The sequence below is a fragment of the Somniosus microcephalus genome, chromosome 20 (genome assembly GCF_052327205.1).
Source record: "Somniosus microcephalus isolate GS21.2 chromosome 20, FLI_Smic_1.0, whole genome shotgun sequence".
Classification (NCBI taxonomy): domain Eukaryota; kingdom Metazoa; phylum Chordata; class Chondrichthyes; order Squaliformes; family Somniosidae; genus Somniosus; species Somniosus microcephalus.
The window spans coordinates 34154298-34226386 of record NC_141006.1 but is presented as its reverse complement, the minus strand read 5'-3'; positions in this window follow the sequence as shown (position 1 = coordinate 34226386).

Here is a 72089-nt window from a genome sequence, read left to right as displayed (position 1 = left end):
AGAGTGGATCTCATCGAAACCTGTAAAATTCTGTCAGGCCTGGACAGACTAGACACAGGAAGGCTGTTTCCGATGGCCAGGGAGTCCAGAACCAGGGGTCATAGTCTAAGGATAAGGGGTAAGCCATTTAGGACTGAAATGAGGAGGAATTTCTTCACCCAGAGAGTGGTGAACCTGTGGAATTCTCTGCCACAGAGGGCGGTGGAGGCCAGTTCATTAAATATATTCAAGAAGGAGCTGGATATATTTCTTAAGGTTAAAGGGATCAAGGGATATGGGGAGAAGGCAGGGACAGGGTACTTAATTTGGATGATCGGCCATGATCTCACTGAATGGCGGAGCAGGCTCGAGGGGCTGAATGGCCTACTCCTGCTCCTATCTTCGATGTTTCTATGTTTCTATGATGAGGCCAAGCATCTAGTTATAAGCTGGCGCTTGGCGAGACGAACATTCCTTGTTGAACACCGCGAAAACGCAGGTGGCCACGCCACGACGAATATACTGGTGTTCTTAAGCTTGGGTAGGAAAATCTAGACAGTTAAAACTGCCAACTGCCCTGTAGGCACAACGTTGCCGCCGACGACTGCCCGAGGGAGAAGAAGAGGAGAACCCATCGCGACGAGACGACGATGGCAGCGGAGGGGAAGAAGGTGTGTCATAAGAACATAAGAACATAAGAAATAGGAGCAGGAGTAGGCCACTCGGCCCCTCGAGCCCGCTCCGCCATTCAATAAGATCATGGCTGATCTGATCCTAACCGCCAATCTACTATCACAGAACCATCTCCTGAATCTAACAGAATTAGACACATGAAATAGGAGCAGGATCAGGCTACACGGCCCCTGGGCCCGCTCCGCTACCCACAGGGCCATGACCAATCCGAACCTAGACTCATGTCCAAATTCCTGCCCGCTCCCCGTAACCCTTAATTCCCTTTACTTCTAGGAAACTGTCTATTTCTGTTTTAAATTTATGTAATGATGTAGCTTCTACAGCTTTTTGGGGCAGCATATTCCATGGACCTACCACCCTCTGAGTGAAGTAGTTCCTCCTCATCTCAGTTTTGAAAGAGCAGCCCCTTATTCTAAGACTATGCCCCTAGTACTAGTTTCACCCATCATCAGAACATCCTCCCCGCATCCACCCGATCCAACCCCTTCACAATCTTATATGTTTCAATAAGATCGCCTCTCATTCTTCTGAACTCCAATGAGTAGAGTCCCAATCTACTCGACCTCTCCTCATATGTCCATCCCCTCATCCCCGGGATTAACCCAGTGAACGTTCTTTGTACTGACTCGAGAGCAAGTATGTCTTTTCTTAAGTATGGACACCAAAACTGTATGCAGTATTCCAGGTGCGGTCTCACCAATACCTTGTACAACTGAAGCAATACCTCCCTATTTTTATATTCTATCCCCCTAGCAATGAAAGCCAACATTCCATTGGCCTTCTTAATCACTTGCTGCACCTGCATACTAACCTTTTGAGTTTCGTGCACCAGGACCCCCAGATCCCTTTGTACTTCAGTACTTTCCAGTTTCTTGCCATTAAGATAATAACTTGCTCTACGATTTTTCCTGCCAAAGTGCATAACCTCACACTTTCCAGTATTGTATTCCATCTGCCAAATCTCTGCCCACTTACTTAGCCTCTCTATGTCCCCTTGCAGGTTTTTTATGTCCTCCTCACTCACTACTTTCCCTCCCATCTTAGTATCATCTGCAAACTTTGATATGTTACACTCGGTCCCCTCCTCCAAATCGTTAATATAGATTGTAAAGAGTTGGGGACCCAGCACTGACCCCTGCGGAACAACACTAGTTACTGACTGCCAGTCTGAGAATGAACCATTTATCCCAACTCTCTGCCTTCTGTTAGATAGCCAATCCTCTATCCATGCCAGAATATTACCCCCAATCCCGTGATTTTTTATCTTAAGCAATAATCTTTTGTGTGGCACCTTGTCAAATGCCTTTTGGAAGTCTAAATACACTACGTCCACTGGTTCCTCTTTATCCACCCTATATGTTACTTCCTCAAAGAACTCCAGCAAATTTGTCAAACATGACTTCCCCTTCATAAAACCATGCTGATTTGTCCTCTTAAATTATGATTATCCAAATGTCCTGTTGCTGTCTCCTTAATAATGGACTCCAATATTTTACCTACCACAGATGTTAGGCTAACCGGTCTATAGTTTCCAGCCTTCTGTCTACTGCCCTTTTTAAATAAGGGTGTTACATTAACAGTTTTCCAGTCTGCCGGGACCTTTGCTGAGTCCAGGGAGTTTTGGAAAATGATTACCAATGCATCCACAATCCCTACTGCCACTTCCCTCAAGACCCTAGGATGTAAGCCATCAGGTCCAGGTGACATATCTGCCTTGAGTCCCATTATTTTACCGAGCACCACTTCCTTAGTGATTTTGATCCCCCATAATTATAGGTGCTCCCTTATTACAAGCCTCAACTATTTCCTGATTGATACTCCGTCCAACAGAGTTGCAACTGTTCAGAGGCCTATAGACTACGCCCACTAGTGTTTTTTTCCCCTTATTATTCCTTAATCCACCCAAACTGTTTCATTATCCTGATCTTTTGACCCAATATCATTTCTCTGTATTACAGTGATTCCTTCCTTTATTAACATAGCTACCCCACCTCCCCTTCCTTCCTGCCTGTCCTTCCTGATCGTTAAATAACCTGGTATGTTTAATTCCCAGGCATTGTCACCCTGCAGCCATGTTTCTGTAATGGCCACAAGATCATACCCATATGTAGTTATTTGTGCCATTAACTCGTCTATTTTGTTACGAATGCTACGTGCATTCAGATGGAGAACTTTCAAATATGTTTTGTGACACTTAGTTCCTGCTTTTGCCCTTTTTATTACTTTACCTTTTACTCCATACCTTCTGCCCTTTCCTGACACGCTCTGGTTTTTAATTTCCCCACTGCTACCTAAGTCTATGACCTTCTCTGGTGTCATTTTTATTATTTGCACTCTAGGAACCTCCCCCCCACTAGTTAGTTTAAAACCCTCTCTACAGCCCTAGTTATATGATCCACCAGGACTCTAGTCCCAGCACTGGCGAAGTGAAGCCCATCCCAATGGAACAGCTCCCTCCAGCCCCAGTACTGGTGCCAGTGTCCCAGGAAACAAAACCCATTTCTCCCACACCAGTCTTTGAGCCACGCATTTAACTCTCTAATTTTATTTGTCCTAGCCAAATTCGCTCGTGGCTCAGGTAATAACCCGGAGATTATTACCCTTGAGGTTCTGTTTTTTAATTTGACCCCTAGCTGCTCATACTCCTTTAACAGAACCGGCTTCCTAGTCCTATCTACGTCGTTTGTACCAACATGGACCACGACAACTGGATCCTCCCCCTCCCACTGCAAGTTTCTTTCCAGCCCAGAGGAGATGTCCTTAACCCTGGCACCGGGTAGGCAACACAGCCTTCGGGACTCTCGCTCTCGGCTGCAGAGAACTCTATCTATCCCCCTAATAATACTATCCCCTACCACTACAACATTTCTATTTACTCCCCCCTCTTGAATGGCCCCCCATTCCACGGTGCTGTGGCCAGGTTGCTCATCCTCCCTGCAGTCCCTGCTCCTGTCCCGACAGGGAGTAAGAACCTCGAACCTGTTGGACAAGAGCAAGGGCTGCGGCTCCTCCAACACTACCTCCTGGATCCCCGTACCTGCCTCACTCATAGTCACACCGTCCTGTCCCTGACCATGGGCTACATCTGAATTAATTAACTTCATAGGTGTGACCACCTCCTGAAACACAGAGTCCAGGTACTTCTCCCCCTCCCTGATGTGTCGCAGTGTCTGAAGCTCAGACTCCAGCTCATCAACACGGAGCTGGAGTTCCTGTAGCAGCAGACACTTGTCACAGACATAATCACTGTGAGCCTCAATGGGGTCCACCGGCTCCCACATCTCGCAACAGTAACACATCACCTGCTCCATTCTATGTAATTAATTAATTTTTTTATTGTTAGTTATGGACACCCTCTGCCCGATTTTAGATGCTAGTATCCCCTTTAGTTAATTGGATTTAAATTAAATCAATCCCTCTAATTATACCAGTTAAATGGTTTACCAACAGTCACTCTGCACCAGAAAGGCCTTATTAACTACAACCCACAGAGTTAAAGTTTGAAAAGAGCACCTAACACCCTACTTACCCTAACTCACACTTACCCAAACTCACAGCACTCAGTGCTTGCTCGCACTAGGTCTGGTCTTTTTATACTGTTTGTTTTTTTACAGCCAAATGAGTCACCCCTGCTGATTGGTTAGAAAACTGGTTTCCACTGCCTGCTGTGCCAATTTACTTCTACTGCAGTGTAACCTTGTTTTACTCTTCTTAAACCAACAGAATCCCAAATATTTAACTTTTCCCCTTTACTTAAACTGCTTAAGTAATCTTATCAAGAATGATTTAAAGAGAAATAACAATTAAAGAACTCTCACACTTACCCAAACTCACAGCACTCTCTGCTGACTCGCACTCAGTGCTTGCTTGCACTAGGACTGGTCTTTTTATACTGTTTGTTTGTTTACAGCCAAATGAGTCACCCCAGCAGCTCCAGCACCGCACCCCTGAAGACCACATGGCGATGGGGTACCTAGAAGGACCAAAGACCAAACCTCAAAACCTGCATTCATCAAACAGTTGGTTTTATTTTGGATTGGGGAGCATGAATTCTGGCCCCTCATAGCTTAATATAGTTAGTTATAGGGGTGGGATAAGGATAAGGGGATTGTTAAAGTAATTGGTTTTCCCTCGATGTGCCGTGTGTTCCCCATTCCCTGCATTAGTATAATTGTAGTGTTATATGCCTGAAATTGTGTTTTATACTAGTAATTTTCTCGTAAGACTGTGTTCTCATTTCTGTTTTAATAAAATCTTGGTTTGCTTACACCGAACCACCTGTCTACTCGCGTCTTTCTGTATCGCCACCTGTCTAGAACCCAGGGGCGTGGGAGCAATTCGAACCGCTCACAAACAGTCAGGGGCATAACTGACTGGGTGCTCGCGCCACACCCACCACCCCCCTTACAACCTAGATAGGGAAAGAAAATGTATATGGGAGGCATATGAAAAAGGAGAGGGAGAGACAAACATAGAGAGAAATAGACAAAGTGTGAGAGTAGGAGTAGGAGCCATACATAAGAGAGAAGAAACAACATAAAGGAGAGACTTAGAAAGAGAGAAAAAGTGATGAGTCAAAGATAGATAGATAACAATGAGTAAAAGTATGTAACCGTACAAAGAAAAAAAGGGAGACAAGAAAGAATGGAATACAAATAGAAAGAGAGAAAGAAGGAAAGAGGAAGAATTAGAGAATGAGAGACGAGCCGAAAGGCTAACACATGAAGAAAAACAGATATATTTCCTCAGATTTTATCTGTGAGCAATGCCATTGAAGATCAACAAACCAGAATGGTTCAGGATTCCATCCCCTGTCTGTGCTGAGTAAGCTGATCTCAGCAGCAATGGTGGTAACCTGCAACAATTGACCTCACCATCCTTGGATTAGCAAATGGAAAATTGACTAGCTCCTTCCTACTGGAAACGCACGCATGGACTCTTGGTAAAGACAGGATTGGGCAGTTGAATAACTTGCCAGGGTTCATTGATTGAGCTCACAAATGAGTAATGGTTACTTGGACAAGTTACCAGAAGTACCCGATATGCACGGAATATATCGCAGCCAGGACTCAATGCCCTCGGGAAAGGAAAGGAGCAGAGAAGTATTAGTGAGAGAAAACAAATATAGTTGACTTACAGGCCCCTGGAGTCTTCCTTCATTCCTTATTTTCTGTCAATCAGCTTGCCACTTAATGCATAGTGGGAAACTTTTAAAGCGCGAACTGAACTAAATAATTTTATCGAAATCTAGTCAGAATCTGATGCAGTCCTGAGGCAATGATTTAAGCCAACCTGAAATAATTTCTAAACAGAAGTGCAGAAAGTAATGAGAACATAATCAAATTCATATTATGTGGTCCTCAGTGCATCATGAAACTCTTTTAACATATGCACTGAACACAGTATTTTCATTAATTAACTGTAAATTATTTTTTGATAGACCTGTGGTGGTAGCCTTAGAAACAAGTTTACTGCCCTTCTGTGAATATCATACTTTCAGCTGTCAGCTCATCTCGTGAACCCAGGCCAGATTCTTTTATCAAAAAGTATTCTCAGCAGAAATTAGTAAAAGCTGCAACCTTAGTTATATTTAAAAAAATAACTGTACAAGTATATACTAATTTGCATTTATAAAACCAATAAAAGTGAACCTCGCCCAGTCAGTCGCATTCAAAACAGGGAAATGCAGGAAAGAACGCTTGTTCTGAGCAATATCAATAAATCGTGTACAGTTTCACACTGGCTCCCTAAGCATCAATACCACCACAGCCTTCAAGTGCAGGGGAGTTGTATCACACCTGCATAACCATCTGTGCTGCTTTGAAGGGTGGAGAAATTCATAAATAAATATGACAAGTACAAGACTTTTCATGAATGGGTGCCGTACTCTGAAAGGGTCATGGATCAAATATGAAACCTCTGCATCATTCTCAATCAAGGTTGACTTGAGCTACTGGATGCTAAATACTTCATATGGTGATCTCTCTCAAGGGACAGCCACTAATTACCTCTTCACTGATGCATTTTTAAATTGTTTGGAGTGAAATATAAAAGCAGCACATGTGACCATGCAGAGAATAGATTAGAAACTCATTATTGGAAATTTGACAATAGTACTTTGGAATGGAAACCCAAACATGAAATATTATACATAGCTATTGAGTTCTTCATCATAAAGACAGTATTTGTGACTTTCTCAGAATGTTATTAATAAATAGTGGGGGACATTTTGAGCTAGTCATTACTTGTCACCCACCATCTTCCAACCTACAAGGAGTTAAAAATGTTGTGGTTGGCTGGGTTAAGCAGAGAGTCAATGGATTTGCATCACTTACACTGTGTGATAGCCAGGATTTAGAGAAAGCTGCTCATCAGGATCCTTTTTGGATCTCTCTATGTATGATTTTTTTGGGGGGTGCAGGGTTAAAGAGTATTCATGCTGCAGAGTGGAACATTTTCTACTTTTTTGTACCCAGTGTCAGCATTACTGATTCCTCAGGGGAACATAGCTCAGATGCACTGCAAAACTCCCTCAGAACATACCCCAACAGTAGGAAGAATGAGAAGAGGCAGTATAAACTAAAAAAGACTGGAAGTTAAGAGAGTAACAAACAGGCTTTTATTAGCTAAAGAATGAAGGCATGCCTCTAGTGGTCGACCGGTCCTGAATGCCTGGGGAACTGCAGAGCAACCGCCTTTATACCAGGGCATATGGGTGGAGCCAGGGGCGGAGCCAGCTGAGGCATGCACAGACAGGTACAACAATAGGCAAGAGTGAACAACAGTGAAGTGAACGACAGTGAACAACAGTGGAGTGAACAACAGTGGTTTACCACATTCACCCCTTGCTTAAAATGAGTCCGACGGGGTGAAGTGTATTAAAAGTTCGTATAATTAAGTCTTTCTGGGGGTCTTGTATGCCGTCGTGATCGTCGTGGCGACGGCTGAGGTGGTGCAGCTTCCGACGCCGAGTCCCGCGTGGGCCGGAGCACTGGCGTGTCGTCCTCATGGGTGTTGAGTTGGTTGGTGATCAATGACGGGTCACGGGGCCACGGCGTGCCGTCTACAGGGGTTAGGTATGGGTCCGTTGCCGCCGGTACATTGTGGGTAGCGGTGAAGGGCAATGGTAGTGGGTAGTGGGTGATGTTGGTTTCAGGGGCCCCCGAGGGTGCGAGGTCTCGTATGGAGACTGTGTCCTCCCGCCCGTCTGGGTACGCAACGTAGGCATACTGAGGGTTGGCGTGGAGGAGGTTGACCCTCTCAACCAGGGGGGCCATTTTATGGGTCCTCACGTGCTTCCGAAGTAGGACGGGCCCTGGAGACATCAGCCATGGTGGTAGCGAGGTCCCCGATGTGGACTTCCTAGGGAAGACGAACATTTTTTCGTGAGGGGTGGCGTTAGTGGTAGTACAGAGAAGTGACCGAATGGAGTGGAGCGCATCGGGGAGCACATCCTGCCAGCGGGAGGTCGGAAGGCCCTTAGATTTTAAGGCTAGCAGGGCGGCCTTCCAAACTGTCGCGTTCTCTCTTTCTACCTGTCCGTTCCCCCGGGGGTTGTAGCTGGTGGTCCTGCTCGTGGCAATACCTCTCACGAGCAGGTACTGGCGGAGTTCGTCGCTCATAAACGATGAGCCCCGGTCGCTATGGACATAGCTGGGGAAACCGAACAAGGCGAAAAGGTCGTTCAGGCATTTAATGACCGTAGCACTGGTCATGTCTGGGCAGGGGATGGCAAACGGAAAACGGGAGTACTCGTCGATGATAGTGAGGAAGTACGCGTTGCGGTCAGAGGAGGGGAGGATCCCTTTAAAATCGACGCTCAGGCGCTCAAAGGGGCGAGTGGCTTTTATCAGGTGTGCTCTGTCTGGCCTATAAAAGTGCGGTTTGCACTCGGCACAGACTTGGCAGTTCCTGGTCATGGTCCTGACCTCCTCGATGGAGTAAGGCAGGTTGCGGGCCTTGATGAAATGGAAGAACCTGGTGACCCCCGGGTGGCAGAGGTCATTGTGGAGGACCCGCAGTCTATCAACCTGTGCGTTGGCACATGTACCTCGCGATAGAGCATCCGGGGGCTCATTGAGTTTCCCGGGCCGGTACAAGATATCGTAATTGTAGGTGGAAAGTTCAATTCGCCACCTCAAAATCTTGTCGTTTTGATTTTGCCCCTCTGCTTGTTATTAAACATAAAAGCAACTGAACGCTGGTCAGTAAGTAGGGTGAATCGTTTTCCGGCCAGGTAATGCCTCCAATGTCGCACAGCTTCCACAATGGCCTGGGCCTCCTTATCGACAGAGGAGTGTCTGATTTCGGAGCCTTGGAGGGTTCGTGAAAAGAAGGCCACGGGCCTTCCCGCCTGGTTAAGGGTAGTGGCCAGGGCAAAGTCGGACGCATCGCTCTCCACCTGGAAAGGGATGGACTCGTCCACCGCGTGCATGGTGGCTTTAGCAATGTCCTCTTTGATACGGTGGAAGGCTAAGCGGGCCTCTGCCGCCAGGGGAAAAGAGGTGGACTTGATAAGTGGACGGGCTTTGTCCGCATAATTAGGGACCCACTGGGCGTAGTAGGAGAAAAACCCCAGGCATCTCTTCAGGGCCTTGAGGCAGTGGGGCAGGGGAAGGTCCATAAGGGGACGCATCCGGTCGGGGTTGGGGCCGATGACTCCGTGTTCCACAACACAGCCAAGGATAGCGAGGTGGGTTGTGCGGAATATGCACTTCTCCTTGTTATACGTAAGATTTAGGAGTTGGGCAGTGCGGAGGAATTTGTCGAGGTTGGCGTCATGGTCCTGCAGGTCATGGCCGCAGATGGTCACATTGTCCAGGTAGGGAAAAGTGGCCTGCAACGCATTCTGGTCGACCATCCGGTCCATCTCCCTTTGGAAAACGGAGACCCCGTTGGTGACACCGAAGGGAACCCGAAGGAAGTGGTAGAGGCGGCCGTTTGCCTCGAAGGCAGTATACTGGCGGTCCTCATAGCGGATAGGGAGTTGGTGATATGCTGACTTAAGGTCAATGGTGGAGAATATGCGGTATTGTGCGATCTGATTGACCATATCAGATATGCAGGGGAGGGGGTATGCGTCCAGTTGGGTATATCGGTTAATTGTTTGGCTGTAGTCAATGACCAGGCGCTGCTTCTCGCCAGTCTTGACGACCACAACCTGGGCTCGCCAGGGGCTGGTGCTAGCTTCAATAATCCCCTCCTTCAGGAGCCGCTCCACCTCAGATTTAATAAAAACTCTGTCACCAGCGCTGTATCGCCTGCTTTTGGTGGCGATGGGCTTACAGTCGTGGGCGAGGTTAGCGAACAACGGGGGGGGGTGACTTTAAGCGTGGAGAGGCTGCAAAAGGTGCGCGGCGGGCAATTTGAAAACTGCTGGTTGCAGACTGTGAGTGGGGGAAGGGGTCCACCGTACGCCATCGTGACACTCTTAAGGTGGCACTGAAAATCCAACCCCAGTAGAACGGCAGCGCAGAGATGGGGCAGGACAAGCAGTTTAAAGTTTCTGCACTCTGTGCCGCTCACTGAAAGGGTCACCATGCAGTAGCCGCCGACGTCTGCTGAATGGGCCTTGGAGGTCATAGAGACCCGGTGGCGCGCTGGCAGGACCGGGAGAGAGTAACGCCGCACCGTGTCGGGGTGGATAAAGCTCTCCGTGCTCCCGCAGTCGAAAAGGCAGGCCGTGGCGCGTCCGTTTACCTTAATGTCCATCATGGACCTGGCTAGTTGGTGAGGTCTAGATTGATCCAGTGTAACGGAGGCCAGCGTAGGGTCAGGTGTGTCGCTGCAGTCATCAGGTGAGGCGGTGGGTGAGTCCGGTGCCCGTTGCAAAAATGGCGGCTGGAACGGATCACCCATGGTCGAAGGCATCCAAGATGGCGTCCAAGATGGCGGCGCCCATGATCCACACGCGGCTGGAGGCGTACAAGATGGCGTCCAAGATGGCGGCGTCCAAGATGGCGGCCCGCTCGGCCCACATGCGGCACTGCTGGAGTTTGGGGTAGGTTTAGCCTTGCAGACACTGGCGTAGTGCCCTTTCTTCCCACAACCAGAGCAAGTAGCGTTTTTCGCCGGGCAGCGCGCTCTGGGGTGTTTGGCTTGGCCACAGAAGTAACACTTCGGGCCCCGGGACATCGCTGCAGAAGTTGGGCCGTTGGCGGGATGTGACGGGGGTGGCGCGGCGCAGGGTGGCGGTCCTACCGTGTCCCAGGATGGCGGCGCCCGCGCCATCCACAATGCGGCCGCGCGGTCAGGGGAGTAGGCGTCCATATTCCGGTGGGCCACGTCTAGCGAGAGTGCGAGGGCCGTGGCCTTCTTCAGGTCGAGTTCGCCCTGCTCCAACAGTCTCTGCCGGGTGTAGTTGGACCTGAGGCCCGCGACGAAGGCGACGAAGGCGTCCCGGACAAGTTCCTCCGTGTACACCGCGGCCGACACCTCTTTACATTTGCAGGCCCGGCCGAGCACCTTCAGCGCCCGTAGGTATACCTCCATCGATTCCCCGGGTTGCTGTTTGCGGGACCCCAGGAGGTGTCTGGCGTAAACCTCATTTACCGGGCGTGCGTACTGTTCTTTAAGGAGGTCGAGAGCACCCTTGTAGGTAGTCGCATCTTGGATGAGCGAATAAGCTTGGTGGTTCACCTTGGAGGTCAGAACTCTTAGTTTGTCGCCATCGTTTTGAACAGTTTCGGCGGAGGCTTCTAGGAAAAATTCGAAGCATCGCAGCCAGTGTGCGAACTTGGTAGGTGAATCCGCCTCTTGAGGGTCTAGTTCCAGGCGTGCTGGTTTGAGGATTTGCTCCATCGAAAAAAAGTTTAGCTAATAAAATTGAAGCGCTATCAATTACTGAGAAAAGACTGGAAGTTAAGAGAGTAACAAACAGGCTTTTATTAGCTAAAGAACGAAGGCATGCCTCTAGTGGTCAACCGGTCCTGAATGCCTGGGGAACTGCAGAGCAGCCGCCTTTATACCAGGGCATATGGGTGGAGCCAGGGGCGGAGCCAGCTGAGGCATGCACAGACAGGTACAACAATGGGCAAGATGAACAACAGTGAAGTGAATGACAGTGAACAACAGTGGAGTGAACAACAGTGAACAACAGTGGTTTACCACAGGATCTCTCTATGTATGATTTTTTTTGGGGGGTGCAGGGTTTAAGAGTATCCATGCTGCAGAGTGGAACATTTTCTACTTTTTTGTACCCAGTGTCAGCATTACTGATTCCTCAGGGGAACATAGCTCAGATGCACTGCAAAACTCCCTCAGAACATACTCCAACAGTAGGAAGAATGAGAAGAGGCAGTATAAACTAAATGGTACAATTTTAAAGGGGGTGCAGGAACAGAGAGAGCTGAGGGTATAGATACACAAATCTTTGAAGGTGGTGGGACAAGTTGAGAAGACTGTTAAAAAGGCATATGGCTTTATAAATAGAAGCTTAGGGGGTGATTTTGCTAATGGGGGCGTGATGAAGGCGGGACTGCTGCTTGTCAGGTTTAGTCCCGCCTGCATCGATGTCTGGCCAACCCATGCTATTTTCCCTTGATTGACCTTGTTAAGTCCGCCCAGCGGGTTTAGCAGGCCAATTAAGGGAAAGCCGGTTACTGGTGATGTCAGCGAGTGATGTTGAAGGGATAATTACAAGTCCTAGCCCTGTTCGGGCTATCCCAGATCAGACGTATTCCCCAGACGTTCACCTTCAACTTAAGTTAGAGATAGCCGAATTCCATAAGATGCTTAAATGGGTCTAAAGGTTCAGGCTATCTCTCCCTAAACGAAAGGAACGACTGAAGATGTTACCATCCTCCAGATAGCACTTTTAATAAGTTGAACTAGACTGTAACCTTCCAGATATTATGAGGGTTCGGAATACCCCCTAGAATTCTGCAACTCCTAACAAAAGAGTGTACAGAAATTGGGTTCGCGAGTTTATACAGAAATACTCTTCGAGACAATTCTAAAAATTATTTTATTTAAGAGCCGACATTCAGTTAACAGCTGTTGAATCAGTCACAACATTAACAATTCAAAATACAAATAGCTTACATTTCTTATTTCTCAGAGATCCTTATCCTCAAATCTTTACTTCTTTACATTTCTACATTTCTTACTTATTTCTAAATCCAGATTATCCACCAAAATCAATTAATTTGATTACCCGAGACTCAAAGTTAAAAACTTACAGATGGTGCCTGTAACGTTGAGAAACGCTTGACCCATTCAGCGAGTTCTGACTTTCTGTTTGAAAAGCTCTTATTTTTATACCCTTTTTGCAGTGGTTTATTCTTTGAAGCTCCCTGCTGATGTAAGCTAATTGTCTTTATTGATACCTCTGTTGAATGCTTTCTATCTTACTGTCAATTCAACTATTGCATGCATAATTATGTCTCTACCTTTAGGTGTTCCAAAACCCATCATTAAAAAAATATGACAGCAATGGTTTCTGTTTGATGCCATTCTCATCGAAGATTTTCCATTCAATTCTTAATATTTGTTTTACTGGTTTTAGCAGACATTGGCCTAGAAATTGGGTTTTGGCGCAGCGACGGCTTTAGCGCCGGAAGTTAGTGCCGGAGCTAAGTCGCGCTGGGCGGGCCAAAAATTCACTACTTCTGCGCCCAAACGGCTGCCGGCGCTGCTGAAAGCTGTTAGCGCCTGAAAACTGGCGCTATGCGCTGAATTTCGGCGCTATTCCGGCGCTGCGGCGCCCGCTGTGGTGCGGCAGGTTCGGGAAGTGCAGGCCTCCTCCTTCCCTTAAGGAGGAGCTGCCTGCACCCGGCCGCGGCCCGCGATAATCTTTTTAAAAATGAGCCCGGCACCTCGGACAAGTGCCGGGCTTGCTTCTGTTCCGGGGGGGGGGGGGAAGTCCGGGGAGGGAGCTGCGGCCAGGCGGGCGGCGGGAAAGCGGCCGGCCGCCGCGGGGCCTTTAATGCGCCGGCGCAACGTTCTGTAAGGCACCTCTGCCAGAACGTTGCTTGCGGCTGCCACGGGCGAGGCGGCCGCAACTCAATTTCCGAGTTCGGGCGGGTTACCATGGCAACCGGGACGCTGCGCACACCGATGACGTCATCGGTGCCGGCGCAGCGCTACCGGCCTAACGCCGATTTAGGGCCCCTGTCAATTTCAAAACTGGCCATAACTTCGCCGCTAGGCCCTCTAGCGCCTCAAAAGCGGCGCTAAGGCCAGTGAATTTCTAGGCCACTGAGTCTCCTTATTGCTCCAAGTTCAATACAAACACAATGTAATTGCTTGGTGCATCTATTGAAGTTATATCTTCAAAGTGTTCTTGTTGGTATCATATTTACTATGTATATATTAAAGACAATTTGCCTGAGTATTTACTTGTTTTCTAGCTATCTCAATTGGTTGCATATTTAATCTTATGTTTCCTGTCTTCCAAGTTGAACATAAAAACTATTTGACCAGCAGGTGTTTCTTTTACTTGATGTCATCTTTTCAAAGGCACATGCCTCTTTTAATGTTTGTATTTCTGTTCAACGTGTTAGCTTATAACACCTTAAACTGGATCTTCCATTGTGTTATTCCCAAACTCCAGACCCTTTGGAATCGCCAAACTGCCATTTAGTAGGGTAATTGTTTTAGTATATTTAACTAATTCCCATTTCAAAGCTTGTTTAGTTTTTAACAACTTTGTTATCAAACCATCCCATCTCAGAAGCCTGTTTTCTGTTTGCAGCCTGTGTCTCTGAGGCTTTAGATTTTTAAACCCAGTATATTATGTATTCATAAATATCAGAATTCTGTTCATATTATGGTGTATCTTTCTGAAATATGGCGTATTCCCTCACACCCCCTTCTTGACCAAAGGATGAGCTCATAACATCAGGGCAGAGTTTGGTCAATGATACTCATAATGTTACAATAGCATATTAAGTTCACGGGATGTACGATCATGTGCTACATGAAAATTCCTTTGAAGTCATCCTAGGACAATGTGTTGTCTTATTTTAAATTGTCCACAATTTAAAAGGATGATAAGTACATAGTCATGCTATTAGTGAAACAACATGTACTTAGAATGTCCAATCAGCAGATGTACTTTCCGTAGAGGTGAGTTATTCATACGAGTCAAGGAGACGTCAGTTGAAACTAGTTGAAGCTTGACACGCTGTTCCTTCGATCAGGTGTGAGTACCGATGCGTGTTTTCGTTAAGGCCCTACCAGGCACTCAGTTGATTCCTTCTTTTATCCACGGTGTCTTCCTCCTTCGCTGAAGTAACTCATTGATCTTTCCTTGTTTTGGTTGTTGCTTTTCGCAAATCCAATTCCTGATGCGTTGCCAAGCAATGTGTGGAAGTGTCAGTGACACCTTCTGAATTCCCGTCTCGATCGCATCCATTTCCTGTGTCGTGCTCCAAGCTGGGTCTTGAAAGACAGTGTACGACTGCACCTTATATTATTCCTCCTATTCGGTATCCCGCAGGACATCTTTTGAGATTGTCTACAGAGAGAGTTTTAAAAATATGCTTGCCATTCAGCTGGTTAATATGTATTTGAACTGTTCTTTCGTTAATAACAGAATGTATTTGAACAGGTTTTTTCCACTTCGGTCTTAAACCAGGTTTTTGATCGAGCTTCTTTTCCTGTACCTATTCTCCTGCTAGGGGTTGCCATACTTTATTTGTCAATTTCTTTCTGCCTATTTGTTTCCCTTATCCTCTGATCAATTGGATGAATCTCCTTTGTTATTTCTTTTTTTAAATCTAACTGTCACTGTCGGGTCAAGGACTCAGAGTGTGTAGAGGCAATCAAAGAACTATGGGTAAGCAGTGTATTCATCTCAACACCATACATCAGATAATATGGAGTTTCTTAGGGGACACTGTCCCTGATGCAGATGTGGGCACATTATTGAGTGATAGCTGTACTTCCGGAATGATGGCGGTTCACTTATTTCCCCTGATTCTCAACAGTTTGACCAATAACTTTATTACTTCCCGATTTTTTACATTCCACCAGCCCCGCTGATTGCGGATGACGTGGCGTGCTGTGCTCTAACCCAATCCCCCTTTGTCCGCAATAGTCTTTGAAGACCTTAGATACAAAGGCTCTGCCTTAATCAGAGTGTAAGACTTTGGGTGCACCAACTACAGTAATTATATCAGAAATAGCCTTGGCGAGTGCGTTTTCTGAAACAGTTTTTGTGGGAACCAGCCAGCAGAAGAAAGTGCATCCATCCACACAAACGAGAACATGTCTCTATCCCAAAAATGGGGGAAGTGGCCCAATAAAGTCAATAAAGAATTTTCCCATTTGCTCATCAGCTTTCACAGGGGCCAATGGTGGTGGCTTAATTTAGTGATGACTTATTGGTCGAATAGCATGGCTCACAATTTGCCACCTATGTTTTACAGGCTTTAAGCATTCCTGGCCACCAATATAAGGGTCAATTTACAGAATGTTGTTCTGGCACTACAGTGTGCTTGACCTATGCCCTCGTGAGCTTCTTTTACAAGCTGTTCTCATTTGTGTCTCGGGGGTACTTCTCGGTTTCCTTTGGGCAACTTAACTAGCACAATACCCATAGGGGTTTCTGAGCAAAAGTACTTTGGTGGATATCCTGGTGGATTCTCTGTTATTGGGTCTAATAGCTGAATCAGTTCCTCATCCTGATTAGCTGCCCGTTCTGCCCTAGTGATTACACTAACATTGGCAGGCCCCTCTTGAGGGGCTGTCATGTGAACCGAACGTTTCGCTTGTTCGTCTGTAAGGCTGTTTCCTTTTGAGTGTACTGTTCCAATGGTATGCCCTTTTATATAAATCACCTGGCACTTCTTTTTTTCCATTCTCGAATGGAGAATATCTTCCCACTGTGTGGGTTTAATAAGGTCTGCTTTCTTTAAAACATACCGTAATGCTGCGGCTTCAGCATATTGCGCTGTCTTATGACCAAGGGGTATAGACAGTAATTCTTTTAGATATAAAGAATAGGAATCTCGAAAAGTCCCTACTACTATCCCCATCCCAGCTGAGGATTGTTGGGGTGTCTCTTTTTTAACCATCATTAGTTGTCTCAGGTGTTGAGCATTCCAATCTTGGCAACAGGTTTCCAATTTATCAAGGTTAGTTAGAATCCAGCAGGTATTTCCTGGCTGGTGTTTCATGGTTTACCACACATTGTGCAGATAGAGCTTAGGTTTACTTGACCTAGGGGTGCAACGTATGGTTGCTGGGGTTGGTTTACTGGACCATTAATCATTGCGCCTCCAGCATTTAGATAAGAGTGAGCTACTGCCTGTCGGCATTGATTATAATGGATGCTAAGCTGTCTATAGTTTTCTCGAAGATTGTTGTCATTTATTCCATCATGAGTTTGCCACCTTAACCGGAATCCATGGCCCCCAGGAGCATAGGCTGCCCCGGGTCCTGCTATTTGGCCATGGTTGCCACCACCTTGTTGGGCACCATTCATTAGGCCTCCCAATTGTACAGGTGTGCATGTTATCATTAAGGAATTTAGTGGATTTGGAGTATTTGTTTGATTATCCCACAGGATATTCTGTATCCCCTGGTTCTGAGGATCAACATTAAATCGTGCCATGAGTTCTAATGGTTCCTTTGGCATCAAAGCCTTCTATTTCAAAAATTATCACTTGGTTTTGTGGAGGTACAGGGATAGGTTTATTTCCCCTAATAAAGCAATCGTTTAAATTTTCTAATAAAAAAACTTGGCCAATTCCGACAGGATTTGCCATTTCTTCAAGACCTAACCTCGGTTCGGGTTTAATATTTTGTCAGGACCTAACCTCGGTTAGGGTTTAATATGAACTTTATAAGAAGCTTCTAGACCTCAATGGTATATTGAGGGAGTTCTGATTTAAGTTCTACAAGGCCTGATTAGGGTCTTGTCATCTCTAGAAACTTAAATCTGGGTCTTAGAACCACTGTCAGTAAAACACTCCTTCTATACTTACAATCTACAAGATGGATATAGATATAAATATAAGTATAGGTTCTGTATCAACTCGTTAACACACTTGTTGGGTGCCAACTGAAGGGATAATTACAAGTCCTAGCCCTGTTTGGGCTTCCCCAGATCAGGCGTATTCCCCAGACATTCACCTTCAACTTAAGTTAGAGATAGCCGAATTCCATAAGACGCTTAAATGGGTCTAAAGGTTCAGGCTATCTCTCCCTAAAGGAAAGGAACGACTGAAGATGTTACCGTCCTCCAGATAGCACTTTTAATAAGTTGAACTAGACTGTAACCTTCCAGATATTATGAGGATCCGGAATACCCCCAGAATTCTGCAACTCCTTACAAAAGAGTGTACAGAAATTGGGTTCATGAGTTTATATAGAAATACTCTTCGAGACATTAAAATTATATTGTTTTATGTAAGAGCCAACATTCAGTTAACAGCTGTTGAATCAGTCGCAACATTAACAATTCAAAATACAAACAGCTTACATTTCGTATTTCTCAGAGATCCTTATTCTCAAATCTATACTTCTTTACATTTCTACATTTCTTACTTATTTCTAAATCCAGATTATCCACCAAAATCAGTTACTTTGATTATCCGAGACTCAAAGTTAATAACTTACAGATAGTTCCAGTAAAGTTGAGAAACGCTAGACCTGTTCAGCGAGTTCTGACTTTCTGTTTGAAAAGCCTATTTTTATACCCTTTTTGCAGAGGTTTATTCTTTGAAGTTCTCTGCTGATGTAAGCTAATTGTCTTTATTGATACCTCTGTTGAATGCTTTCTATCTTACTGTCAATTCAACTATTGCATGCATAATTATGTCTCTACCTTTAGGTGTTCCAAAAACTATCATAAAAACAATATGACAGCAATGGTTTCTGTTTGATGCCATTCTTATCGAAGATTTTCCATTCAATTCTTAATATTGGCTTCACTGGTTTTAGCAGACATGAAATTCGTTGGACTGCGCCACCAGTTAGTGCCTAAAGAGGGCACTCAGTGGCTTTAGCGTCACTGGCCGCGCCTCCCATGATATTTAGCTGGGGTGCTAATGGCGGCATTAACCTGTTGCGCTGCACCACCTCCGATGATGTCATCGGTGTGCGCAGCGCCCCGCTACCACCTCGATCTCGATATTTGGCAGTGACTGCCTCTGTAGCGCCGTTCGCAAATGGCGCCCGGTTCACGGGGCCTTCCTGTGGCGGCAGTGGTGCAAATTATGGTGGAGGTGCAGGGCGGCCGTTTTATTCGGCGGCTGCCTGCCAGCACCTCCGTCCCCGGGCTCCCGATCGCCCCCCGCGGCATTGCCAGCTGTTTTCTGAGAGCCCGGCACTTCTCCTCGGTGCTGGGCTCTTTTGCCAGCACTCACGATCTCCGATCGTGCTGGTGCAGGCCCCTCCCCCTTAAGAATGGGAGGAAGCCTGCAGTACCACAGCGCCCTGTGTCCCTCTTGGGGTGCTCAAGCTGAATTTCCGGCAGTTGCTACTGCTCCAAATGCTGCACTAAATCCGGCGCCCAGGCGAGCTTGGTGCCCCGTTTGCGGCTCCACCCAATTTCTCCCCCATTGAGTCTCCTTACTGCTCCAAGTTCAATAAAAACACAATGTAATTGCTTGGTGTATCTATTGAAGTCATATCTTCAAAGTGTTCTTGTTGGTATCATATTTACTATGTATATATTAAAGACACTTTGACTGAGTGTTTACTTGTTTTCTAGCTCTCTCAATTGGTTGCATATTTAATCTTATGTTTCCTGTCTTCCAAGTTTAACATAAAAACTATTTGACCAGCAGGTGTTTCTTTTACTTGATGTCATCTTTTCAAAGGCACATGCCTCTTTTAATGTTTGTGTTTCTGTTCAACGTGTTAGCTTATAACACCTTAAACTGGGTCTTCCATTGTGTTATTCCCAAAATCCAGACCCTCTGGAATCGCCAAACTGCCATTTCAATAGGGTAATTGTTTTAGTATATTTAACTAATTCCCATTTTAAAGCTTTTTTGATTTTTACAACTTTGTTATCAAACCATCCCATCTCAGAAGCCTGTTTTCTGTTTGCAGCCTGTGTCTCTGAGGCTTTAGATTTTTAAACCCAGTATATTATGTATTAATAAATATCAGAATTCTGTACATATTATGGTGTATCTTTCTGAAATATGGCGTATTCCGTCACAACGTTTCATCTGTCAAGATTTTTTGACAGATGAATTGTCATCATTTGACAACTCTGTGAAGGTGTCAAACACTGACAATCTGGCCTAGAAATTCACTAGCCTTAGCGCCGCTTTTGAGGCGCTGGAGGGACTAGCGCCAGAGTTATGGCCAGTTGAAAAATTCCCTGGGGCCCTAAAGCGGCGTTGCACCGGTAGCGCTGCGCCGGCACCGATGACGTCATCGGTGTGCGCAGCGTCCCGGTTGCCATGCCGACGGGCCCCAGCGCCGAAATTCAGTTGCGGCCGCCTCGCCCGTGGCAGCCGCAACTAAGACTCTGGCAACCGAGTCTTACACAAGTTAGCGCCGGCGCATTAAGGTCGCGCGGCGGCCGGCCGCTTTCCCGCCGGCCGCCTTCCCGCACCTCCCTCCCCGGACTCCTCCACCCCCCCCCCGCGGAACAGATGCGTCTGGCCTGCAAGCCCGGCACTTGTCCGAGGTGCCGGGCTCATTTTTGAAAAAATCAAACGGCCAGCGATCGGGTGAAGGCAGCGCCTCCTTAACGGGAGGAGGAGGCCTGCACTTCCCCAGCCTGCCGCACCGCATCGGGTGCCGCAGCGCTGGATTAGCGCCGCAATTCGGCACTCAGCGCCCATTGGGAGGCACTCACGCCCGCCAGTAGCGCCGGCAGCCGTCTGGGCGCGGCGCTACTGAATTTTTGGCGCGCGCAAGGGAATTAGCGCCGGCGCTAAATTTCCGGCGCTAAAGCCCTGGCGCGGCGTCAACTCAATTTCTGGGCCTCTGTCTTCTAAGTTGAGTCCTTTACTCAAGACTCAATTAGAAAGCCTCCCTCAGCAGAAAGCAGAAGGCAGAAGGCTGCTGCATTTCAGAATGCAGCGGCCATTCTGCTTTTTGTGCTGGTGAGATGAGAGACTCCCGAGACCTGAAGGGATGAAGCCTGGAGGAAGAAGCAAAGGTAAGTGAAGCTTTTAAAACACTTAAGACTCACCTCACACACTTACCTCTGCACACATGCACCCATCACTCACCTGCACACCGGACATCTCGGCCTCTCCGAACCCCGCAGACCCACAGCTCGCCTCGCTGACCCTGGTGAGGTTCGGAGCTGTTGGGAAGTCCACACTTTAGGTGGCAAAATAGGGATTATCCAAAAAACTGCCTGTTAACTACCTGTTAACAGGCAGTTAATTGCCACTAATCCCCTTCCCGCCTCGAGGGGTTAGCTCCCAGCATGGGTCGGGTACCCGCCTCCTGGCAAGATGGCATGGAGGCGGGTTGGGGGCGGGATGGATACCCGCCTCCAGATTCTGCCATTTTACTGGCAGTCCTGCCTCCATACCCGCCTCCCCAGGGCTGGCAAAATTGCCTCCATAGAGTCCAAAAGCAAGGGAATTATGCTAAACGTTTATAAAATATTGGTTAGGCCCCAGCTGCAATATTGTGTCCAATTCTGAGCACCACACTTTAGGAAGGATGTCAAGGTCTTGGTGAGCATGCAGAGGAGATTTACTAGAATGGTACCCCGAAGTAGGGACCTAAGTTACGTGGAAAGACTAGAGAAGCTGGGATTTTTCTCCTTAGAGCAGAGAAGGTTAAGAGGAGATTTAATAGAGATGATCAAAATCATGAAGGTTTTTGATCGAGTAAATAAGGATAAACTTTTTCCAGTGGCAGAAGGTTCAGTAACAAGAGGACACAGATTTAAGTTAATTCGCAGACGAACCAGAGGTGACATGAGGAATTTTACACAGCGAGATGTTATGATCTGGAAAGCATTGCCTGAAAAGATGGTGGAAGCAGCTTTAATAGTAACTTTTGAAAGGGAATTGGATAAATACTTGAAGGGGAAAAATTTGCAGGGCTATGAAAAGAACAGGGTGCGGGACGAATTGAAGAGCTCTTTCAAAGAGTCAGCACAGGCATGAAGGGCCGAATGGCCTCCTTCTGTGCTGTGTCATTCTATGATTCTACGATACACTAACCACCCCTATTGCAACATTTCCATTTTGACAGCCTTGTGGCTTCTGAGTGATACTGACAACTGTTGAAATGTGGGCTGTTAAACTGTGGTCTTACACTCACAACAAAAAGGGATAGCGACCGCCCAATTCACTTAGAGTCTGACAGCCATTAGTGAAAGAAGACTTTCAGTCACTGTGGGCAAAATTTAGGTGCCAGGCTATAGGAAAGAATTTGCATTTAGTCTCTCCACATAACTTAAGTCCCTAATTCCTAGCACCATTCTAGTAAATCACCTCTGCACTCTCGCCAAGCTCTTTTTATGACTCAATGTTCTAAAGTGCTTCACAGTCAATGAATTACGTTTGGTTCAATCACTGTCGCAATGTATGTAAATGTAGCAGCCAATTTGCACACAGCAATGTCCCACAAACAGCAATGACATAAATGACCAGATATTCTGTTTTTGGTGGTGTTAATCAGGGATAAATGATGGCTAGGCACCAGGAGAACTCCTCTGCTCTTCCTGCTCATCTTCAAATAGTGCCATGGGATCTTTTACACGGCAAACAGAGCCTTGGTTTAAATTGAAATTTATAAAATTCTAACAGGACTAGACAGACTAGATGCAGGAAGGATGTTCCTGATGGCGGGGGAGTCCAGAACCAGGAGTCACAGTCTAAGGATAAGGGGTAAGCCATTTAGGACTGAGATGAGGAGGAATTTCTTCACCCAGAGAGTGGTGAACCTGTGGAATTCTCTACCACAGAAGGCAGTTGAGGCCAATTCATTAAATATATTCAAGAAGGAGTTAGATATATTTCTTAAGGCTAAAGAGATCAAGGGATATGGGGAGAAAGCAGGGACAGGGAACTGAATTTGGATGACCAGCCATGATCTCATTAAATGGCGGAACAGGCTCGAGGGGCCGAATGGCCTACTCCTGCTCCTATCTTCTATGTTTCTATGTCTCATTCAAAACATGGTACCTCCAACATTGTAGCACTCTCTCAGTACTGCACTTAACTGGCTGCCTCAAGTCTCTGGAGTGGATCTTGAACCCATGACCTTGAGCCAAAGCTAACCTCTTTGGTTTCCTTTCTGATTTTTTTTCTATGCTGTTAATGGTTGCATAAGAAATAGATGCTATATTTCATCCAGTCAAACCAATGCACCTATAATTGGGCAATATTCTGTGGTCTTGTTGAATTACTGAAATTTAATTAAGCTGCCTCAAGGATCTAACTCCTTGCTTTACAGAAATATGAGACTAGTTACCAAATTTCTCGACACCAGAGTCTTCCTAATATAGAAATGTCACCTTAATAATATAATGCATGGAATGCTGTGTACAATTTGCACTGTCTTGGGCTTTTTCCAGCTTATCTTTAATAACCAGAGGGAAAGATAAAAGTCCCTAGAGAAAAAACTGAAAATCATCCCTGATATGTACCAACAGCCAACATTTATCCTTTAACCAAGATCAGTAAAACAGAATATTTCATCAGTTATCGCATTGCTGTTTATGGGATGCTGTTGTGCGCAAATTGGCTACCACATTTCCTATATTACAACGGTGACTGCACTTCAAAAGTATTTAATTGATTGTAAAGCACTTTGGGACATCCAGAGGTTGTGAAAGGTGCTATATAAATCCAAGGCTGTCTTTCTTTTCCATTATGAGGTAGAAGCCAGGTAGTTTGGAATGAGAAAAGGCCCATCTCAATTGCCTTGTCATCCAGAATGCGCTCAGACACTCTATTCTGTCCATATCCTTCCATTGCCTATTAAAACAGGAAACCAGGCATTTCTTTATTGAATGCAACAACCAAGTCCACACTTGCTGTTCTAGGTAGCATTTTATTTTATAAGCCAACGACACTCAGGTAGGAAGTAGCTATGCCACATTTTATTTGCTTGCTTGCAATCATGTCCCCAGGGTAGTTTCTCTGGGATCAACACAAAGACATTCTCCACAATCGCTTCTAGATGTTAAAGCTTTAATAATATTCTGTCCCATTTTTCCAGAGAGAACCAATAATAATTTTTATAGTGACTGAGATTGGCAGGGGACAATTATTTGTTAATTAATATTGGAGAATTTACATATTTCTTTGGCGTTGCAAACAGCTAATGTGCTTTATCAATAATTCACTATTTGTTTCATTAATGGTTTCAATTAATATTCATTTTTTGAACAGGATAAAATTAATACTTGCATCTACAATCATCAAGGGATATAATTCGGTAATGAATGATGTATAAATGCATTGTCCTTCAGAGCATTAGGTTGCAGCTAATGCCACAATTCCTCCAACAATGAATTCCTGATCTCAATTTATCCACGGGGAAAGGCACCTCTTCACAGGAAAAGAGGGAAATTTGGAGGTCAATTAATGTGAGCCCACTCTGCAATAATGGATCCTTTCATTAACGGAGATCTAGAAGCAGGCCAACTGCTGACACTTTTTGGGTAGAAATGCAGAGAAACAGACCTAAATGAGGGAGGGAAGAGATAATGTAAAATGGTGGTAGGGAAAGTAGGCCCTGGATTTTCCTTCGAACACCACCCACTTCCAGATGGTTTTGGGGTGTTAAACTAAGTAAGTCCTACCACCTCAAATCCACCATTAAAAAATGGCATCCAAACTGTCCTCCAAAACAAAAACAACATTTCCTTTTATTACCCACTGGAAGCTCATCCTGCAATATTTTGCTTTTTATTTGCATTGTTTTATTTACTGCCACTTCTCTTCCAGGTATGTCCATCTTGAAGAAGCTCCATTCCTTTCTTAGCCATGATTTCCATTTGTCTCTTCCCCATGTTTACCTTTCATAGCTATCCCTTTCCCTTCTTGTTTCAGGCAGGTATTTTCTCAGACTCGTCTTTACTGCCGCATTTCTTTTCTCAGCACAGGTCTTCACATTGCTCATTCCACATGGATTCCGACTCAAATTACAGCCTTCGTATTTCACATCCACCCGTTATCAGCAATATCTTTGTGATATTCAACATTCCTGCAACCACTGTTCTCGCCACTTCATGAAGCCCAACCTCTTTACCATATCCCGCCACAAGCATGCTCCCAGCCCTTCTCTTCAGCAGCACCCACTTACTTCACTTAACTTGTAAAATGTGAAATCATTGTAGAATTTCCAATTATTTATCACTGTTTCAATCTCTGCTCTCCCCGTCAAATACTGAATACGTTGAAATTTATTTTAAACACAGGCTTTGCTTTTACTCTAATTATTACTATGCTTTTCTATGTTGGCAGCAAAAAGTTCAATGTCAGTAAGTTTCCGAATCATTTCCCCACAGCTACATTATATCATTTTTTTTTCCTTCACTGTCAAGCTTTATCATTTTTAATTAGGTTAAATTTGCAACTTGGACCCTTGAGAGTAATAGCAGAAGGCAACATTTTATTGTACAATAGACCTTCTAGTACCTCCACCTGATTAGACAGATTGGATTTAAACTTTCCTATTTTGTCTCTAAAACGAAGAAGCTGATTTTCAAGGATCCAGTTGCCCCCACCCAAAAAGGCAACTTTCAATATCTGGCACTGTTTTCACAAAGAGTTCCATGGTTCATATTGTAAAGCACACAGAAGGACTAACTATTACTGCTGCAACTTCAGTCAGCAGTCGATAATTGTTCGGGTTCAGTAAAACTGGTGCCTCCTGGAAGTGGACCTTGTGGTCTAGAAATTCATTATAGTCCAGGAATGGCCGGTATCATTAGAAAAGTTTGAGAATTAGCGCCAGGTGCAATTGATTTAGACTGCACGCAAAATTAATTCTCACTGCTCAAAGAAATGATTGGAGCGCTAATTCAAGTCTTAAAGGCCTAGCTCATTGGCGTTACACGCAAAGGGTAGACCAATATTGGGTGCAGTCTAAACGCAAGTCATCATTGCCGCAGGCTTTGCCCAGTACTTAAAGGGGAGGTTCACTGATGCTGCAGCACCTCATTCTCAGCATTGCTGGCTGTGCAACTGCCTCAGCAAGAAGAAGCACAACAAGGAGCAGGAGAAGAAACTGGAGGACTGAACCAGGTGTGCTCATGGCAGATCCACCTCAGTCGGGTGGTCAGGGCGATTGAATGCTTCAACAAATGCTACATACCACCATCTGTACCACAAGCTTCACACACTGCCCACAGCACCACACCCCCAGCACTCACCCACCAACAATCTCTACCTACCAACACTCACACCAACATCTCACACCTTACACGCAATAACAGCTATTCAACCATGGCAGGCATAAGGGTCATTAGTTATTAGAATGAATGTGATACGTGTGATAGGTTTATGCATAAATGTATTAATGGAGTTTACAATATTTTGTGGTCTCTCTCATTTCACCTTTGCTCCCAGGAGGATGCTGTGGATGGGTGGATGACACAGGGATGGTATGATGGGGATGTGGTGAGCAAAAGGAATCTGGGGTTTAAGTCATCCTGCTGTGAGGCTGGAGGTCTGTTTGGAGGAGATGGCAGAGTTCTGTGACCACCACCTTGGTGATGCGGAGCCATCTAATAAACTGCTCGTTACTTAATTGAAGGTAGGAGAAGTGCTGTCGGAATACCCTTGGCGGTTAAGGCCTCCTGGTGTGAGCCCTGATGTCCCTCCTCATTCTTCTGCGCACATGTTCCCATAGATCTCACTGCCAACGCTTCCTCCACTCTAGATCCTGAAGGGCGAGGTGGCATGCCAATTCAGCCCCCATAATGTTGCCAAGTGTAGCAGTTTGAATCTTTGAACAATAAATGTAGCTACTTTGCTGTTGCCAAAAGACTGCTGATACAAAAGAAGCTTCAAATTACTCACACAAACTGATCCACTGGGTGAAACTGACAAGAAACCACTGAAACTAACCTGCCCTGACAGCTGGAAGTGATTAGTGCGAATGCTTTTAAATAACATCGCTGGAGCTAGCTTCCTGGAGCTGCACACCAGCTCTCCCTGTTGCTGTCTGGTCGAGGCACTAAGGTAAGTGGTGCCAATAAATTTTCCAGATCAGGCGGCTAGTGAGTGTTGCATGCTCACTGACATCATGATCTGCCTGGCATTGAAGTCCCCGGGGGCACGGTGGCATAGTGGTTAGCCTCGGGCGACTGTCTGTGTGGAGTTTGCACATTCTCCCTGTGTCTGCGTGGGTTTCCTCCGGGTGCTCCGGTTTCCTCCCACAGTCCAAAGATGTGCAGGTTAGGTTGATTTGGCTATGATAAATTGACCCTTAGTGTTAGGGGATTAAATACGTGGGGTTACGGGGATAGGGTGGGATATGTGTCGGTGCAGGCTCGATGGGCCGAAATGGCCTCTATCTGCACTGTAGATTCTGTGATTCTGTGATAGTACCTCGTACAAGCGGCGCAACAGGGGGACGGGGGGTGGATTTGCCGTGAATCACTGGATTTGCCTCACCCCAGCGCTACTGCATCAGTGCTCTGTTACCACCATCTGCTGGTGTTAAGGGAGGCGCTAAGGTACTGAACTTTTCCCCCTGTGTATCCTACGATCAGGAATTTACCTTTACTGCACAATATTGATTTATATAACAGTGCAAGGGGCTGGGGCTCTGCTCTGCCCAATTGCAGGGGTCTTTAGTGCCTGTTGATGTATTGGGCCTCGGTCTCCTTTATACCCTTGCAGCTTATGTTAGCCTGCAGGTCGGGTGTCACTAAACACCCTCTAAGGAGATAGAGAACAACAGCTTATAGAGGAGGACTAAAATACGGTGGCGACCCGCACAGTTTATACCTAATCTGTGGGGTACTCCTGAGCCCAAGTGCTCCTGGAGTCCTCTCTCTTTTCCCTAGTCTGCTGTTCCCTTGTTTGGCGGATTCGAAGCACCCTAATGCCCCTATCTGGTTCTAACTCCAGAATTTGGGTGGAGAACGATGCACTTTAAATAGACACTCGGAGACAAGTAGTCCTTGGAAAAAAAACAGATGACAACCAATTTTATTTGCCAAGGTAAGTTCTACCACAAATGTAATAAACACACACACACATTTATAACTATAATAAATAAAATATGAGAGCGAACGGACACAACGAGAATGTTTACACAGTTTTATCTTTACCAAGTCCAATCCCACCAACCCACTTTCCTACCTAAACTAGACTGACAGTTGCAGGCCCATGGATTATACTCACAGCCTCCTCCCTTGACAGATGGAATTTTGAGTGCGGTTGTTGGGTTGTTGTTGTTGCTGTCGTCGTCGGAATTCGACCTGTGCCTCGGGGTTCGCCGTACCCCGAACCTCGGAGAGGACCTTGCTGCGTCTGGTCAGGTTTTCTCGAAGTTTGGTTTTGTTGATTGCGCTTTTGGTCGGTTGTCGTTGGTTGGTTTGTGCTTGATGGAAAAGGTTCCCGAAATGACTGGAGTGAATGCCGTCTTCCACAGCCACTTCGGTCGTTGGTGTCTTCTTGTTGAGGTCCCCGGAACGGGAGTTGGTATACGGTACGGCTTCTTGCTGCGATGTTGCGCCGTCTGGTAGCGCAGTAAACCTTCAGTATACCGATTGAGCCTGGGGCCTGATGGTGGATCTTCTCCTCAGCGCGGTTGGAGTTCTATAGATGTTAGTTTGCCCCAGCTCGTCCCTCCCGGGCTCGTCTTTTCCTTCAGCATCTTAACTCGCTCTCCTGTTCGTTCTTCTGGTAATAGTTCTCTCTCAGCGTTGGTCCTTCTTGTGTTCCATATTTATACAGGTAGGTTTGAGGACAGGGGTATTGTTTTGAGTGCACATCGGCTCCTCCAAGTCTGCTGCCCCATTGTGTCAGTCCTGGGACTTGATTAGTTTGGGCCACCTCTTAACTGTAGTGATCCCAAGACTATTGTCCCTAGTCCGAGTTGATTAAGGTGATGATGGCTTGTATTCATAGCCCGATTAGGGGTGAGTCACATATTCAAACCCGGACCGGGTGGTCCCCATTGGCCGGGGGTTTCCTCGCTTCAGGTCTGACTCGGTCCCCTGATTGGCCTTTGAGAATGCACTCTGCTTCGATTGGCCGACATCTATGGCTCGCCTCTGAGCCACAGTCCCCTGTATTCAGATGTACCAGGCATATCCCAGCCTGCTTGTCGGGACCTCTGCCTTGGCCGAAAATGTTGGTTTTAAACTGTATATAGGGCAATCCAATTTTTGGTAAAACGTGGTTGTGGACTTTCGAACCCTACAGTCCCCCATCTTGACACTACCGGGTGTAGCTGGGATGTGTCAATTGGCATGTAAGAAAATGCAAAGACCTACCAAGTGTCAGTCATCCCCGTTGTTTACTCTAACTAATAACCCTTACAAAGTTAGTGTAAAAACAAAAAAACAAAAAAAATAATCATATGCCCTTTCAGGTATACATCAAAACAAGGTATTCCATTTTTCCAATACATAGAGCATAACAAAATACCCCATGCCGCGTGTGTTCCTTGCGTCCTTTCCTGCAAAGTTGTGCAGCTTTCACCATATCCATACAGTATATAAGATATATATCTGTGATGGCATAAGTTTGTACTGTGTAATCTGCCATACATAAGTTTCGACAGCTTACGTAGTGTATGGTATTAGCCAGCTCCGGGTGCGAGTAGTGCTACGCTACAGTGCATCAGAATGGTCCTCTTTGTTTCCGACAAGGAAAGAATGCCTGGAAACAAAAGGGAATTCTTCTCATGGTTATACTGGGCTGTCCTTCTGTTGCTGCTTGTTGAATAATTTCAGATACCGGTGTGCTTTGAGGGCTCTTCTGGCTTTGCAGGTGTTTATAATGAGATACACTACAATGACCAGTTGTACAATTACCAGCGTGTGGGAGGCCATGCGAAGCCAGACAGGGATATCTACCCTTGTTCCCCATTCCCACCATGCGGGTGACTGTATGTCTGCAATCCCAAGAGCTATGTCTTTGTTTTTCTGTTCAAGGGCGAAGTAATGTTTTTGACTGAGGTCCACTGCCTTCAATAAGGCAGTGAATTTCTCAGGTAAGAGTGGTATAGAGTACCCAAACCGGGCAACATAGTTCTGCAAGTCACTTACATTGTGCTGTACCGTGAGGTGAATTGTGGAGGGTTCCGGGATTGGAATGATCCTTTCCTGGGCCACTTGAACTTCTGCCCTAGGTTTAAAGCAAAAGCTGCCGTCCAGTATATCACACCACTCACTTGGGCCGTGCCTATACTGGTGGGCAGTCGTGGCGACACAATATGTCCCACCACCTACATATGCTATCTGTGGAGGCACATGGCCAGGCGCCATTACCTCCATCGTGCAATTTATAGGTTCTGCCCCAGCAGCGCTAAACCCGCATTGTGACCTCCTGAAGGCGTTCAAGTGCTGGGGACACAGTATCACCTGTGCTCCCCGGCTACGGCAACCAGACAGGTCAGTACCCGTCACTGTGTGCTCCTGCACAATGACATAGGGTGGGACCGTTGTGAAACGGACGTGTACCCCCCCCACGAATGACCCCGACATTCTCCACACGATACAGGGGTGCTGGTCTGGCGGATGGCCCCATCACTGGCATTCGCACAACCACACCCATAATCGTGTGGTTGGATTTCCCACAGTCAACCGGGACAGGATAGGCCTCCGACGCCACTCGGAGCTGGCATGGGCTGAGGGTGCGGCTATAGGGGTGTAGTGCCTCCAGGTGCCGGTTGCTGATCCAGGAGGGGACCCGACCTTGCCTAAGATCTTCCAAGTTACTGCGGCCTTCTCCCAGCAACCAGGCCCCATAGAGCACACACACCTCATTCTGTGCCGCCTGATCGGAGGCCAGCCGGTCCTCCTTAATCAAGGTGTTTATCGTCCGAGCATGAGCCTCTAGCTGGGCGACAATCTCCTTCAGGTGCACAGTCATAGCCACCCCCTCGTGAAGCATGGAGCCCAAAACATCACTCTCCTTCCCTAGGATGCTGCGCAGCTGAGACTTTAGCCCATTAATCTGTAGGGCCAGCTGCACATCATCCAGGCTGTTCATAACTGAGGCCCCTGTATTAAACCCAGTGAAAACATCGTTCATAACCCCCCTGCGCTGTCTGCCCCTCTCAGTCGTGTCTTCTTTTGTGTACAGGTCTGCCACACTGATGTCCCCGAAATCCAGCTCATAGAAGCTTCGGAACATCTCCCTCAGCAGAGCCTGATACAGCAACTCGGTTTTCCGGGGGCAGAACGCAGGTAGGCGAACTTCTTTTAGGTTAAGGACCACAGATGCAACTGCATAGTGCACTCCCTGGTTCACCAACTTACCCGTCGGTACTAATACCAACCCATTCCCAGGTCCCCTAGTGGTGATCGGACATCCGTGGGTGTCAGTGGGTTTGGGCGTGGGTAGGGGTTTCCTCACCTGAGCCAGGAGCTCGGTGGCATTGATGGGCACTAGGATACGAGGGGTGACGCAAGCTTCCCCGCTTCTATCCCACTCCATCCCGTACCCCGTGTCCTGCCACCACCTGGCAAAGGCGATGGACAGCCCCGCTGGGCATACTTGGGCTGATCCCCATAGGCATACGTACATCCCTTCGTCATAGGCCCACCATTTTTCCCAACACACAGTGACTTCCCCCGGTGACCCCATGATGGTCCGGTAGGTATCATTGCTCAGACGTTCCCAGTCTGAGCTCCTGTCCTCGATGTCCGTGCTCAATTTCCTGAGCCACCACCAGCGTCCTAAAGGTACATCCCCCTTACATGTCAAACACACCCTTTTCCCCTCTGTCACCCTAACCCGGGAAGCAGCCACCTCGATGTTCGGACAGGGGATGGAGGCCTCTCCGTAAGTAAAGCTCTTGTGGTTCGAATACCGGGTGGAATTCGAGCCCAACCGCCCAGGCCATCTTCCCTCGTGGAAGTAGGTGGCCTGGTCTTCTGCCTCCATGATCCCTTCTCCCGTGGTTACGGTTGGCGCCCTGCCCCCGGAACACCCGTACACCAGGGATTTCTCGGTGTCCCCTCGGCGTTCGGTGCAGGTCTCCATGTAGGTGAGTATCATCACGATGGTCCGGAGCATCTTCTGGAACACAAATTGAAAAACACAGTCTTGCCTGAGACTTCTTCAGGCTCGACTGGAGTAGCACCAAGTTTTGTTTTCCTTGCTTAACCAAAACACCATCACCTCACTGCAAAATCACCCCAACTATCAAAAAGGTGCTATGTACAACGCCACCCATCTCCGGGTGGCCAGGTCAGTCTCTGTAACTGCCTCCCCTTTCCTGGTCATCCTGTTGACCTTGTCCAGGGGATCGAGATACCCCCTTCCGTAGGGCTTGCAGGAGGACCTCCTTCAACTGTCCCCCTGTGTCTGGTGCTCGTTCTGGGGATTGTGACGGGGACTTACCCCTCACAGTACAGAGTTTACCCTTCCGGCGCTTCCTCTGCTTTTGAACCCTTGTATTTGGGGAAGGATACACGGGGGATCAAGTCACCCTGGGTCGGACCGCCCGGGAACTATGCCTCACCAGCGGCACAAAGTCCCACATCATGGGCAGTATCCCTTCGTCCTCCCACTGATCCTCCCCTTCCTTTGCTTTTCCAGTTGCTATGCTTAACACAATTCCCTTCTCTGCTGCGGGCCGCAGGGCTTCCCTCGGCTGCGTGTCGGTTTCACACTGAGCTCCAGCCTCCCTGTGACCTTGACTTTGAACTTTCTGTCCTATCCTTCCTGCCTGTCTGTCAAGTTATGTGATGTCTCCACAGTGGCAGAGGACCATCCCGGGCGGCATAGCTTTCGGGCCGACATCGACATCTGTCAAAGCTGCCACCTCAACCAGGGTGTCCTCTGTCACTTCTGGGGATTCTCTGGGATTGGGGACCTTCTTCCTTCCTGCCCTAGTGGGGTCAAACCGCTTACATTGGTTGATGTGGTACCACTTCACCCGGCGGGGTAATTGGACCGCATAAACCATTGGGCTGGCCTTATCGACGATACTATAAGGACCCATGTACAATGGTTCGAACACCCCCACTCTGGCGAAGCTGCGGACCATGACCTGGCCGCCGACTTCCCAGTCCTGCTGCTTGCGGGGTTCCAGCAGCAGTTTGTTGCTGCGGTGCTGTTTCCCCATATTGGTGGCCGCTTGCCAGTGAATCTGCTGCAGTCGTTCCAGCAGATTCCCAGCAAAGTGGTCCCGGTCTGTTTCCTGAAGCTGTCCTTCGGTGAGGCCGGGCACCAATACATGTACCGGGGTCCTCATGGGCCGTCCGGTCATCAGCTCATGGGGCGAGTACCCTGTGCTCTTCGATCGACTGGCTCGAATTCCCATGAGGACCAGAGGCAAGACCTCTACCCATTTGTTCGGTGAGTCCCCCGTCTCCTTGCGGAGTCTTTCTTTAATGGTGCGGTTCAGGCGTTCCACTGGACCTGAGGACTGGGGGTTGTAAGCAACATGCCATTTTGCCATAATTCCCAGTACCTTTAGGGTGGCCTGCATCATCTGGCCAGTGAAGTGACTCCCCTGGTCGGACTCCACAAACTGTGGCAGTCCCCACCTTGAAAACACCTCCCTGACCAGGATCCTGGCCGTCCCTATTGCGGTGGCTGTTCGGCAGGGGAAGGCCTCCACCCACTTGGAGAATACGTCTACCAACACCAGGCAGTACTTGTATCCTCCCTGGGCGGTCGGTAGGGGTCCTATGTAGTCGACCTGGATCGACTGCCATGGTCCCTCTACCCGCCTTATGTGCCCCATGGATGCCTTTCTTTTCTGGGGGTCTGGGTTGTATGCTGCACACACCAGGCAGGCTGCACAGAAGTCGCGGACGTCAGTCCGGAGATCTGGCCACCACGCTGCCTGTTCCACCTTCTGCCAGGTGGACTCTGGCCCGGGATGTCCTGCACCTGGGCCCTCATGGGCCAGTTGTAGGAACTCCCGCTGGTGTTGCACTGGGACCACCCACTTGTCCCCCTTGAACAGCATCCCTTCCTTCACAGCTACGTCCGCAATATCATACGGGCCCTCTGCTTTTCCTCCATCGAGGATGGTTGTTATGGCCGCCTTGAGGACGGGATCCTGCGCCTGGACCATTCTCAGGTCCGGGGCCAATCCTACCCCTGCGCTCCCTGGTGACCTCGGCTGGCCTCTGACAGCTACTACACTGCCTTTCTTGTACGGGTCCCAGAAGCAACCGGTCTGTGCTCCCTCTCTGGCTAGCAGGTCGGCTCGCTGGTTACCCTCTGCCCGTGGCTCGGTCTTAGAGTGGGCTTTTACTTTATGGATGTAGACGTCCCTACTACTCCCTAGGGCTGTCACTATCCTCACTAGCAGGGGCTTGGTGACCAGGGATCTCCCATCTGCGGAGATGTACCCCCTGCGGGACCAAATCGCCAGATACTCTGTACATGAATTGCATGTGAACATACTGTCCGAGCAAATCGTGTACGGGGTGGGGAATCCCTCGGGGTGAGTGACCATGTACATCACCGCCGAGAGTTCAGCCTGCTGGGCGCTCAGGGTGCTGGGGAGTTTAAGTGCCAAGGCTATGCCTGCCTTGGGGTCCCAAACTCCGCAACCCGTGAGTCTTGTACCCGCGGACACTGAACTTGACCCATCGATGTAGATCTCGCGGCCTGTGGGATGTATCCCTGCCCGAAATCCGAAGTCGACGTCCCACACCCCCTCTACTGAGCATCTATGTGGTTCCCCTGCATAAGTAAGGTTGGCTGCGAGCTTTGGCTCAAAGAGGCCTCTGACCCTGATCGCCATCTGGGAGAGAAGGAGGGTCCAGCGAGTGATCATTGCACTGCTGACCGTCCCACCTTTTATCCTCCCATCAAGCAGCATCTGGGTCGGGGTATGATGGGTGAGGAGTGTGATAGGAGATACTCCTGTGAAGATTTGTGACCTCTTCACTGCCCAGTGAGTAGCCAACAGATGTCTCTCACAGTTCGAGTACCCTTTCTCCACATCCGTGAGGACCCTAGAGGAGTACACCACCGGTCTCAGACGTCCGTGCCTTTCCTGTAAAAGCACGGCACTCAGGCTGTCCCCGCCGGCTGCCACTTCCAAAAAGAAATCCTCACCCCCATCAATTGCCCCCAGTGCAGGTGCTTTTTGCAAATCTTGCTTCAATCGAAGGAATGCAGCCTGACAGCCGTTGTCCCATTCCCACTCAACCCCCTTGTGGAGGAGCCTGAGCAGGGGGGCTGCCGTGGCTGCATAATCCTTGATGAAGTCCCTGCAATAGCCCATGATCCCCAGAAAGGATCGAACTCCGGACACGTTGGTCGGTACTGGGAGTTCCTGCACTGTCCGCCTTCGGGCCTCATCAATGCCCCTTTCTCCTGCCCTTAAGGTTAAACCCAGGAACTTGACTTCCCTCAACCCTATCTGGGCCTTCTTGGGGTTTATTTTAAACCCGCCATCTTTCAGCGCAGCCAACAGCTCAGCCAGCAGTGGACCGTGTTGTTCCCTGCTCTCTGTGAAGAGCAGCAGGTCGTCCACGTACTGCATCAGCTGTCCCGACTGGCTGAAACCCTTTAGACAATTGGCCATGCACTGGTGGAATATGCTAGGGCTATTGTGGAATCCCTGTGGGAGGCAGGTCCAAGTATACTGTTGCTCCCTGAATGTGAAAGCAAACTTGTATTGGTCCTCTCTCCTCACAGGGATCGACCAGAAGCCGTTTGAAATGTCTAGCACCGTAAACGTGGTGGCTGAAGCAGGGATCTCTCGGATCAGGTCTGCAACCACCGCCACCGTGGGAGTGCAAGCCGGGATGTTCTTATTGAGCACCCGATAGTCAACATTGGCTCTCCACGGGTTGTCCAGTTTCCTGACCAGCCAAAGGGGAGAGTTTACGTGGGTGGCTATGGGCCTCAGAACACCCTGCTCGACTAGCGAACCCAGCGCCACCTCTAAATCGGCTTCCGCCTCTCTCGGGAAGTTGTATTGTCTTTGGGGCCTAGACATGGGATCCCCATCTATTCTGACCTCCATACCTGTGACTCTCCCAGAGTCGTGCTTGTGGGTGGCAAATGCTGCGAGATTGGCTCGCACATAGGCCCTGTACTCGGCTGGGGTGCCACTGGCCAGAAGCTCCAGGTCGTAGCCCCCCTTTGGCTTCACTGTACAGAGAGTCCCCTTATCCTGCACCTTGTCAATCATCATAACTCCCTTCTTGGTCCCCGGGTCTACGGTTCCTCACAGCCAATGGTTCCGCAAGTCCACCAGGATCTGGTGGGCGATTACAAAGTCAGCCCCCAGTATCCCCTTGTCAGCCTGCTCCCACTTCATCAGGACACACTTCCACTTCGCAGTAAGTGCGCCTAACTGAAGTGTAAGTGGGAGTGAGAAGTACCCTGTCTTCTCACTCCCCGTGAATCCCACTAGTTCATGGGGCACCCCGCTGGATAGAGGCGAAGCCCCCGGATCCTCTGCATGGACGATGGTGTTGGAAGCACCCGTGTCCAACAGGTAGGTTCCCCGTGCTCCCTCCACCTCCATCTTCACCCACGGTCTACCCCATGAGTCATAACCTAGTGGGCACAAGTAAGCGTGGGCTGTAGTCATTGTTCCCGTGGTTGTGGAGCCGTGGGGATTTCCCTTCCTACGGCTACATCTATGCATCCCGTCCCTGCCATCAGCTGTCAGTGTGCTACCACTGCGTTTTCAAAAGCTTCGTTTGCCTGTCCATTCTTTCCTCCGGACGGGGCAGTCGCAGGAGGGTTCCTTCCTCCCTGCGCCTGGGGTGGATTGCTCCTACAACTACTTCGGTAGTGGCCGGGCTTCCCACACCTGTAACACACTCCCCTCTTATCGGACAGGTGCTTGCCCTCCTGATACCATTCCCTTTTTGGATTAGTGTTTGAGTGCACTTCGTGCACTCGCCCCTTTGTGGGTTTATCCAGCTTTTCATCTGGGGTTTCCCCGTTACGCTGGGTAACCGACATCCTTTCCGCCACCACCTCTTCGGTGAGGTTAGGGTCTCTGGGGTTGAACCAGAGATCTGCCCGGGTCTTAATACAGGGCAGACTGTTTGCGATAATCATCCGGAACCACGCTTCACGCTGGTCCGCTGTAAGAGCCTCTCTATCCAAGATATTGCCACAGGCTGCACGGTACACCGTCCACAGCCTGTCCACGTATACCTGCGGGGCTTCCCCAGGTAACTGGCAGGTCTTGTTGAGCCTGTCAAGGGGGTTCCCATCATTACACCCCAGGGCTTCTAAGATGGCCCGTTGTAACCACTCTGGGGTGACCTGCCCCTTTCTACAGGCTGTTGGGAGGGCCTGGTACACCCTCCCCTCTATTGAGAATAGCAGCATCTTTACTGCTTCTTGGTCGTCACAATTGTTCATTTCTACCGCCTGTGCGATGTTAGAGAAATGTACAGATGGATCTCCCCCCCTCTGGTGAGCGTGGGGATATGTGCAATCATGGCCTTCAGAGCTGGAGCTGCGTGCGGGACTACAAACTCACTGTCCAGTGGCCCACGGGCCTGTGCACCTTGTGGAGGCCCGTACTTTTTCTGGACCACTGGACACATAGGTCCCACCGCAGACTCCGTAGCTGGGGTCCTTATTTCCTCTACCTCTTCCTCTGCCTCGGATTCCGATCCTACAGACCCAACTCCTTCTGTGGGTGACCCATACCCCTTGGGCAGGACCGGATCTACCTGTCCGGTCCCATACCCTTTTGGTTGGGCCGGACCTCCCTGTTCGGTCCCCCGCCCTGTGGGCTCCCAGGTCTGCACCCTTGGTTCCCCCCGTGGCTCGACTGGACCTACCGGTGCTTCGGGAGGCGGTTGGCTGTCCTTCGCAGCCGGGTCCTCTACTATTCCCCAATGCTCTGATCTGTTGTTAGCCCTCTTTGGCTCTAACAAACAGATCGTGCCCTTCGCCTGGGCAAGAGATTGGAGCAGCGACTGAACCCGTTCTCTGCAAGGCCCGTGATCTGTTTTCTCAAAACCCTCCTTGCAGTTAACTCTATATGCCGCCTGCAAATCTTTCAGCTGGCCTTCCAGCTCTTCGATTTTCTGCACATAAGTAACGTTCAACTTCTTAACCTTGCGCTCCCCAGCCTTAGCCTCGGTCACCTGCCCCTGCAGGTATTGTTGCTGGCTGCGAGAGGCTTCCTCCTCTTTGGCCTTTTTTTCCCTTTCCTCAAACAGCTCTAACATGATCCTCTGACCTGTGGCTTCCCTAGCTTCTGAGGTGAGCAGCGCCTCTCGCAGCTCCTCGCTAATCCTGGCTATCTCGCAGTCCGATGCCCGGACCTGCCTTGTCAGGCATATGAGCCAGATTGCCTTTTCTATCTTCCTATTACGCTTTGATCCTGCCGTTCACTGGGCCGCCGCATCCACGGGACGTGGTGCCCTGCTTAGGTTCTGTACCCACTCTTTTGTGAAGTTTACCTTGGAAATAGCGTAGGCGGAGATTCTCTTCTCCATCTTAGATTTACCAAAAACCACTGTTTCCGAGGTCGTGCATTCATTCTCCCACTGGAGTCCTGCCACAGTCGCTATTGTGTAAGGGGATGGGGCTCTGCTCTGCCCAATTGCAGGGGTCTTTAGTGCCTGTTGATGTATTGGTCCTCGGTCTCCTTTATACCCTTGCAGCTTATGTTAGCCTGCAGGTCGGGTGTCACTAAACACCCTCTAAGGAGATAGAGAACAACAGCTTATAGAGGAGGACTAAAATACGGTGGCGACCCGCACAGTTTATACCTAATCTGTGGGGTACTCCTGAGCCCAAGTGCTCCTGGAGTCCTCTCTCTTTTCCCTAGTCTGCTGTTCCCTTGTTTGGCGGATTCGAAGCGCCCTAATGCCCCTATCTGGTTCTAACTCCAGAATTTGGGTGGAGAACGATACACTTTAAATAGACACTCGGAGACAAGTAGTCCTTGGAAAAAGAACAGATGACAACCAATTTTATTTGCCAAGGTAAGTTCTACCACAAACGTAATAAACACACACACACATTTATAACTATAATAAATAAAATATGAGAGAGAATGGACACAACGAGAATGTTTACAGTTTTATCTTTACCAAGTCCAATCCCACCAACCCACTTTCCTACCTAAACTAGACTGACAGTTGCAGGCCCATGGATTATACTCACAGCCTCCTCCCTTGACAGATGGAATTTTGAGTGCGGTTGTTGGATTGTTGTTGTTGCTGTCATCATCGGAATTTGACCTGTGCCTCGGGGTTCGCCGTACCCTGAACCTCGGAGAGGACCTTACTGCGTCTGGTCGGGTTTTCTCGAAGTTTGGTTTTGTTGATTGCGCTTTTGGTCGGTTGTCGTTGGTTGGTTTGTGCTTGATGGAATAGGTTCCCGAAATAACTGGAGTGAATGCCGTCTTCCACAGCCACTTCGGTCGTTGGTGTCTTCTTGTCGAGGTCCCCGGAATGGGAGTCGGTATACAGTACGGCTTCTTGCGGCGATGTTGCGCCGTCTGGTAGCAGAGTAAACCTTCAGTGTACCGATTGAGCCTGGGGCCTGATGGTGGATCTTCTCCTCAGCGCGGTTGGAGTTCTATAGATGTTAGTTTGCCCCAGCTCGTCCCTCCCGGGCTCGTCCTTTCCTTCAGCATCTTAACTCGCTCTCCTGTTCGTTCTTCTGGTAAAATTCTCTCTCAGCGTTGGTCCTTCTTGTATTCCATATTCATACAGGTAGGTGTGAGGACAGGGGTATTGTTTTGAGTGCACATCGGCTCCTCCAAGTCTGCTGCCCCATTGTGTCAGTCTTGGGACTTGATTAGTTTGGGCCACCTCTTAACTGTAGTGATCCCAAGACTATTGTCCCTAGTCCGAGTTGATTAAGGTGATGATGGCTTGTATTCATAGCCCGTAGGGGAGAGTCACATATTCAAACCCGAACCGGGTGGTCCCCATTGGCCGGGGGTTTCCTCGCTTCAGGTCTGACTCGGTCCCCTGATTGGCCTTTGAGAATGCACTCTGCTTCGATTGGCCGACATCTATGGCTCGCCTCTGAGCCACAGTCCCCTGTATTCAGATGTCCCAGGCATATCCCAGCCTGCTTGTCGGGACCTCTGCCTTGGCCAAAAATGTTCGTTTTAAACTGTATATAGGGCAATCCAATTTTTGGTAAAACGTGGTTGTGGATTTTTGAACCCTACAATAGTCTGAACTGTGGATTGTAACAATGAAATCCCTCATTGTGTGAATTAAATATTGTAATCTCTGATGTACATCCCTTAGTGGATTAACTTTACTTTTCTAACTAGACATTCTTGGAAACTAGATAAACTTCAGAAGGGCGTTCTCACACTCTTTGACTTCCAATGTAGACTTATTGGGCTGGATTTTGCCAGCCCTGGGGAGGTGGGTTTGGAGGTGGGACTGCCGGGAAAATGGCAGAATTTAGGGGCGGGTGCCCAACCCGCCTCCATGGCATCTTGCCAGGAGGCAGGTAGCCGACACACGCCGGGTCCTGCCTCCGCGAGGCGGGAAGGGGATTAATGCCAATTAACTGCCTGTTAACAGGTAGTTAACAGGCAGTTTTTTGGCTGATCCCTATTTTGAACCCTGAAGTGTGGGCTTCCCGACGGCTCCGAACCTCGCCAGGGTCAGCGAGGTGGGCCGTCGGTCTGCGGGGGTCGGAGGGGCCAAGATGTCCGGTGTGCAGGTGAGTAATGGGTGCAGGTGTGCAGAGGTAAGTGTGTGAGGTGTGTGTAAAGTGTTTTAATAAGTTTTACTTACCTTTACTTCTTCCTGCAGGCTTCCTCCCTTCAGGTCTCGGGAGTCCCTCAGCTCACCGGCACAGAAAGCAGAATGGCCGCTAAACTGTCAAAAGCTGCAGCCTTCTGCTTTCTGGTCAGGAAGGCTTTCTAATTGAGTCTTGAGTAAAGACACAACTTAGAAGACAGATTGTCACTGTTTGACAGCTTCACAGAGCTGTCAAATGATGACATTTCATCTGTCAAAAGCTCTTGACAGATAAAACGGCACTTGCTGACGTCACCTGTAACTGGCTTTCCCTTAATTGGCCTGCTAAACCCGCTGGGCGGGCTTAACAAGGTCAATCAAGGGAAAATAGCATGGGTTGGCCACAAGTCGATGGAGGCGGGACTAAAACCCAACAAGTGGGAGTCCCGCCTCCAAAAGCTCCCCATTGACAAAATCCAGCCCATTGACTTTCAACTAGGCAGGAAACCAAAGACCTAGGGCAAGAAATTCGCCTCTTTTGCACCTCCTGTTAGCACCTCTGGGAGGCGACAAGTGGGCGCTAACAACTTACTGCCCAGGTGCGGTGAAACTACCGCCGCCCGCGAAATTCACCTGGAGGTTTGCGGTGAAGGAAACCCCTCGTGCCACGATCTCCTGCACTCAGAGAACGTGATGTCATCTGGCTGCGCAATGCCCCGGTAGTGCCCCCAGACATAAAATTCGGTTATGCCCCCTGCAGCATCGCTGGGCAATAACACTGACAGCTGCAGGAGGCGTTGTTCGGGAGGCCGGGTTCTTCAGGAACGGTAATTAAAGGTAAGGCCACTGGTCTGCAGAAAAAAAGTATTTCCATCCCTTAGGTTGCCATTTCAAACTTTTTAACTGCTGCGATTGATCAGACCTGCACTCTGTTAGAGTGCTTGGGGCTGATCCTCGCAGATCCCGGCTGCCATCAGCGATGAGGGATATCATTGAAATGCAGAGCCTGCAGCAATGGCTCTTCCCTTTAAGGGAGGGAAGGAGCCTCGGATCGCGGCAGCGCTGCACGGGACATTGTGCAGTGCTGTACATTTACCGCCCCTCCTGCGTGGTTTAGCACCCTAGAAGGGAAGTGCTGGTGCTTGATTTAGCGCTCCATTTCCTTCCTAGAGCGTTAACACCCAATTTAGAGCAAGCTGAGAATCATTAGCGCCTGGCGCTAATTTTTCCAGCTTTCAAAATTTAGCGCCCAAAGAGGGCGATACCGAATTTCTCCCCACATAGCCTCTGATGCTTGCCCAGCTCTCCGTGTCTGGGGATTGTCCAGTTGCGCGCCAATCAAACTGGCTACTTAGGTCCTATTTATCTGGGCTACTGATCCTCGGTATGGGCTTCCCTGGAAGCCATCCCATGGTGGGTTAATACCAATTACACTCAATTCCCTCTCTGGAATGTGGCAACAAATGTCATGGGACAGAATTTGCGGTCGGTATGACGGTATACTCTCAAAGTACACCATCAGACCGCCTTTGAAATGGACAGCAAGATCGGGATTTCAGCGCATGTGCTAAATCCCCAAATTGCGATCTGTTAAGTTCCGACTTGACAGATCATCCACTCTGACATTGAAATCCTAATTGCTGGTCCAGGGTTGGGTTAATTGCCCAACAACTTCCCAGCAATTGCACGTGAAAATTTTATGGCTAGTGCAAACAGACCCAGGAGCCTGTTTGCAGAGCGTAAGGGGGTACCTTTTGGTAATATATTGCTCACCACAATTACTCCTGACAAATAAATGTGTTTGACTGGCAATTTACTAGACAGAATTTCCATGCCTGGGCTCAACTTAAAACCAAGTACTTCCACGGCTCTGGCTTTTCATACTTCTTTATTTTGACAGTATTGTTCAAGGATAAAATTACAGTTCAGAAATTCGGGTCTCCACGGGTGAGTACGCACAAATTAACTGCACCCCTGGGATACGCAAGCACTGCGCGCCGGCAGTCGGAGCAGGCCCAGGATCGGAATCCCACGGGGGCCCACAGCTCAACGGCTGGCACGCAAGTTAAGTGCAGGTTGGGGGTTTACACCCGCGGGAAGCCCCCGACCCGAATTTCTGTGAATATATTAGAGAGTTCAATGACTGAATCTACTTAGTTAGAGTTAAGGAACAGAAAAGGAGCTGGTACATTGCTGGGTGATTAATATAGAACACCAAATAGTGAGAAGGAAATAGAGGAGTAAATCCGTCGGCAAATTTTGGAGAAATGTAAAACATAGAAACACAGAAGATAGGAGCAGGAGTAGGCCATTTGCCCCTCAAGCCTGCTCTGCCATTCAATGAGGTCATGGCCGATCATCCAAATTCAGTACTCTGTCCCTGCCTTCTCCCCATATCCCTTGCTCCCTTTAGCCTTAAGAAATATATCTAACTCCTTCTTGAACATATTTAATGAATTGGCCTCCACTGCCATTTGTGGTAGAGAATTCCACAGGTTCACCACTCTCTGGGTGAAGAAATTCCTCCTCATCTCTGTCCTAAATGGCTTACCCCTTATCCTTAGACGGTGACCCTTGGTTCTGGACTCCCTGGCCATCGGGAACATCCTTCCTGCATCCAGTCTGTCCAGTCCTGTTAGAATTTTATAAGTTTCAATGAGATCACCTCTCATTCTTCTAAACTCCAGCGAGTACAAGCCCAATTGACCCAATCTCTCCTCATACGTCATTCCTGCCATCCCAGGTATCAGTCTGGTGAATCTTCGCTGCACTCCCTCCATGGCAAGAACATCCTTCCTCAGATAAGGCGACCAAAACTGCACACAATACTCAAGGTGTGGTCTCACCAAGGCCCTGTACAACTGTAGCAAGACATCCCTGTTCTTGTACTCGAACCCTTTCGCTACGAAGGCCAACGTACTATTTGCCTTCTTAACCGCCTGTGGCACCTGCATGCTTACCTTCAGCGACTGGTGCACAAGGACACCCAGGTCTCGTTGCACTTCCCCTTCTCCCAATCTATTGCCATTCAGATAATAATCTGCCTTCCTGTTTTTGCCACCAAAGTGGATAACCTCGCATTTATCCACATTATACTGCATCTGCCATGCTTCTGCCCAATCACCCAACCTGTCCAAATCATACTGGAGTTTCTCGGCATCCTCCTCACAGCACACACGCCCACCCAGCTTTGTGTCGTCTGCAAACTTGAAGATATTACATCTAGTTCCCTCGTCTAGATCATTTATATATATTGTGAACAGCTGGGGTCCTAGGACCGATCCCTGTGGTACCCCGCTAGTCACTGCCTGCCACTTGGAAAAAGAGCTGTTTGTTCCAACTCTTTGCTTCCTGTCTGCCAACCAGTTCTTTATCCAAGTCAGTACCTAATTAAAAATAATAGGGCAGTAATATTAGGGGACTATAAGTAGCCTAATATAGACTGGAGGGGTGGGGAACAGAGTAAAGGGCAAGGAGGGTGAAGGATTACTAAAATATGTAGAGGAGAACTTTATCAGTATGTTTCTAGCTCAACGAGGAAGGAAGCAGAGTTGGATTTAGTTGTAGGGAATTATGTAAGACAAGTAGAGTGTGTTTCAGTGGGAGAACATTTTGATTAATGGTAATCATAATATAATTAGGTTTAAAGTAGTTATGGAAAGGGACAAAGAAAAATCAAAGGTTTGGAAGAGAGCCAATTTCAATGATTTGAGCAGTGATCTAGCACAGGTGGACTGGAAAAAAAAATTGGCAAAAAAAACATTAAATGAGCAATGGCAGGCCTTCAAGGCAGAGATAGTTCAGATACAAACCAAGCATATTGCCATAAGGAGGAAAGATGGGGCATCCAAAGCTAGAGCTCCCTGGATGACAAAGGAAATTAAGGTAGAAATAAAACAGAAAAAAGGAGCTTTATGACAGATGGCAGGTACAGAATACAATAGAAAACCAAGCAGAATACAGAGAGTGCAGGGGGAAATTGAAAAAAGGATATAAGAAGGGCAAAGAGAGAGTAAGAGAAAAGATTAGCGGGTAACACAACAGGAAATCCAAAAATTGTTTATAAATGTAAAAGGCTAATCAAAGGAATGGTGCGGCCAATTAGGGACAGAAAATGGAATCTTCTTGTGGAGGCAGAGGGCATGACTGAGATACTGAATGAGCACTTTGCATCTGTCTTCACAAAAGATGATGAAGTTAATGTCACAGTCGAGGGCCATGTCATAGCCCTGGCTGGCCTCCCACATTCCATCTGTAGGGGGTGGTGTGTGGGTTGGTGCGTGCACCCAGTCAGTTATGCCCCTGACTGTTTGTGAACGGTTCGAATCGCTCCCACGCCCCTGGGACTTAGGTACAGGCGGCGATACAGAAAGACTCGAGTAGACAGATGGTTTGAATGTAAGAAAACCAAGATTTATTAAAACAGAAATTAACACAATCTTACGAGAAGTTACCAGTATAAAATTACAGGCAAATACAAAATAACTATACTTATGCAGGGAATGGGGAACACACGGCACATCGAGGGAAAACAAACTATCTTAACAATCTCCTTATCCTTATCCCACCCTGTGGTAAACCACTGTTATACCTGCCTGTGTGGGTGTTTGTATTCCACTGTGTACATGTCTGTACATGCCTCGGCTGACTCCTCCCACGAGTCCAGGTATAAAGGTGACTGCTCCACAGTCCCTCTGTATTCTGGACTGGTCGACCACTCGAGGCACACCTTCATTCTCTTGTTAATAAAAGCTTGTTAGTTACTCGCTTAACCTCAGTCTTTTGAGTAATTGATAGCGCATCAATTTTATTAACAAGATTTTTTATAATGGAGAAGATCCTCACACCAGCATACCTGGACTTAGACCATCGGGAGGCGGACACATCCATCAAGTTTGCTCACTGGCTTAAGTGCTTTGAAAGATTCCTGATCGCCTCCGCTGCAACGGTCAAATCGGATGAGGACAAACTGGATGTTCTGACCTCCAAAGTGAACCACCGAGCGTACTCGGTCATCCAGGACGCGACCTCGTGCACGGCTGCTCTCAAGCTCCTCAAGGACCAGTACACGCGCCCAGTGAACGAGGTGTACGCCAGGCACCTCCTGGGGAGTCGTAAACAACAACCTGGGGAATCGACCGAGGAATACCTTCAGGCACTGTCTGTGCTTGGCCGGGCCTGTGGTTGTAAGGATGTAAAGGCCGCTGTGTACACAGAGGAACTTATCCGGGATGCTTTTGTTGCGGGCCACAGGTCCAATTACACCCGACAGCGACTGTTGGAGCAGAGTGAACTCGACCTCAACAAGGCCTCTGAACTCGCACTATCATTGGACGCAGCCTACCGGGGCATGGATGCCTATTCCTCTGCACCGTGGACGCCGTGGGGAACGACAGCCTGGGACACGGTAGGACCATCTCATAGCGCCGTGCCACCCAAGCCACATCCCAGCAACGGCCCAACTACCGCAGCAGTGTCCCAAGGCCAGAAATGCTACTTCTGTGGCCAGGCCAAACACCCCAGAGCGCGCTGCCCGGCGAAAAATGCGATCTGCTCGGGCTGCGGGAAGAAGGGACACTACGCCAGCGTCTGCAGGGCCAAAGCCACCCCGAACCCCAGCAGCGCCGCGTGTGGGCCGTGCGGGCCGCCATCTTGGGCCTCCCCAGCCATGTGCGAACCACCGGAACAGCAGCCATTTTGGATGCCTCCAGCCACATGGGGATCATGGACGCCGCCATCTTGGATGCCAGCCGGGACGCAGCAGGCCCCCAACACCGCCTCATCTGATACCCGCAGTGACACACCGACCCCTACGCTGGCCTCCGTTACGCTGGACCAAGCGAGACCGCACCAACTGGCCCGGTCTACAATGGACATTAAGGTAAATGGTCACGAAACAACCTGCCTTTTTGACTCTGGGAGCACGGAGAGCTTCATCCACCCCAACACGGTGCGGCGTTGCTCTCTCCCAGTCCTGCCTGCGCACCAGCGGATTTCTATGGCCTCCGAGTCCCAGTCGGCGGACATTGGCGGCTACTGCGTGGTGACACTCTTAGTGGACGGGACTGTGTATGATAATTTTAAACTTCTGGTCCTGCCCCACTTCTGCGCTGCCGTTCTACTGGGGTTAGATTTTCAGTGCCACCTTAAAAGTGTTACGATGGCGTACGGTGGACCCCTCCCCCCACTCACAGTCCGCAGCCAGCAGCTTCCAAATTGCCCGCCGCGCACCAGGTGCAACCTCTCCACACTCAGAGTCGCCCCCCCCCCCACTGTTTGCTAACCTCACCCCCGACTGTAAGCCCATCGCCACAAAGAGCAGGCGATACAGTGCCGGGGACAGGGTTTTCATTAAAACCGAAGTGGAGCGGCTCCTGAAGGAGGGGATTATTGAGGGCAGCACCAGCCCCTGGCGAGCCCAGGTTGTGGTCGTTAAGACCGGCGAGAAGCAGTGCCTGGTCATCGACTACAGCCAGACAATAAATCGCTACACCCTGCTGGACGCTTACCCACTCCCCCGCATAGCTGATATGGTCAACCAGATCGCGCAGTACCGCGTCTTCTCGACCATTGACCTGAAATCAGCGTACCACCAGCTCCCTATCCGCCCTGAGGACCGCCAGTATACTGCCTTTGAGGCAAACGGCCGCCTCTACCACTTCCTTAGGGTTCCCTTTGGCGTCACCAACGGGGTCTCCGTCTTCCAAAGGGAGATGGACCGGATGGTCGATCAAAATGCGTTGCAGGCCACTTTCCCATATCTGGACAATGTGACCATCTGCGGCCATGACTTGCAGGACCATGACGCAAACCTCGAAAAATTCCTCTGCACCGCCCAACTCCTGAACCTGACGTATAACAAGGAGAAGTGCATATTCCGCACAACCCGCCTCGCCATCCTTGGCTGTGTTGTGGAACACGGAGTCATCGGCCCCGACCCCGACCGGATGCATCCCCTTATGGAACTCCCACTGCCCCACTGCCTCAAGGCCCTGAAGAGGTGCCTAGGGTTTTTCTCCTATTACGCCCAGTGGGTCCCCTACTATGCGGACAAGGCCTGTCCGCTGATCAAGTCCACCTCTTTTTCCTTGACGGCAGAGGCCCGCTTAGCCTTCCACCGTATCAAGGAAGACATTGCCAAAGCCACCATGCACGCAGTGGACGAATCCATCCCCTTCCAGGTGGAAAGCGACGCGTCCGACTTTGCCCTGGCTGCTACCCTTAATCAGGCGGGGAGACCCGTGGCCTTCTTTTCACAAACCCTCCAGGGCCCGGAGACCAGACACTCCGCTGTTGAGAAGGAGGCCCAGGCTATTGTGGAGGCTGTGCGTCATTGGAGGCACTACCTGGCCGGAAAACGATTTACCCTGCTCACTGACCAGCGTTCAGTTGCTTTTATGTTTAACAACAAGCAGAGGGGCAAAATCAAAAACGACAAGATCTTGAGGTGGAGAATCGAACTTTCCACCTACAACTACGAGATCTTGTACCGGCCCGGGAAGCTCAATGAACCCCCGGATGCTCTACCGCGTGGCACCTGCGCCAGCGCGCAGATCGATAGACTGCGGGCCCTCCACAATGACCTCTGCCACCCGGGGGTCACCAGGTTCTTCCACTTCATCAAGGCCCGCAACCTGCCTCACTCCATTGAGGAGGTCAGGACCATGACCAGGAACTGCCAAGTCTGCGCTGAGTGCAAACCGCACTTTTATAGACCAGACAGGGCTCACCTGATAAAAGCCACTCGCCCCTTCGAGCACCTGAGCGTTGATTTTAAAGGGCCTCTCCCCGTTCGCCATCCCCTGCCAGGACATGACCAGTGCCATGGTCAATAAATGTCTGAACGACCTCTTCACCCTGTTCGGTTTCCCCAGCTATATCCATAGCGACCGGGGCTCATCGTTTATGAGCGATGAACTCCATCAGTACCTGCTCGCTAGGGGTATTGCCACAAGCAGGACCACCAGTTACAACCCCCGGGGGAACGGACAGGTGGAAAGAGAGAATGCGACAGTTTGGAAGGCCGCCCTGCTAGCCTTAAAGTCTAGGGGCCTTCCGACCTCCCGCTGGCAGGATGTGCTCCCCGATGCGCTCCACTCTATTCGGTCACTGCTCTGCACTGCCACTAACGCCACCCCTCATGAGAAAATGTTTGTCTTCCCAAGGAAGTCCACATCGGGGACATCGCTACCGCCATGGCTGACGTCCCCAGGGCTGGTCCTACTGAGAAGACACGTGAGGACCCATAAAATGGACCCCCTGGTCGAGAGGGTCGACCTCCTCCACGCCAACCCCCAGTATGCTTACATTGTGTACCCGGACGGGCGGGAGGACACAGTCTTCATACGAGACCTCGCACCCTCGGGGGCCCCAGTAACCCACTACCCACTACCACCCCACCCCACGACCAATATCCAACCCCAGCAGACGGCACCCCTGGGCCCTGCGACCCGCTCGACACCCACGAGGACTACACACCAGTGCCCCAGCCTACGCGGGACTCGACGCCAGAAGCTTCACTACCCCTGCCGTCGCCACATCGATCACAGCGGCAGACAAGACCTCCGGAGAGAGTCCAATACACAAACTTTTAATACACTTCACCCCACCGGACTCATTTTTAAACAAGGGGTGAATGTGGTAAACCACTGTTATACCTGCCTGTGTGTGTGTTTGTATTCCACTGTGTACATGTCTGTACATGCCTCGGCTGACTCCTCCCACAAGTCCAGGTATAAAGGTGACTGCTCCACAGTCCCTCTGTATTCTGGACTGGTCGACCACTCGAGGCACACCTTCATTCGCTTGTTAATAAAAGCCTGTTAGTTACTCGCTTAACCTCAGTCTTTTGAGTAATTGATAGCGCATCACACCCCTTATACCGAACTAGATTAAGCTATGAGGGGCCAGAATTCATGTTCACCAATCCAAAATAAAGACAACTGTTAACGAGTGCGAGTTTTAAAGTCTGCTCCTTGGTCCTTCCAGGTACCCTGTCGCCACGTGGTCTTCAGGGGCGCGGTGCTGGGTCTGCTACTGTGACACACCGGCCCCAATTTTCGGCTTGTGTGGGAAATGGTCGGGTTTCCCCGAATGTGGGCTTTCTGACACACATAAAAAAGTGTCAGCCAGTTCCACGCAATTTTCCCTCAATTGGCCAATTAATTCCCAGCATGTGGGAAGCCTTGCTAATTGTTCAATTTGAGTCAGAAATCCCCACAGTATGATGTCATCATTTGTAGTGCTTTCAAGGTCCACAGCAAGCACTGCATCCTCTGAAGGCTTCCAAACGAACCATACAGGATGGCAGAGGAGCCTGCAGCAGCTGTGGCCAGTGCCAGACCCCGAGCTGCCTTCAAATTCGACGAGGCTTCACTGCAGGCATTATTGGATGGGGTTAGGGCCCACAGGGAGGTCCTCTTCCCTAGGTCAGGGAGGAAGAGGCCTCCCACTGAGACCAATGCTGCATGGATGCAGGTGTCAGCAGATGCCAACTCGCTGGGAGTCACCAGAAGAACCTTGGCATTACATCTCTAACTCCTTCCTTTACTCCCCCACAGTACCATCCAGAGCCCCCGTCCTCACTGTGGAGGAGGAAGAGGCTGAGCAGCCAGACTCCTCAGAGGAAGCTCCAACCTCTGAGAGCGCAGCGTCAGCAGAAGTAAGCGCACCCAGCACCAGCGCAGACACTCACACCTCGGGGGGACCTTCGGGACATAGAGTAGTGTTGTCACCTGGTGTTTCACAGTTCACAAGTGAGCCTCAGCAGATTCTGGAGACAGGGACAGCAGTGGAGAGTCCTCGTCGGAGGGCGCAGGACTCTGCCAGCTCAGCTCAGCTGTGCTGCATGTCGACCCTCTGCCTCTGGGTCCATCCGCAAGAGAAGAGGTGATGGATCTCCATGCACAGATGCAGGAGTCTCTGGCAGGTTTTGTCTCTAGGGTCGCTGCGAGTGTGGAGCGAATGGAGGAGTCCATAGCGACCATGAGCAGAGCCTTTGTGGAGTCATTGGCGCATGAACGCATCACCATGGAAAGGTTGGCAACCTCCATGGAGGAGATAACTCGCCAGGGTACGGAAAACATGGTGAGTGCACATAAGAGAATGACATCTCTTGAGGAGCGTTGGCCATCTGTTGAACAGAGAAACCAGATCCTCATGGAAGTCCTTCTGAGTAGGACTGCCAGTGCAGAAACGGGTCCCCATGGCCTCCTAAAGCGCAGCAAGGTGCTCTCAAGCCACTTCCAAGCGCTGGCCCCTTCTGGCCTGTGCAGCTTCAGGTGAGTGAGCAGCAGCCTGGTGCTCCTGTTGCTCATCCTGCTGTTCCTGGTTCTGCTGCTGCCGCCTCTGCTGCTGGAGATCCTGTAATGGCAAGAAGGGAAGGAAAAAAGGCGTCCCATGCTTCTCGTAGATGCCTCCGCTGAGGAAGCGCTGAGTGAGGGTGGCGAGAGGGGCTTCCCGGGAGATCGCATTGGAGAAGTGTGTGAGGCTCCAACCTTCCAGAGCTGTGCCTAAGCCTTGATGAAGTAGCCCCAAACCTGCAACAACAAGGTCCTTCAACATGCAAGTGCTGTCGCTTTAAATCGCAGCTTCTCTGATTGACCTGCAGCTGCAAGCAAACAAGCCGGCAAGCTTCACGCCAGGTCTCATCAGCGGGGTTCCCCGCAGGCGTGTTTGATGTGGGGAAAGCTCCAAAGTCGCAACGGCCCCGGAAAATCTTCTTCAACAAGGTAATTATTGGTCATTAGTGTGCCGACGACCAGTCCCGCCAGCGGCGGCCGGGACTGAAGCGGGTCGCGGGGAAAGTCGGACGGGGCGGGGAATCAGGCGGGGGGGTCCCGACCCGCTTTTTCGGCGCTTTTCGGCCCCCGGCCGCCTGAAAAGCTGCCCGACAGCGGCCAGAAAATTGACCCCACCTTCTCCCATCCACTGCCGTCGTCGTCTCGTCGCGATGGGTTCTCCTCTTCTTCTCCCTCGGGTGGTTGTCGGCGGCACCGTTGTGCCTACAGGGCAGTTGGCAGTTTTAACTGCCTAGATTTTCCTACCCAAGCTTAAGAATGCCAGTCTATTCGTCGTGGCGTGGCCACCTGCGTTTTCGCAGTGTTCAATGAGATGCCTGTCTTCCCAAGCGCCAGCTTATAACTAGGCGCTTGGTATTCTTATCGATATGTTTTTCGCTGCCCTGCTCTGCCCTTATCGAGTTATTATCGTCTTCTTCGTCTCTACTCATCTCTTCTCGCCAAACTACTATACAAGTCCTGGGCTACCTGCTCAACTTTGTCTCGCCCCTTTCTGCGGCCTGGGCGTCCTGGATGACTATGGACTTGGGTCTCGTTCCCCTTCCCTGCGGTTGGTATGGTGTAACTGGTTACTGAAAATCTGCTGCGGGGAGAGAACACGCCACGAGGCCAGGGCAGGAGTTCAAGCGGCAGCCCAAGAGGCCAGAGCCACGAGAGCAGAGCAAGAGCCAAGAGCAAGAGAGGGAAGAGAGCGATTGCTACCAGGGGCCTTCAGTTATACTCCTCACGAAAACCCTTATCTGCGCGCCAAATCAGGTTAGTTCATTGTCCCAATCTTGGCCGGCTAGTTTAAATAATTGTAGCAATCCAAACTAACTGTTTTTAGATGGCCGTTGATCGTACCTACTGGCCTGATGCCTGAGCTGTATTGTTATTAATGCATTTTAATTGGCCTGTCCAGCCTCGATGGCTTCCTTAAGCTGTTTCCGATTATTTATGCAAACTGCTTGATGGCCTCAAGTATAGGCCTAACTGGTTTTGGTCTGTCTACGAATTGGCTCAATGCATATTCAAAGTTCTGTCTGCTTTCCAAAATACAAAGTCCTCCTTCACAGAAACTGCATTTTAGGTTTCGATTACCCCAAAAGCTGCTTGTGCCACAGAGTCCAAGCTTTTAAAATCTTGCAGGCTTTTGGTCACGAGGTGTGGACGCCATCTTTGGGTACCCTTTTTAAAATGTCCATGCAGGGTCCCTTTTATTAATAATAACCTTGGGAGAAATGTGGAAATTTTGCGAATCTTACACTCTCCCCTGTGATACTAAAACTTGCTTGAAGTATCATTCTTACAAGGTGAGCAAAATTTTTCTGACCCTCCATAGTCAACCTTCCCCTGTAATTACCTATCTAATATACCCACGACACATGCACTTTCCATTCCGTGAAAATGTAGTGTACATAAGCATACAGAGAGTAAATTACAGACTTTTACACACATCCAAGCACGGAGGGTCCAACACCCCTGCACCACTTGGTACACATGCATCTTTATTAAACACGTTGCAAAAAAACAAAAAAACTTTATTAAAAACAACAAACACAAAAAAACAACAATCTTTAATCAAAATACAAGGAAAAGACTTAAACAGGCGTATCTCCCTCCACCTTCACATAATGGCCCAGAAATTCGGGTCCCAATGCGTGAGTACGCACGGGGTACTCACGCGTGGACCCGATGGAAGTGTCGGTTTCTTGCATGCACTACGCATGCGCGGGAAACCGGCACTTCCGATCCTGTGAACGAAGGGGTTCAGAGGTCGAACGCGTGCGCGCGGGAGTCTGCGCGTGCGCTTTGAACTTACTTTTTTTTACAGGTTTTTCCGTGAGGGTAAGTCTCTAGATTTTAGAAATGTAAAAACCAGGCGTAAGGACTACATTTTAAAAGGCAAGTGGTCAAATAATTAAAATTAAAACATTTTTTCCACAGGTTTATTATTTTTAAATACTTTAAAGCAAGGTAAGTTTATTTTTAGCCCTGTTTTTTTATTAAATGATTTTTTTCAAAAATGTAAATTATTGTTTAAAATAGTTATTTAATGTAATTTATAGTTTATTTAAAAAGTGTGATTTAAAAAAAAAATTATTTGAAGGATAACTACGTTTTGGGCCCTCAGCATTCATACATTTTGACAGGTCTTTCTTTCAATCTTATGAATGGGCTTTTCCCTCCTCCGATTGGCTGCCCATGGCTCACGTGATCCCAGGGGATGAATCGCACTAACTATGCCCCTGGGACACGCAAGCACAGCGCGCCGGCCTCTGGGCCAGGCCCCGGAGAAGAATTCCACGCAGGTCCAGAGCTCAACTGCCGGCGCGCTAGGTAAGTGTAGGTCGGGGGCTTGCACCCGCGGGAAGCCCCCGACCCGAATTTCTGGGCCAATGTTCCTTCCAGATCTTCTGGTTTCGGAATTCTAACAACTAACCTTTTCCCTTACACTGAATGCAGACTAGATACAATACTATACCTAACTGGCAAACCACGAGAATGTGGGAAGCCAGTCTGATCCACGAAGGGACCTCTATGTTATTGAAAATGTCCCACCAGGGTGGAATCACAATATCCAATATCTTAGCCCCTATCTCTACTGTTTTCTGCTCTAGAGTCTAAAAATGTTTCTGTGAAACTATAACAACTTTGAGTATTTTGGTAAGGTGTTCAGGGAGAGGGGGAATTTTGTAGCCAAAATGCGCAACGTACTTTTGCCCATACTCCCCTTCTTTGTCTCCCTGCATTACCCAAAATCTCTCGGTTTGTGGTGTACAGTTCGGTTTTGTCCACATGGGCGAAATCAAACTCATAAAACTTCTTGAACATGTTCGTAAATAGGGCCTGGTATAGCTGCTCTGTTTCTTTAGGACACCACTCCGGTAAATGTACCTCGGTGAGATTTAAAATCACGGAGGCAACCGCGTAGTGCACCCCCTGGTACAACATCTGATCGGTAGTTACTAGTACCAACCCATTCCCTGGTCCCTTGGTGGTGGTGGGCCAACCTTCCCTGTGTATCCTCGCCGCCTGCGCCGTGGGCGGGGGCTTATGGGGGCGGGTTACAAGCTCAGTGGCATTGACTGGGATCAGGGAGAATGGGACTGCGCATGCCTTCAGGCTGGTATCCCACTTCATCCCCTCCCCGGCGTCTTGACATTGCCGGTGGGAAACGATGGATACGCCTGCGGGGCAGACCTCCTCTGACCCCCACATACAGATATAAATCCCTTGGTCCCATTCCCACCACTTGTCCCAACACACACTTAATCCTCCATGAGTCCCTGTAATCGTCCGGTGGGTGTTGTTCTCCAACCGTTCCTACTCGACTTCGGGGTTCCTCATATCTTTGCTCAGCTTTCTGAGCCACCACTGTGGTGTATGTGCCTTTAAGAGCCCCTGTGTACTGTAATGCCGGTAGTGGCCACTCGGGCTATATAAGCCTGTATAGTGTCTTGTATCTGTTAGTTCACCTCCAGACTTTGTTCAGTAAACACCTGTTAAACCAACTCCTGCATTCCGTGTCTCCATTAACACACGGATACAACAGTGGTGACGAATTGGAAACGGACTTACCTGCAATTCGGCAGCACCTCAAGGAGATCGATTCCTCAGACGAAGGTCGAAGAAAGAAAAAAAAAGAAAAAACTGTGGTTTCACCAGCTAGCTGGGCTGGTGGCAGGTACTGCAATAATCCTTCCTGGGCAGCGGGCTGGGGCTCGATCGGCTGGCTCTGCAGCGGGGCCGAGCAGCGAAGGCAGAGGCAAACAGAGACGGAGGGTGGAGCACTTGGGAGACGGCCGGCGCTGCAAAGCAGGTCGGCGTTCGGACCAAGCAGAGGGAGGGAAAAGTCAGAGAGTCCGGCGGGGACGAGTCTCCAACTATTAAAAATATCTGTATAAATAAAAACCGCGGAGAACAGCGTTGTCAGCAGCGGCAGCGACGGGAAAGCGCGGGAGGCGCCATTTTTTCTCGGCAGGGAAGAAAGGAAAACGCGGGAGACGCCATTTTTTTTTCAGGATGCCTAAGACTGGCAATATTACTGCTTTCGATAGTGATATAGAGGATTGGACCACATATGTGGAAAGAGTGGCGGTATATTGCACAGCGAATGAAATAGAGGATGATAAAAAGGCATCAGTACCTGTACTTCTAAATCTAATGGGCGCAAGGACATATGGGCTGTTACGAAACTTAATCACTCCAACCAAACCGAGGGACAAGAATTTTAAGGAGATTGTTGATACCCTACAGGAGCACTTAAACCCAACACCGCTGCTGATAGCGGAACGATTCAAATTCTTCAGGAGGAATCAGCACAAGAATGAAAGTAACACTGATTACCTCGCCAAATTAAGGAAGCTGTCAAAGCACTGCCAATTCGGGGCAGGACTGGCAGATTCTCTTCGAGACAAATTCGTCTGCAGTCTCCTAAGTGAAGGAACACAGAAAAGGCTACTTTCTGAGAAAGATTTAACACTGGACAAGGCTTTCAGTGTGGCTGTATCATACGAAGCAGCAGCAGGAGGAGCTGCAGAGATACAGCAAAAGCCACAGGACTTCGGCACCCATGAAATGACACAGGGTTTCGAGAGATGTTATCGCTGCGGCAGATCCACCCATGACCAGAGGGACTGCTGGTTCAAGGACAAAGCATGCAGGCAATGCGGAAAGATGGGACACATTGCACGTGTATGCCGATCTGGAAACAAAAAATCCACTGACAGAAAAAAAATCAATAAAGAACAGTACAGAAAGGTACAAATGATGACGGACAGTAGCTCCGAAGACCAGAAGAGCGATAGTGACTCCAGAAATAAGAGACTAAGCTGTCTCAAATTACATAATGTAATTGCCAAAGAAGATTACCAGACCATTTGAGTTACCCTCACGATAGCGGGGTCCCCAGTTAAAATGGAGCTGGATACAGGATCAGCTCTGACCGTCATAAGTCGACGGGATTACGAGCGACTATTTCCGCATATACCTTTGAAAGACACATCCATTATCTTGAAAACATATACGGGGCAGAAAGTATACCCCAGAGGGAAAATAAGGGTGCCTGTTGTATACAACGGCAAGGAAATACAGAAGTTGTATTTATACGTTCTGCAAGGTGGTGGTCCACCGCTGTTGGGACGTGAATGGATCAGGAAGATACGTTTAGACTGGCACTCCATTCAGGCACTGACGGTGACCAGTAAGAAAAAAAATAATGATGACATCATACCTGAACAATTAAAAGACATCTTGGCCAACGCCAAAGAAGTGTTTCAACAGGAACTAGGAACCTTGAAAGGCGTCACCACCTCAATAAAAGTGCAAGATGCGGCAATTCCCAAGTTTTTTAAGGCAAGGCCGGTGCCATACGCAATTCGTCCAGCAGTCGAGGCAGAGCTGCAGAATTTGGAAAAGGCAGGCGTGTTATCCAAGAAAGATTGGAGCGAGTGGGCAACACCCATCGTCCCGGTCATGAAGAAAACGTTAAATAATGATAAATCTGAAGAACAGAGAAAAATTCGCATCTGTGGGGACTTCAAGGTGACTGTAAACCCGGTCCTTCACACGGTACAGTATCCTCTTCCGAGGATAGAAGATATTTTCGCCTCGCTATCCGGAGGGAAGCGTTTCACCAAAATTGACTTGGCACAGGCATATCTACAGATGGAGGTTGAGGAGGCCTCTAAAAAGTATCTCACGACAAACACACACAAAGGACTGTACCAGTACAATCGACTGGTTTTCGGAGTAGCATCAGCTCCAGCTATCTGGCAAAGAGCTATGGAGCAAGTCCTGCAAGGGATTCCGGGGACTCAATGCTACCTAGATGACATCCTTATAACAGGAGAAAACGACAACGAGCACCTTGCCAATTTGGAGCAGGTGCTCACTAGGCTGAGAGAACGGGGCCTACGAGCAAATCGCCCCAAGTGCAAATTTTTCCAGAAACAAATATCATATTGTGGCCATATAATTAACGAAGAAGGGTTGCATAAGTCACCTGAAAAAATTGAAGCGTTCATAAAAGCCCCAGCACCTGAAAATGTCTCACAATTAAGGTCGTTCCTGGGATTGATAAATTACTATTATAAATTTTTACCGAACTTATCAACTGTTCTGCACCCTCTTAATGAACTGCTACAAACGGGAGTAATTTGGAAATGGAGCGAAGACTGTAAACGTGCCTTCCATAAATGCAAAGGCTTGATCACGTCCAAGGAAGTTTTGGCTCATTACAACCCATCACTGCCAATCAGACTGGCGTGCGATGCATCCCCTTACGGCGTAGGAGCGGTATTATCGCATAGATTCCCTGATGGCTCGGAGCGGCCTATAGCTTTTGCGTCACGCTCATTGAACTCAGCTGAGCGCAACTATGCCCAGATCGACAGGGAAGCACTCAGCCTGGTATGGGGAGTGAAGAAATTCAACCATTACCTACACGGACAAAAATTTACCTTGTTGACTGACCATCAACCCCTCGTCTCCATATTCAACCCTAAAAAGGGCGTTCCCATTATGACAGCGCAAAGGCTACAGAGGTGGTCCCTTTTCCTAGGGGCACACCAATATGACATAGAATACAAAGGATCAAAACAGCATGGAAATGCTGATGGTTTATCGCGCCTACCGTTGCCAACGGTAGAAGAGGCACCTACAGTGAACCCAGTGGAGATGTTCCACTCAACCATAGTGGAATGTCTACCAGTAACAAATTCTAACATTGAAAAGGAAACGAGAAATGACCCGACTCTCTCATGAGTCTACGATTTAACGGTGAACGGATGGCCAGCACATGGCGAACCACTGTTGCCAGCATTTTCGCAAAGAAGAGAACAGCTGTCAGTGTGCCGAGGAACCTGGATGTATGGATCCAGAGTGGTGATTCCACCCAAACTCCAGGATAAAGTGTTAAAGGAGCTTCACGAGGGGCATCTGGGTGGAGTGAAAATGAAGAACCTAGCCAGAGCGTTTGTGTGGTGGCCAGGTATCGATGGAGACATCGAAGAAATGACCAAGGACTGTCTAGGATGCCAGAAGGTCCAAAACGCCCCACCACAAGCCCCTCTACATCCATGGGAGTGGCCCTCACCTCCATGGCAAAGGGTACACATCGACTTTGCTGGTCCATTTATGGACTCAATGTTCTTAATTGCGGTTGATGCACACTCCAAGTGGCCGGAGGTAATAAAGATGTCCTCCACCACCACGGAAAAAACCATCACAGTATTAAGGACTATATTTGCCAGGAATGGGCTGCCTGAACAGATCTGTTCTGATAATGGACCGCAATTTGTGTCCGAAGAATTCAGGAAGTTCTTAAAAAACAATGGGGTTAAGCACTACACGTCCGCCCCATACCATCCCGCCACCAATGGATTGGCTGAAAGGTTTGTCCAGACCTTCAAGAAGGCCATAAAGGCCATGGGTAATGAAGACATAAATCTACAGCATAAGGTAGATAACCTCTTGTTTGCATACAGGAATGCAACACATGTGGTTACAAACCAAACTCCCGCCATGATGTTTTTCAATAGAAGACTAAGATGCCGGCTGGATCTGATCAAGCCAAACATCAGAAGGGACGTAGAGAACCGGCAATTTCAAGGCATGAATGAAAGGCCAACTAGAACCTTCCAGATAGGTCAACAAGTTTTGGCCCGGGACTACCGTACCGAGAAATGGCAGCCTGGAACTATTTGCACACGACTAGGACCGCTGATGTATACCGTGGACATTGGAGAAAGCATAATAAGGCGCCATGCTGACCAGATCATAGAGTCATCCGAAAAGGGACAACCTACACCACAACTCTATACGCCTAATGATGAAGCAGAGATACCCATAGTATCTACCTCCGATCCGGTGATACTGGAACCAGATGAACCTGACACTGGCATTCAAGCCGAATCGACCTTGCCAAAAGAACCTACTACACCACCGAAAACTACTACACCACCGAGGCGTTATCCGGACCGAGTCAGGAAGCCTCCAGAGAGACTGACTTATAATTAATTAACTGCAGCAAATGTGTAGATTATTGTTCTTGTAAACATGTTACTTAATGATTGCTTAAAATGTTATGTACTGGTTGTCTAAAAGGGGAGGAATTGTGGTGTATGTGCCTTTAAGAGCCCCTGTGTACTGTAATGCCAGTAGTGGCCACTCGGGCTATATAAGCCTGTACAGTGTCTTGTATCTGTTAGTTCACCTCCAGACTCTGTTCAGTAAACACCTGTTAAACCAACTCCTGCATTCCGTGTCTCCATTAACACATGGATACAACAACCACCACCTATCCAGGGGAATGTGTCCTTTACACGTTAAACATATATGCTTTCCAACGGTGACGCTGACCCTCGTGGTAACGACCCGTACACTGGGGCACAGGAGGGAGGTCTCCCCATACGTGAATCCGGTCTGGCTGAAGTACTGAGACGAATTGGACCGCAGCCATCCTGGCCACCTTCCCTTGTGGACGTAGATGGCGGTCTCCTCCGCATCCCGTTCACCGCTTCCGTCGGTCGCTATAGGCGCCCTATCTCCCGAGCACCCGTAGATGTGGGAATCTTGCACATCGCCTCGTCTTCCGACGCTCATCCCAATCAGGGCGAATAGGATTATGATCCCCTTCATCCTGAAAGTCTTTCTGCAAAAAGATACAAAAACATGCAGCCAGGTCCCCAAGCCAGGCTTGGCGAAGCATGGTCGGGTCCCGTGACCTCGACCCAAATATACACACTCTTAGCAGGTTACTTACTTAAAACAACCCATCACCTCATTTAACTTAAACTAAAACACCCAAACTTAAGCTAAATAATTAAACTTAACAATAAACAATAACCAAAACTTAAACTGCCTAAACCATGTACATCCGCCGCCCGTCTCCGGGCAGCCAGGCTAATTCCTGGTTGGACTGCGGCTCACCGCTACCCCCGGCGTGACCGCATCATCCTGCACTTTTGGTCCCTCGCAGCCCGTGGCTGCTGGCTGAGGACCTCTGTCCTTGGACCTCTCCCTGACTCGAGGGGCAGCCCTTGGTAACTGGAGGGCTGGTGACCATGGTTTTCTCAGCTGGGGCGTCCGTGGGGACCTTCTCGGGACTTTGGCAGGTGGGGCTTTCATGGCCGCTGGGCCTTTAACCCGAACCGCTGCTCCCTCAGGCTTGACCTCTCCCGAACCTGGGCTAGGGGCAGGTTACTCTTCGCAGCCTGCTGCTGCGAGCTGAGAGTCTCTGCCCCCAGGTCCCATGGCTGGGTCCGGGGCGGGGTTTTCACCCTCAGGTCCCTCCCCCTTGTCTGGATCCCAGAAGAGTGGGGGAGTGTCCCAATCGATGGGCAGGATGGCCCCTCCCTTCAAGCAAGCCACAGCGCCTGCCTGTGCAGTCTGTGAACTCGCTCCTGCTGCAGGCTGAAGATCTTTATCCTCAGACCTTTCCCCAACTGGCTGTTTTCCCCTTTCAGGTGTAAACAGCTTGCACTGGTTGATATGAAACCATTTTGTACGCCGGGGCATCTTAACGGCGTATACCATGGGGCTGGCTTTATCTACAATGCTGTAGGGCCCCATGTATAATGGTTCCAAACTTCCTACTCGGGCATAGTTTCTTACCATGACCAGATCTCCTACCTCCCACTCGTGGTGCTTTCTCGGTTCGAGCAGCAATCAGTTTCTCCCATGCTGCCTTCCCATGTTCCCAGCCGTCTGCTCGTGGACCTGTTTCAGGTGCTCAAAGAGGTTTCGGGCGAACCTGTCGCAGTTTACCTCCCTGAGCTGACTCTCCATGAGCACCGGGGATAGTACATGGGTGGGGGCCCGCATAACCCTGCCAGTCATTAGCTCGTACGGGGAGTACCCCGTGCTTTTAGACTGGCTGGCCCGGATCCCCATCAAAATCAACGGTAGGACCTCGGCCCACTTACGGGGCGAGTCCACCGTTTCCTTCCTCAATCTTTCCTTCAGGGTCCGATTCATGTGTTCCACAATCCCGGATGACTGCGGGTTGTGGACCACGTGCCATTTCCCCTCAATGCCTAACAGCATAAGGGTGTTCTGCATCACCTGTCCGGTGAAGTGACTCCCTTGGTTGGACTCCACATACTGTGGTAGTCCCCACCACGAGAACACTTCCCGGACCAGGATCCTGGCAGTACCCAGAGCTGTGGCTGTTCTGCAGGGAAATGCCTCTACCCATTTGGTAAACATGTCCACCAGGACTAGGCAGTACTTATAGCCTCTCTGGGCGGTGGGCAGGGGCCCGATGTAGTCGACTTGTATCGACTGCCATGGTCCCTCTACCCTCCTGGCGTGTCCCATAGGTACCTTCCTTTTGTGGGGGTCGGGGTTATTTGCAGCACACACAAGACATCCTGCACAGAACTAGCGGACATCGTCCCTGAGTCCCGGCTGTTGTGTATGTGCCTTTAAGAGAAGAACTGATTCTATACTGCAGTACCGGCAGTGACCACCCCTGTATATAAGCCATAGCAGGCTTCTGTATTTCAGTCTTGAATTACTCCCTGTTCAGTAAATACCTGTTTTATTGTTCTCCTGCAGTCTGAGTATTATTGATCCTCGGACACTACACTGGCGACGGGCAGGTTTGAACTCACCTGCAGAACTGCATCACCTCACGGAGATCTTTTCCCTGAAGAGAAGCTTCTTGGAGGTCGAAGTCAGAACGGCGGGCGTCGACCGTGGGCAACCGCCCAGGGATCCATCGGAGAGTTGCAGGGGAGGCTGTGGAGAGCTGGGCCTGGCTCCCCAGTTGAGGTGTTCCAGCAAGTCGTGCTGGTAGCAGGTAGTGCGCTGACCCTTCCGGACTGCGGCGGGCTCGGGCTCGATCGAGCGGCTCTGCAAAGGGGCCGTGCAGCGTCGTCGGGAGGAAGAGAGAGAGAGAGGGTGGAGCGCACAGGGCGCGGTCGGTGCTCAAGAACAGGGCAGCGTGGAGAGGATAGAACGCGGGGAAGGAAAAGTGAGACGCGCCGAAGCCGCGGGTCGCCGCCATTACCCTGCAGAACGCTAGGAGCAGCGTGGCAGCAAGGGGAAGAAGGAAAAGCGTGGGAGGCGCCATTTTAAATCACCCAAGATGTCGAAGAGTGGCAGTATCACTGCTTTCGACAACGAGGTAGAAGACTGGACCACGTATGTGGAAAGAATTGAAGTGTACTGCAATGCCAATGAGGTGGCCAATGGAAAGAAGGCGTCGGTATTATTAAATTTGATGGGCGCGAGAACGTACGGCCTATTGCGGAATTTAATTACCCCAGCTAAGCCAATGGAGAAAAGTTTTGAAGAGATTGTTAATATCTTACAGGAACACCTAAACCCGACATCGCTGCTGATAGCAGAAAGATTCAAGTTCCATAAAAGAAACCAGCACAAAGATGAGAACAATGCTGACTATCTTACAGAACTACGCAAGTTACCGAAGCACTGCCAGTTCGGAGCAGGACTGGCAGACACCTTACGGGATAAGTTTGTCTGCGGGCTCCAGATTGAAGGAACCCAGAAACGACTACTTTTGGAAAAGGACCTGACGCTAGAACAGGCTTTCAGCATGGAAGTATCCTACGAAGCAGCGGCACGGGGAGCTGCAGAAATACAACAGAAACCACAGGAATATAGCGCTAACGAAATGGCGTATGGAGCAGAAAAGTGCTATCACTGCGGCAGAACAACCCATGATCAGAAGGACTGCTGGGTTAAGGACAAAGTATGCAGGCAATGTGGGAAAATGGGACACATAGCAAGAGTCTGCAGGTCAGGAAAGAAAACCAACACTACAAGAACTACAAAGGAAAAGTACAAGAAAGTAAAGAAATTGACAGACAGTCGTTCGGAAGATCAGGAGAATGATAAGGACTCCGGGAGCAGGAGACTAAGTTGTGTAAAGTTACACAACGAGGTTGCAAAGGAGGATCACCGAACCATTTGGGTCACCCTCATGATAGTAGGGTCCCCAGTAAAGATGGAATTGGACACAGGATCAGCCCTAACTGTCATGAATCGACGAAACTATGAGCGGCTATTCTCACACACACCCTTGAAGGACACGTCCATTGTATTGAAGACATACACGGGGCAAAAAGTCTACCCCAGAGGAAAAATAAGGGTGCCAGTTGAATACAACGGCAAGGAAACACAGAAACTGTATCTATATATACTACCAGATGGAGGACCACCATTATTGGGACGTGAATGGATCCGAAAAATACAATTGGATTGGCATTCCATTCAGGCGCTAACTGTGACTGATAAAAAGGATGATGACGTCACACCTGGACGACTGTCAAAAATTCTAACTGACGCGAAAGAAGCATTCCAGCAAGGACTTGGGACTCTAAAAGGAGTAACGGCAACGATAACAATTGAAGATAACGCAATCCCAAAATTTTTTAAGGCCAGACCGGTACCTTACGCGATCCGCCCAGCCGTTGAGAGTTTGGAGCGTTCAGGTGTGCTGTCCAAGGTGGACTGGAGCGAGTGGGCCACACCCATCGTTCCTGTAATGAAGAAAACATTGAGCAGCACGCCTGGGGAACCGAAGAAGGTTCGCATCTGTGGGGACTTCAAGGTAACTGTGAACCCAGTCCTGCACGCAGTACAATATCCACTTCCACGGATAGAAGATATTTTCACCTCACTATCTGGAGGGAAATGCTTTACAAAGATTGCTCTGGCCCAAGCGTATCTACAAGTGGAGGTGGAAGAAGCGTCTAGGAAATGCCTCACGATAAACACTCACAAAGGCCTTTACCAGTACAATCGACTGGTATTCGGGGTAGCATCAGCCCCGTATATTTGGCAGAGGGCGATGGAACATGTCCTGCAAGGGATCCCGGGGACCCAGTGTTATTTGGACGACATCCTGGTTACGGGCGAAAATGACAGTGAACACCTTGCCAACCTGGAGCAGGTGCTCACGAGATTACAGGAATATGGGCTACGAGCCAACCGCCCCAAATGCGAGTTCTTCAGGAGACAAATCTCGTATTGTGGCCACATGATTGATGAGGAAGGGTTGCATAAGTCGCCGGACAAGATTGAGGCTGTAGTCAAGGCTCCAGCACCGGAAAATGTGTCGCAACTGAGGTCGTTCCTCGGGTTGGTGAACTACTACCATAAGTTCTTGCCGAATTTATCCACAATTCTGCACCCACTGAACGCCCTGCTGCAAACTGGAGTAACATGGAAATGGAGTGATGAGTGTAAGCGTGCCTTTCAGAAATGTAAATGCCCAATCACTTCAAAAGAAGTATTGGCCCACAACAATCCAACACTACCGATTCGGTTAGCATGTGATGCATCTCCCTATGGCATCGGAGCGGTGCTGCCACACAAATTCCCTGACGGTTCAGAGAGGCCAATAGCCTTTGCCTCGCGCTCGTTAACCTCAGCCGAGCGTAACTACGCCCAGATTGACAGGGAGGCCCTCAGCCTGGTGTGGGGGGTGAAGAAGTTCAATCACTATCTGCACGGGCAGAAATTCACCCTACTGACTGATCATCAGCCCCTGGTCTCCATTTTTAACCCAATGAAGGGCGTTCCGGTGATGACGGCGCAACAGCTGCAAAGATGGTCACTTTTTCTAGGGGCACATCAGTACGACAGAGAGTACAAGGGTACGAAACAGCATGGAAACGCTGATGGGCTGTCGCGCTTACCATTGCCTACGGTAGAGGAAGCACCTGCAGTGGACCCTGTTGAGATATTCCATGCGACCATAGTCGAATGTCTACCTGTTACAAACTCAAGTATAGAGAAGGAAACCCGAAATGACCCGACACTCTCTCGGGTCTATGATTTGACGGTGAAGGGATGGCCAGCACATGGCGACTCACTGTTGCCAGCATTCTCGCCAAGGAGAGAACAGCTGTCAGTGTGCCGGGGGACCTTGTTGTGTGGATCCCGAGTGGTAATTCCACCCAAGTTGAGAGATAGTGTGCTCAATGAGCTTTATGAGGGTCATCTGGGAGGGGTAAAAATGAAGAGCCTAGCCAGGGCGTTTGTGTGGTGGCCGGGAATCGATAAAGAAATCGAGGATATGACCAAGAGATGCACAGGATGCCAGAAGGTCCAAAACGCTCCACCACAGGCCCCGTTACATCCATGGGAGTGGCCCTCATCTCCATGGCAATGGGTACACATTGATTTTGCTGGTCCATTTATGGACTCAATGTTCCTAATCGCTGTGGACGCCCATTCGAAATGGCCAGAGGGCATCAAAATGTCCTCCACCACCACGGAGAAAACTATTGCAGTCCTACGGGCCATCTTCGCCAGGAATGGCTTGCCAGGACAGATTTGCTCCGACAATGGGCCACAGTTTGTGTCAGAGGATTTCCGGAGGTTTCTGAGGAATAATGGGGTGAAGCATTACACATCTGCCCCATATCATCCAGCCACAAATGGATTGGCTGAGAGGTTTGTTCAGACCTTTAAAAGGCCATAAAGGCAATGCATAATGACGACATACCACTACAACACAAGGTGGATAATTTCTTGTTTGCTTACCGGAATGCGACACATGCAGTCACCAACCAAGCTCCAGCCATAATGTTCTTCAACCGAAGGCTAAGATGTCGCCTGGATTTGCTCAAACCAAACATAAGCCGAGATGTTGAAGATAAGCAATTCCAGCACATAAATGAGAAGCCAACCAGGAGCTTCCAGATAGGGCAACCAGTCTTGGCCCGCGACTACCGAACAGAAAAATGGCAGCCAGGAACGATATGCACACAGCAGGGACCACTAATGTACACAGTGGACGTTGGAGAGAGCATCGTGAGACGCCATGCTGACCAGATTCTAGAGTCACAGGAACAAGCCAAACCCATACCACGAGCAGGTGCACCTGGTAATCAACCCGAAGTACAGATTGCGTCTACCTCAGAAGCAGTGGTATTGGAAGCTGACGAACCAACCAATGACAATGAGCCAGAATCAACTCCGCCGCAAGAACAGGATACTCGAGAAAGGCGCTATTCGGTCAGGATCAGGAAGCCTCCTCAAAGACTGAACTTATAAATGATTATTTCAGTTGATGTATATAGTACAGAGAAAATTGTAATTGTAATTAGTTATTATTTATTTGTTAAATGAATGTTATGTACTGTTTATCTAAATGGGGAGGAATTGTTTTGTATGTGCCTTTAAGAGAAGAACTGATTCTATACTGCAGTACCGGCAGTGACCACCCCTGTATATAAGCCATAGCAGGCTTCTGTATTTCAGTCTTGAATTACTCCCTGTTCAGTAAATACCTGTTTTATTGTTCTCCTGCAGTCTGAGTATTATTGATCCTCGGACACTGCACCGGCCACCATCCCACCAGTTCCACCCATTGCCATGTGGTCTCAGGCCCGGGGTGTCCCGCTCCTGGACCCTCATGGGCCAGTTGAAGGAATTCCCTCTGGTGCTGCTGAGGCACAACCCACTGTTCCCCCCGAAACAGCATGCCCTCTTTAACGGAGCGGGTCGCTGTGCCGTACGGACCCTCTACTCCCTTTCCCTCAGCTACAGCGTTGAGTATGCTTTGAGGCCGGGGTCTTGGGCTTGTACCGTCTTAAGGTCCGGGGCTAAGGCTACCCCTACACTCCCTTGGGTCCTGTCGCTACCTCTGACTGCTGCCATGGGTCTGGACCCAAATGGGTCCCAGAAAGTGCCTGTGCGGGCACTCTCCTTGGCGAGCAGGTCAGCCTGTTAGTTGCCTTGGCCGCGGAGTTCTGTGGAGGAATGGGCTTTCACCTTTTGGATGAAAACCTCCCCTTCCTCCTCCCCCACTGCTGCCAGGATCTTTTCCAGCAGGGGTTTTACGGTGAGAGGTCTCCCGTCAGCGGAGGTCTATCTGCGGCGGGACCAGATGGCCAGGTACTCCGTACACGAATTGCACGTGAGCATGCTGTCCGAACAAATCATGCAGGGAGTGGGGAAGATTTCGGGGTGTGTAACAACGTACACCACCGCGGAAAGTTCAGCCTACTGGGCGCTCATGGTGATGGGGAACTTAATTGCCAGGGCAATGTTTGCCGTTGGGTCGTAAACTCCACACCCCGTGAGATGCTCGCCGGCAGATACCGTGCTGGAACCGTCTACATAGATCTCGCGGTCTGTGGGATGTATCCCGGCCCGTAAACCTATGTTTACTTCCCAAACCCCTTCAATGGAACACCGGTGGGCTGTTCCAGGATATACCAGGTTGGCTGCGAGGTTTGGCTCACAGAGACCCTTCACCTTAAGATCCATCTGTGAGAGGAGCAAGGTCCAGCGGGAAATGCGGGCACTGCTCACTGTCCCATCCTTGATCCTCCCATCCAGAAGCATCTGTGTGGGTGTGTGATGGGTGAGGAGGGTGATGGGAGAGGTGACTGTGAAGATCAGTGATCTCTTCACAGCCCAATGTGTGGCCAAGAGGTGCCGCTCACAGTTGGAGTAGCTCCTCTCCACATCCGTGAGTATCCTGGAGGAGTAGACCACCAGCCGCAGCCGGTCGTGCCGCTCTTGGAGCGGCACAGTACTCAGGCTGTCCCCGCTGGCTGCTACCTCCAGGAAAAACTCTTTCCCTCCATCTATGGCCCCTAGAGCTGGTGCAGTCTGCAAGTCTTTCTTGAGCCTGACAAATGCTGCCTGGCAACCCTCATCCCAAAGCCACTCCACTCCCTTGTGTAGGAGTCGGAGCAGAGAGGCTGTGGTGGCTGCATAGTCCTCAATATAGTCTCTACAGTATCCGGTTAGCCCTAGAAACCACCTCACACCCGTTACTGTGTTGGGGATCGGTGGTTCTTGTACCGCTTCTCTCCTAGCCTTATCTATGGCCCTTTCTCCAGCGCGCACAGTCATGCCGAGGAATTTCACCTCCTGCTGGCCGATCTGCGCTTTCTTGGGGTTTACTTTGAAACCCTTCTGCCCTAGCAGCTCCAGCAGTTCGACCAATAGTGGGCCATGCTCCTCTTTCGAATCAGTGAACAGAAGCAGGTCATTCACATATTGGACCAACTGTCTGGGCTGGCTAAAATCCTTCAAACTGTTTGCCATGCACTGATGAAAAATGCTGGGACTGTTGTGGAAGCCCTGAGGCAAGCAGTTCCACGTGTACTGTTGCCCTTTAAACGTAAAGGCAAACTTGTACTGATCCTCCCTCCTTAAAGGGATGGACCAAAACCCGTTGGAAACATCCAGCACCGTGAAAGTCGTCGCGGATGCTGGAATACTTCCTATCAGGTCGGCAACTGCTGCTACTGTGGGTGCACAGGCTGGGATGTTACTATTGAGGACCCGACAGTCCACCGTGGCCCTCCAGGAATTGTCCGGCTTTCTGACTGGCCATAATGGAGAATTCACGTGGGTAGCTTGTGGTAAACCACTTTTATCGTTCACTATCGTTACACTATAGTTATCACTGTTATATTGTTATCACTGTTCTCACTGTTGTATCACTATACGAGGCCGCCTCTTGTCACACTGTTATACCTGGGCTGACCATCACTGACTCCGCCCATGGCTCCACCTACCTGCCCAGGTATAAAGGTAGTCGACTGGCTGGTATTCCTCCTTGCTGGATCCGATCACCCATGAGGGTGGGCTCTGTTATTTAGCCAATAAAAACCTATAGTTACTTTCCTAACTCGTCGCTTTTCATTGGACGAATTGATAGGTATATCAATTTTATTGACTAAATTTTAAGATGTCTCATCCAGACGCCCCGCCACAACAGCCACAGCAGCCTTCAGACGCCGAGCCGCAACAATCACAACAGCCGGCTTGGCTGCGAGCCCTCAGACCACCGTACCTGGATCTAAATCCACGGGCAGCGAACGCAGCCCTCGACTTCGATCACTGGCTGGGCTGCTTTGAAGCCTACCTGGAAGAGTCCAACGTGCCTCAGAGATCCAAGCTAAGAGTTCTGAACGCCCAACTGAGCCCTAAAGTATTCGCGCTCATCCGGGACCTTAAAACATACGAGGACGCCATCAACCGGCTGAAAAGACAGTACCAAACCCCGGTAAACCCCATGTATACCAGGCACCTCCTAAGGTCCCGCCCGCAACTGCCAGGGGAGCCAGTGGAGGAATTTTTACGGGTGCTACAAGCACTCGGCAGAGACTGTAACTTTAAAGCAGTAACGGCGGCAGAAAATACGGAAGACAACGTCCGCGATGCCTTCGTGAAAGGCCTACGGTCCGACTACTCACGGCAGCGATTACTGGAAGCAAAGGACCTCGACCTGGACAAAGCTGCAGCCCTCGCTCTCTCCCTGGAGGTGGCCCATTGGGACCAGGAGGCGTTCTCCAGGTACTGTTCGCGACCCTGGGACTCGGGCCCGACCCCTACCGCAATACCCTTCACCGCGCCGCCCCCGGGACCTACCTCAGCGTCGGCGTCCCGGACCCGATCGGGACCGCCACCCCCGGTACCGGCTCCGACATCGGACCCCCGTGGCTGCTTTTTCTGCGGCCAGGAGAAACACCCGAGGTCGCGCTGCCCAGCTAGGAACTCCACCTGCTCAACCTGCAGGAAGAAAGGCCACCTTGCTAAGGCCTGCAGAAGTGGATCTTCAGAGGCCAGCAGTGCCTCATGCGAACTGTGGGGGCGGCCATCTTCCTTCAAGGCAACAGAGGCCAGCATCCCCACACGTGAGTCATGGGGGCGGCCATCTTTGATCAAGGCAACCGACCCCAATAGTGCCTCATGTGAGTTACGGGGCAGCCATTTTGTCCAACCTCGTGGGAGACGCCATTTTACCCACCACGCTCGACTGCCACCGTGCCTCCAGACCCGACGACCGCCTCACCCGCAGACGACAACGACTCGCTCAGCTACACACTAGCCTCCGTCACTCTGGATCAAGCCCGCTCGCATCACCTGTCCAAGTCGATGATGGACATCAAAGTAAACGGCCACGCCACGACCTGCCTGTTCGACAGCGGAAGCACGGAGAGCTTCATCCACCCAGACACGGTGAGCCACTACTCCCTCCCCGTCCTGCCAACGCGCAACCGAATCTCGATGGCATCAAGGTCCCACGCCACGGACATCAGCGGCTACTGTGTTTGTGACCCTGTCGGTTAAGGGTACGGAGTATAAAAACTTTAAACTCCTCGTCCTCCCCCAGCTCTGCGCTGCCGTCCTACTAGGGCTGGACTTCCAATCCCACCTCCAAAGTGTCACCCTAGCATACGGTGGACCCCTCCCCCCACTCACAGTCGACAACCAGCGGATGTTAAACCGCCCACCGCGTAACACCTGCAGCCTATCCACCCTCAAGGTCCCGCCACCTTCCCTGTTCGCTAACCTAACCCCCGACTGCAAACCCGTCGCTACCAAGAGCAGGCGGTACAGCGCCGGGGACAGGGCCTTCATTAGCTATGAGGTGCGGCGCCTCCTGAAAGAGGGCATCATCAAGGGGAGCAGCAGCCCCTGGCGTGCCCAGGTCGTGGTCGTTAAGACCGGCGATAAAAATCGCTTGGTCATCGACTACAGCCAGACCATAAACAGGTACACCCAGCTGGACGCATACCCCCTTCCCCGCATATCTGACATAGTCAATCAGATTGCACAATACCGAGTATTCTCGACCATCGACCTTAAGTCGGCCTACCACCAACTCCCTATCAGCCCGGAGGACCGCCAGTATACCGCCTTCGAGGCGAACGGGCGCCTCTACCACTTCCTTAGGGTCCCCTTCGGTGTCACCAACGGGGTGTCGGTCTTCCAAAGGGAGATGGACCGGATGGTCGACCAGAACGGACTGCAGGCCACGTTCCCTTATCTAGATAACGTCACCATCTGCGGCCGCGACCGGCAGGACCATGATGTGAATCTGGAGAAATTCCTCCGTACGGCCCAACGGCTGAACCTCACCTACAATAAGGAGAAATGTGTGTTTAACACCTCACGCCTTGCTATCCTCGGCTGTGTAGTAGAGAACGGAGTCATCGGCCCCGACCCCGAAAGAATGCGCCCCCTCATGGAGCTACCCCTCCCCCACTGTCCTAAGGCACTTAAGAGAACCCTGGGACTCTTCGCCTACTATGCCCAATGGGTGCCCAATTATGCGGACAAAGCCAGACCCATCATGAAGTCCACATCCTTCCCCCTCACGGAGGAGGCGTGCGCGGCCTTCTCCCTCATTAAGGGAGACATAGCCAAGGCCACAATGCACGCAGTGGATGAGTCCATCCCCTTCCAAGTGGAGAGCAATGCATCCGACTTCGCCCTAGCCGCTACCCTTAACCAGGAGGGGAGGCCGGTGGCCTTCTTCTCAAGGACCTTACAGGGCCCTGAGATCCGACACTCGTCGGTCGAGAAGGAAGCCCAGGCGATCGTGGAGGCGGTACGACGCTGGAGGCATTACCTGGCAGGCAAACGATTTACCCTCCTCACCGACCAACGTTCGGTCGCTTTCATGTTTAATAACAAGCTGAGGGGCAAAATCAAGAATGACAAGATCTTGAGGTGGAGAATCGAGCTATCCACCTACGATTATGAGATCTTGTACCGGCCAGGTAAGCTGAACGAACCCCCCGATGCTCTTTCACGAATTACATGCGCCAGCGCGCATATTGATAGACTTCAGACCCTCCACAACGACCTCTGCCACCCCGGGGTCACCAGACTTTACCATTTCATTAAGGCCCGCAACCTGACCTACTCCATCGAGGAGGTCAGGACCATGACCAGGAACTGCCAGACCTGTGCCGAGTGCAAACCGCACTTCTATAGGCCGGACAAAGCAAGCCTGATCAAGGCCACCCGCCCCTTCGAGCGCCTGAGCATCGACTTTAAGGGGCCCCTACCGTCATCCGACCGTAATGTGTACTTCCTCAACATCGTTGATGAGTACTCCCGTTTCCCCTTTGCCTTCCCCTGCCCAGACATGACCAGTACCACGGTCATTAAATGCCTGAACGAACTCTTCGCCTTGTTCGGGTTCCCGA